The sequence below is a fragment of the Triticum urartu genome, chromosome 5A (assembly GCF_056163025.1).
Source record: "Triticum urartu cultivar PI428250 chromosome 5A, HENAU_Tu73, whole genome shotgun sequence".
Lineage (NCBI taxonomy): Eukaryota > Viridiplantae > Streptophyta > Magnoliopsida > Poales > Poaceae > Triticum > Triticum urartu.
Genome location: NC_141877.1, coordinates 525,102,541 through 525,174,629, shown reverse-complemented (window position 1 = coordinate 525,174,629; position 72,089 = coordinate 525,102,541).

Below are 72,089 nucleotides of genomic sequence, written 5' to 3'. Positions count from 1 at the left end.
GGCACAGCAAAACAAATCCAGAACTGAAACCACTTCAGAAGTTCTCAAGAAACAATATCCTGGGTACCCATAATGCTGGCAAGATGCTTAGCAAGCTTATTAACTTTCTCTTGTTTGGCGCTTAAATCCTCCAGCTCTTGCTGTTGCACCAGAAAATATGCATCTGAATTCTGCAGGGACTTCCTCAGTCCTTCAGCTTCCTGTCGCAGCACATCTGATCGATTTCTTTCTACTTGAAGTTGAGACTCAAGAAGACGAACTAATTCAGGCAGCGAGTTTGAAGAGCTTGTGCCAGCAGTAGTGGCTAGTAACTCGAACACTACATCAAGACAGGACTTTTGGGTTCCCTCACTGTCGTCAAGATAGTTTTTATCAGCTTTCGTGCAGACCAACAGGGATGTCCCACCATCTTGAACCTTAGCTGCATTACTTCCTTTACCATTGGATAACGCAGTACTGTTCTCCAATATTTTGTCTGCATTCTAAAAGAGAAACAAGCAGACACATCACATGTTTACCATGTTGTATATGAAACTCATTTTGGTAAATGAGTTCAGTAGTAAAGTGGACAGGAGAACAGCATGAAACAAACATATATCTATGTACCATGGTCACTTTATGATCTATACCATTCTAGTTTTTGTTGCCAAATTAAGATAGAGACACAGTTCAAATAATATTTGTTCAAGACAAACAGAATAGACAGAATATTAGTGTGGATAACTATAGAGTAATAACAACACTTGTAATGTACATGACATGAGAACATAACTGTTTATTCAATTGAAACTGAAATCAACATAGAGCAGGTTACAACAGCAAACCAGTTAAAGAAACAGGTTTAAAAACATACCTGTTGCGCCATTGGAGTTTCAATTCCATCCTTCAAATTTGAAAATAGTTGTTATCAGTAAATACAGTCATGCAATAGCAAAGGAGTATGAACCATAGCTACAGAACCTGACCTGAGAACAAATCTTCTTCTCCTTTAAGCGTTAAGTTAGGATTCAGAGTGGTGGTCCTCGTGCTTTGGGCACTGCAGTTCCCTTACTAACTGCTCGTGTTTGGGTGCTCTGTGGTGGAGACGGTGCTGTGTCAACTTGAACTGGGTTACTATCTCATGGGGTTGGGGTTAGAAGGGGTGTAGCTGGTTCTCTGTCCAACTGGGTAGGGGTACAATCTGCACGAGTCTGGGTTATGTGTGGTTGATCTGGTCCTTGGGCAAGTACAACCATGGTTCTATCTGCATCAACTGGTAGCACTATCTTTTCTGAAGACCATGTTGTTACTCCCTTAGATACTGCAATCATGCTCTCCAATTCAAATGGCTAATAAACAAGAAAAGTAACTGAAAGTATAGACATTGTATGATAGACAGGTGCAATGGATAGTGGGGAATAAAAGAGGGCATGAAATAATTAATATTTATGTTGTCTAACCAAACAGGATAGCATGACACAGTTTCACATATATGATGGCTAACTAAACAGGATAGCATGACACAATTTCACATTATGATGGCTAACTAAAAAAGATGGAAAGACATAGTTCAAAATATGAGACTATGTAAACAGGATGACATGACATAACTATATAATGTGTTTATTAAATAGGTTGGCATGCCATAATTCACGTACATTCACGGATAGAATGCCATAATTGAAAATATGATGACTGTAAACACTAAACAGGATGAGATGATATAACTATATGATGTCTTTATTAAATGGGTTGCCATGCCATAATTCAGATAGATGATGTGTATGTACTATGTAAACATGATGGCGTGATATAATTGAAATATATGATTTATATAGTAAGCAAGTAAGCAGATGGCAATCCATATATGATGTAAAAACTAAGCAATGCAAGACAACATGCATGACATGGGTAATATAACCCTGAAAAGTTTGAGCATAGACCTCAGGGGGAAAATAGGACTGGTCATCAGTCTCTGAATCCTCCTCTGAGGAGCTCTCTGTAACCAGCAAGATGTCTGCTTCAGCAGGTAGCATTGTCTGCTCTGAATACCTTGTTTTCACTCTAGATACTTCCATCACCACTTCAAATGGCTGATGCACAGGAAGAGTAGTTGAATATACAAATGTTGTTGCCAAATGGAACACGTAGTACAAAAAAATGATAGCACGATATCATTCAGATACATGATGATTGGCTAAACAGCATGGCATTGCATAATTTACATATATAATGCCTTTGCAACAAGATAGCATTGTATAATTCACATATATAATGTCTTGCAACAAGATGGCCATGCATAATTCACATATATGGTAATTAGACACTGAACAGGTGGCATTCACACAAAGCATGTCTAAACTAATCAAATGACACAGCAATGCGAGACACCATATGCACGATATGAGCAACATAACCCTGCCAAGTGAGAGCATACACCTAGTGGGGGGGGAATAGGACTGGTCATCTGTCTCTGAATCCTTCTCTGAGCTATCCGTAACCAGCGAGATATGCACTTCGTCAGATAGCATAGTCTTCTCTAAAGACCTTGTTTTCACTCCAGAATTTGCCATCGCCGTGTCAAATGGTTGATGCACACGAAGAGAAGTTGAATGTCATAACATTGTTAACAAATGTAATATGTAACAAAAAAAGGATGGCCTGATATAATTTACATATAAGATGACTGGCTAAGCAGGATGGCATTGCAAAATTCACATATATGATGCCTGCTAAACAAGATGGTGTTCATAATTCACATAAACGATGAATAAACTAAACAGATGGCATTCGCACAAATGATGTCTAAACTAAGCATATGAAATATTTGATGTATAAAGTAAGTAATGCAAGACAGCATATGCATGATATAACCAACATCAGCATGCCAAGTTAGAGCGAAGACCTCAGGGGGTAAATAGGAGTTGTCTTCTCCTTCTGAATCCCCCTCAGAACAGATATCTTCCTCTCGATTACAATCCGAAATGCATGGAGGGGGGGGGCTGCCTTTGCGCCTACCATGGAGCGACGTCTGCACGAAATTTTATTGCCACACAAGGCTCGTCTCTTTTGCTCTACATGTTCAGTTCCATTGTTTACAATAACTGTCATGCATAGGAATAAAACATAGTGAGATTATGTAAGGAGTGCATGCAGAAATCCAGAGTGATGGTAGCAACCTGTGGATAGACCCAAAACCAATAATAGCAGGCAGATAATGGCTTCAGTTAAAAAATACAGATAATGGCTTCTTTACTGTTTGTTTCCCACCCAATATGAAACTCATAGTAGACACCGGAGATTAACCAGATAGTAGATAGATACTATTGATAGCGGCCCCGATATGTACCCCACAACCATTTAAAAACTCAAGTTTGACCATTAGTTTGGAGCTGACTCAAAGTCTAATCGATGAACAGGACGATAAAGTAGCATGTAATATTAAGCGATGCATAACATAAGCAGAGACGAAAGAGTGCGACCTCTCTTGCGGACCCGTCTAGTCCTTGAAGTCATCTTCACGGTTGATGATGGTTGTGCAGTTTTCATGGCTGCCAGCGGCGGGAAGAAGATTTGAGGCGGCGAAAGACAGTCTAGAGGCCGGATCCCTGCTATGCTGGACCCTTCTGTCATTGGAGCAGCTGAGCTGGGGTGGACGACGGTGCAGCAGGAGCGGGACAAACCACGCAAGGTTTTCTTTGACAACTATCTGTAAGAGAAGTAATTCTGTAAGGGCTAGTTTGAATTGGAGGATTACAACAATGCAGGGATAGGAAATAGACAGGAATAGGATAGGAATGCACGTGCAAAACAGAGAATTTAAAAAGACAGGATTTCTGCCAATCTGGGTGTTTGATTCACAACAATTGGAAGATCACAGGATGCAAAGAAGCATGGTGAGATTAAGTCAAAACACAAGAAAATGTACGGTTATAATGCTATTGTGCTACTATCTCTTAGTCTCGTGCTTCATGAATAGGAATTTGAAAAGGAGGACAAGAGAAAATTAAAATTCCTATGTTTTTTCTTTCAAGGAGACACTAAAGGAACAAATCCGTGTTCTCAGTGGACAATATATATAACATGTAGAGTAAACAAGAGATGCAACAAGTGTACAACCTCTTTGGCGAAGCCATGTCGATCTCAGCATGATTGGGTTGGCTGGTGTGAATGCTCCGGCTGACTTGGCTATCGGAGGAGGGGAAGAAGATATTAGGCGTCTGGAGATGGAGCCCGAGGTACTGCTCCGCTGTGATGGAGGGTTTCGTCGTTGGAGGAGCTTCGGTGAGTTGTACGACGCCGAGGCTGAAGCAGGACAAGAGAGACAACGAACAACGTTAGCCTGAGTGGAATTCTAATAGCATCTCTAATACATGACGTAAAATACTTAACCACAAAGTGCTAGATGTAAAATGCATCAACTGCTCACCTCTGAACTTAACTGTCGAAACTGAATTTAACTGTCGAAACTGAATTTAACTGTCGAAACTGAACTTAACTGTCGAAACTGAATTTTGCTGTCGAAACAGGATGCACTAGCAAGTGAGGCTACACGTCGGTCGACTGACTTTTTCATCTCTGGTCAGTCGATTTTGCAGCCGTTGGATATGAAATCAAGGGCCTGCGGTTCATCTTCAACCTCCACCCCCCTGAGCCGGCCAAACAGCAGCCCCCCGTGGCCCGCGGTGCGCTGCCCCGCCCACCTCGAAAACACTCCCCACCGCCGCCCCGGCCATCCCTCTAGGCCCCCCCTATGCCGAGCTTTTTCTCCGGCGATCCCCATGCCACCGCCCCGCCACCGCCGGCAACCACCGACCCCATCCTGAACCGTAAGATAGATAGTGGGGTACCTATTCGCCCCCCCTCCGCTTGCGGCTGGTTCTTCTTTCACCCCAGCGGCATCGGAGTGAAGTGTAGCTAAATCGGAGCAGCATCGCAAGCAAGAGCAAGAGTGAGAGCAGCAGCGCAAGCAAGAGCAATAGCAAGAGCAGACCGGGCAGGGTACCGAGAGCAAGATCAGAGCAGCAGCACGAGCGAGAGCTAAAGGAGCAGCAGGTCCTACTGATGTGGGCCTCGCCGCCGAGGGAGCGACGCCGTGGAGGAAGTGGCCGGCGACGCCTCCGTGGATGGAGCCGTGCCGTGTCGACTCGAGACCGAGAGCCGGCAGCACCGTGAGATCGAATCAATAAGAAAATGCGGCGATTAGTGTACAACCTCTTTGGTGGCGCTGATTAGGCCGCAGATTCATCCGAGGAAACAATGATGATGATGCTCTTCCGGTGGTGCAGGTGAAGACGACGGTGTGGGAATGGAGGTGGCGCGAAAGACGAGGGGAACGTCGGGGCAGCTCCTTGGAGGTGGGGACGGGGTGGCTGAACCGGCGGGATGATGAGATCGATGACGGATCCTCATCCGGTACGATGGATGAGGGACGTCGAGGTGTTGCTGTGGACAACGTCGTCGGGGAAGAGGCTCCGGCTGGGTGGCGGACGGAGCACGGTGTGGGGTTTCGTCGCGGGTTTTCGCGGCCTCGGTGTACGAATGGGTGGGTGGATGGGATGGCAGTGAGGAACCATGGCTTAGAGACGTGCTTGTCCAAAATGTGGGGTAAGTTACGGAAGTACCCCCACCGATTTGAGGCGGTTCTTTCGGTTCAGGGGTACCACGGGCATTTCACGTGTCGGGATTTCACAGGAGGTGGGAGTTTTCGCGCGCGTTGTAATTTCGGAATAGCAAGGCGCGGGTTGAGATGGTGGGAGTTGTCAGAGCACAACGAGATAAAGATATATCTTAAATATTTCGGGCTAACAAGGCGTGGGTTGAAATTTCCGGACAAGCCTAACGTGTATTGTACCAAATCAATGCGCCCTACAAATGTCATTCAAAACCTTGAATTCTTGTTATGTTCAATTAAAATATTTCGCTACGTGTATAATGCATGCAACCTACTACTCAAATGAACATTTTAGTGCATTCCAAACGTATATACTACCGCTTCAATATGAACTAAATTTGAATTCGTTTCTCTATTTGAATAAGATCTACAGTAATGATTGTTGTGAAGTCCAAGCATTTGAATTCGTTTCTCTGTTTTAATAAGATCTACACTCATCATTATTGTCAAGTTAAACCATCGTTTGTGTATTATCTTCACAGCATACCACATGATTAGTCTCGAGTTACATATGAACTATGTGTACTATCTGAACTCGAACTAGATTTTTTGAATCCACTTTATTTTGATTTCAAATCACATTGCATTTCTAGCTCTAGCTAGATCTTCATAATCTAAACCATGTCTCATATGTATAACGTGTTTATCACATTATGTATGGTGCCCCGCCCCCTATGCCTACAAGTATTTAGATGTGAGTTGCAAACACCACACATTACCAAAAATTCAAATAAAATGTGAGAATGTTCGATATATAGTATTGTTTAGATTATTCGATATTTAGTTGTAAGCTGCAAACGCCACACATTATCACAAATTCAAATAAAATGTGAGATTGTTTGATGTATAGTATGGTTTAGATTGTTCGGCATTTAGCTGTGAGTTGCAAACACCATGCATTATCACATTATGGTATAACATGTGCACATCACGTGTATAACCGCTATATTCATGCATGCAATGTTTAAAACACTATGATCTCCTATTCAAATATATGAATCCGCTTTCATATCAAATTATGACCTTTGTTAGTCTCTTACACCCACACAATCCACTAACCTTTGTAGCTACCACTAACTTCCTCTCGTGCATGCACACGCCCTCCTCGCCCTCCCCCTCCCTCGGCATTCTATCCACCGGGCACATTCATTTTTTTCTTTAGCTCGTTCTCCCAGAGTCTCCACAACTCCTTTCCGACACACACCGATCGATAAACCTCTCCAGCGATGCCTGTCTACAACATACAAACACACCTTCAATCTCCTCCTTTATGTGTCCTTGCCTCGTGTCTCTCATACGGTCAGACACACGTGTAAACTCTCACCCCTCTTTTCATCGCTCTCTCACAACTGCACACTCCTCCCCCTATCTAGCTAGTAGTTGGGCCTCTCGCACCACCTCCTAGCTCCATTCTCTCTGTCTATCCGTCTCGCTGGGCCTTATTAGCCTCTAACAAACGGACGTACACCGACCGATCTCTCGCTATACATATAGCTAGCTAGGTCCTTATAACTCGTTTTTACCCACACGTCAATCGATCTACCTCATTAGTTGTGTCTCTCCCTTCCTCCGACAAACAACAATTGATCTACCGATCTAGTTAGGTTTGCTTACCAAACACATGGTTCCCCTTCATCATCCATGGATGCGCCCCGACAGATCTATCATGCACAGGCACACAAAGAAACACATCCCCACTCTTATTGATAACATTGCAGTTCCACCCTCGGTTTGTCTAGTAGGCCTCTCCCACCATCTTCGAGAAGCAACTCCATCACCCATCCAGCACTCTACCCCTCTCCCTCCCTCTCCCTCCCTCTCTCTCTCCTCTATCTCTCTCCCATCATATTTCCCGTCCTTCAGTTATGTATGGATGTCGACCGATCTCCCTCAAGACATAGCAGGGTCTATCCTTCTCAACACATATACGAGTCGTTCTACCTCTATAGTTAGGCCTCTGCCTACCCCTCCCACCACCCCTCCTCCCCACACACACTGATACATCGAGCGCTCTAGTCATGTCTCCCTGCCACACACAAACTTGACGTGTGCCCTCTAACGTTTTGGTAGGCCAGTCGCCCTATATCTTTGACTTGTACACACACACAATTTCGATGGCTCTCTTCATCGATCTTGCACCCACCCACTGGATCCTCTCTTCGACTCTATCGATAGCTATGACCCCTTCCTCTCTTCTCGTGGATTGCCCGACCCTCTATCTATAATATGGATAGGCCTCCATTTCACACACATTGCATGCAAAATTTTGTTTGAGATGTCATCGACACATATTCCCACAAATAATTCATGAAATCAACCCCCCACCCCACCCCACCCCAAAATAAAAAAAACTCACGAACGCGGTTTGTATCTCTCACACACACCCACGTAGGTGGGGTACGTGCACATGCACGACGCACGTACTCCCGTCTCTTTCCCAACCACACCCGCGCGGGTACACGGTGGAGCTTATTTTTGTACGAAAAAGGCAGCCCACGTGGTAATTTGGCACGTGTACTGGTTGTCCACTTGGTGGAGGGAGGATCGTCTACCATGGATGCATAAACAAATTGCGACTTGATGTGTTATGTTAAAAAAAGAGGCAAACCATGGGGGGCCTACCTTAGAGGCAAGGCTCTATACACTAGAGTACTTTTGATGTGTCCCGTCAACTCGTAGAACGAGGAGAAGCTTGCTTAGTACGCCGTCTCCCCCGCCCACGGGCGCGGTGGCTCGCAGGATGAAGTGAAGCTTGCTTACTACGCCTTACGCCTGCTCCCTCGCCCATGCGCGTGGTGGCTCGCAGGACGAGGAGTCCCTACTACCTTGGTTCTAGAGATTATATCATATTGTTTGGAATACATATGTCCTTTAGTAGATTTCAATATGAACTACTAGTACATACTCCAAACACTGATGTATATAGACGTATTTTAGCGTGTAGATTCACTCATTTTCCTCTGTATGCAGCACTCTCCCTCGCCCCTCGACCCTCGCCCACGTGGTGGACGTGCAGCAATTCATTCGGTCTCATATAGCCAGAACGATATATACTGCAGTACCATTATTGCTCGACTTCCCCAAGAGGCGAAGTGCCAATCGCAAGGTCAATATTTTTGAGATGCCAAGTGCAAGGTTATAGGAGAATGAGTAGTAGGTGCCGCGTCATTTATAAATAAAGTTTTTTTTCTTCAGTGGCACGTACGCAATATAAAAGGTTCATATGGAGAGAAAAGGAATACATAGTCAGGATGGGCCAGCCTACACGGTTGCTTGCTGGGGTTGCTCTCTTCACACTCTCTCGCACAAAACGACTGTGGCCACATCTCTAACATCACGGCGGATCACGTCCGCTTGGGGAAGGGGTGGATGCTTAGTGTAGATGCGGTGGCCGTCGCCGACGGCGAAAACCCACTGTCGGCACGTCCCGATCAGGGGTCCCCGCCGTTCTCTCTCAAAAAGCCGGTGAGGTTGCCTTCGTCCCTTGCTCACTGCCGCGACATGGGCAGTTGCCGCCTCCCGCCGCCCTCCTCAAGGTTGAGCTACGTCCCTCAGGTACAACTTCCTTTACAGCCGGCTTGCACCACTGCTCCAGCTGCCCACATCACTCCCTGTGGATATTTCTCTACTTCTTTGCCCCACACATACCTCTACTGGCTTCTACGTACTGTATTTGTGATGAGTTTATGTCTCATCAACTAGTCCCAGTAATCTTATTCTAATCACGCTTGTTCAATTTCTTTGCCACAGGGATGCTCATCTCGATTTTGGTGAAAATGCACAAAATGATCTGATGGTCAAAAGGTTGCAAACTTCATTTATAAGAAGCTCGAACGTTGCCAGCAAATTGAAGCCTGGTCAAGGTTCACGGTTCAAGGGCTACGGACTGCATGGATCGTTTTTTCTTTAGCTGCCTCTGTTCCAAAATAAGTGTCAACTTTAGTAGTAGTACAACTTTGTACTAAAGTTTGCACAAAGTTGAGAAACTTATTTTGGAACGGAGGGAGTACATATTTGCTATGATCTGTCAATCATTGAGATGCAATAGCATGCATGTTAGTCTCCTTTGTATTTGATGAAATGTTGCAACGGGCAACCTTGGACACAAGATACATGTAATAGAAGCTGGAAGCTTCATAGCATTGTACAAATTTATCTCGCCGATAAATTACAGTACGTACTATACTAGTACTTCCTCCGTTCCTAAATATATGTCTTTGTAGAGATTTCACCATGAACCACATGCGGATGTATATAGATGCATTTTAAGTGTAGATTCATTCATTGTGTTCCGTATGTAGTGGAATCTCTACAAAGACTTATATCTACTAGTAATAGCTAGCCCCCACTACTAGGAATTCTCTATCCTCTCCTTTAGCCACGTCATCAAAATTGATGTAGCCGTTAGATGAAGTAAATCAGTCCATAATAGCCGTCTGATCTTGATGTTGAGAGGCTCCGCACTGAGCCACATGCAAGCATGCAGAAATACCGTGCCACATGCATGTGAGTGGGTTTTAAATCACATCAACATGTCTGCATGCAAGCATGCACCGGTAGCATGCATGTAAGTGAGCTTTTAAGTCCCATTAACATGTCAAAAAGAAAAATATAATCCCATTATGCAGTAGGAGTTCAGGAGTTGGCTGATCTTTTTTCCTTACGTGGGATGATCTAAATGATGATGGGAGTTTATTTAGTTTGGCTACCACATTTGTCATGCAGTTATAGATTTTTTTTTGTTCTATGAAATCGATAATTTTGCGCAGAGAGATATACCGATGTTCCGCGCCAACGCGCGGGGACTCATCTAGTAATATGTAGGAATGGAGGGAGTACTATGTAAAGAGTTAGGTGTCGCATGGTGATAGTCGTGTGAGGTGGGCCATGTAATCACTGAGCCTGCGTGTTTTCACTGCTCTTGCACGCCTCCGCTGTAAGAATGGAGAAAATTGTAAGCTAGTAGTAGTAGTATACCTCCTTTCGCCGAAAGCGTGGGACATCCAGCAGTCCTACCACCTCAGTAATAAAGAAAAATGAGCCGTCAAATCACATAGACCTAGCAGTAAGTTGGACAGACAAAGCAACCATCACTCTTGCGCGCCAGTGAGAGGTCGCGTCCGCTCTTCCCGGGCATGAATGCGGCACCGATTGTTTGGAGAGGCGCTGACCATTTCGGGCGGGAAGCGCGCGCGGGCGATGGAGGGGCTTTGGGTGGGCCAGGCTGGTCAGGAGCGGGCGTGGCAGCTGTCCGCATGTCCCTACCGGACACGCCCGGAAACGAGAGGATGCACCGACTCTCGCAGCTAAAATCGTACACTACACAACATCTCTCTGTAGGAGTAGGTCCATCTGTCGCTCTCTCTAACACACACATGGTGTTAAACACACACACACACACACACACACACGCACCTTGGTCCCGTTGCACCTTCTAATGTGACTTATTACATCTAGACGAAGGGAGTAGTAAGTATAAGAGATACGGTGGCACACTGACTTAAGTCGAATACAAGTGGCCAAAATTTGTGTGCATGTTATAATAAGGATTCACTTAAAATAGTACGTGAGCGAACAGAGGGATCAATTGGATAGTGTTCCAGAGCAGTAGCGAGATGTCTGAGGTAAGATACACCACTGGCGCTTTTAGTTTTTCTTATTAATTTGTTTGTTTCACCCTCTGACTGGTGGGACCCAATGTACTACGTGGAGAGAGGTAAGGTAACTAAGGCTGCATTATTTCTACACCACTGTGGATAGTCTTACCTCCAAAGCCACATGACACGATTATGATTGAAATCCCATTGACTCCCACACACAAAAAACACGGCCTGCTTGTCACACGAATGCAGGAATGTATAAAAGGTTATTTACCTCCCGTTGAACATAATGGGAGGGTTGTGTAGCTGGTTAGCCTGTTCGCTCACTCTCTCGCCCTCTCCCGCTAGAGCCTCAGCGCTTGTAGTTGCTCTCTTCACACTCTCTCGCCCTCTCCAGATCTAAACAAGACTTTGTTGGCCTCTCTCTCCCCTCACTGCTGCTCAAAGAGCCGGCAGGATCCGTCCACCGGGAAGGGAAGGAGGCTTAACGCTGTTCACTTTCCACCCAGCAGCGGCGCGGGAGGGCCTCCGACCCCTTCTTCTTCGCCGTTGTCCCATCGCCCACCGAACCATGCCCCAAGAACCTTAAGGTATAATTTACTTACTCCACATGCATTGCTCTAGTTGCATGTATACCATGAATCTAAGATGTGGTTCAAAGAGGAAAGGAGTGGGGGAAAGTAGTGGGAAAAGTTGTATATAGCATGAACCTAGGACGTGGTTCAAAGAGGAAATGAAGGGGGAAAGTTGTATAGCATTAATCTATGACGTGGTTCAAAGAGGAAAGGAATGGGGAAAAGTAGTGGGGAAAGTTGTATCACATAAATCTAGGACGTGGTTCAAAGAGGAAAGGAAGGGGCGCAAGTACTAGTTCAAAAAGGAAAGGAAGGGACAAGGTTGTAGAGTTTGAGCACGACTAGATTTGCTGCGCTCACATAAGGAAAGGCGTCTAAAGATAACAAAACTGGGACCAACACAAATATGCTCCTTGGTTGCTTGTTCTTTGTTGCAACAGACTATGCATGACCACAGTACATCGGTAGATGCACATGGTGCTGGTGCGTCCACTGTCCCATGCAACTCATTAGCTGTCGTTAATCTAAGGCCCTGTTTGGTTAAAAACTCCCTAGTCCCTACCTGCTGGGTTCCAGGGACTAAACATGGACTAGAGGTTATTAAATGACATGCTAAAAGACCATGTTACTCCTAGTAATTAACTAATAGAGACAAGGTGCAATGCGTGGCAGGGGCAACTGTTGGAAAAAGTCCCAAAAAGACTCCCTCGGGGTCTTCTTTCTTTAGTCCCAAATGCCCACTCTTAGTCCCTAAAAGTCCCTCCTCTTTGGTTTAGATGGGACTAAGACGGAGTTTTTTTAGTCCCTACACCAAAATGTCCCTGTAACAAACACCCTCTAATAATGCCGCTAGAAAATTGATGCAATGCCACAGTTAAAAGCAAATTACATGTTTAATGAATTTTATTGTTAATATAATCTCTATGTTAATATTGATCAATGCAACCGTTTGATAAATGCTACTGTCTTGCTTTCTTTCCCATTTAGATAAGGTAGATGCTTCTTTTTTTTGGCTTCTGTGTCATCCACCGTAATTGACCACTAATTGATTCCTTTGCAGCTCTGTGTAAATAGGGTTATCTGCTTCACCTCGTTGCCATTGTGTCCTTGTGTTGCACTGCACAAAACACTTTTGTTTTAAGAGTGTTTTGTGTAGTTCAACCAAAATGTCACACCGACAACGTTGCTTGATTGCTTGATCTTAGTGGAACTGCACAAGAGGATATCTTACTTCCTATCCTTTAAGGCAAATTTGGTTCAGATCTTCTTCTTGTGAGTTGTTTGAATTCCGCATCATGAGAGGTCAGTACTAGCCTTCTTTCACATGATTCTGCAGTGTGCATTCATATGTTGTGCTACTTGTACGATAATGTTGCTTGATTTTAGTGAACTGCACAAATGGAGACAAGACTTCCAATTTGTATGTGTAGAGTAATATCCCATTGAGGTAAGATAAGGATATTTCACAACTGTTGGCCTGTATTTTACCACTTTCATCAGAAAATTAAGTATAGTACTATACTTGTGCTCCCTAATTGACATGCCAAATCTTACATTGAAGGGGAAGCTTGTTTGTTATTGAACCAAGTGATGAAGGGGAAGAACAAGGGGAAGAAAAAGAAAAATCTACTCCCGGTGCTGTCATGAAAAAGTGGTATTGTCCTTGAGAAGTGCTTCATCTGTGTTGTTTTAAATATTTCCTTTCCTTTTTTCGCGCAAACAATGATGCTAGCATTTAGTAGTCCTCTTGTCTTTGCACAACAGGATCATCTTCCTCTGAAGAAGAATATGGAGTACGTGAAGTGACTAGTTCCGATTATGCCAGGATGAAGAAGCCCTGTTACATTACTCCCCACAAGACCAAACTAACTTCAGCTCAGAAGGACTGACAAAATCTCCATTTTTTGCTGTGATGCGCGAGTACAATGTTGTTCTAGGATTCTTTCTGGTGAGTTCCATTTTTCTAAAAGTGTGCTCTACATGGACCATGTATGTGCCAATTGAAACTGTCAATTCATAGTATAGTTTGCTCTATACTAATCACTTTTTTGTATTTGTGCAAATAGGGGTGCTCAGCTTGATTTCAATGGGAACTGCAGATACTCCTGGAGGAGATGGTGGTTGTAGGCGGCGTCGGCCTGCGCCTCCCGGAACTGCTCTTGATGCATCTGCCTCACACTGTCCATATATTGGGCACGGGCCTCGCCGATGGTCATGGTGCAATGCACCGGCGAGGATGGCGCGGAGGAGAGGGTTGGCGCCGAATCATCGACTACCATGTTCTCCATTGGGACATCGTCGTCCTCCGGCTGCCTGCCGGCCAGCCGGTCGGCAGCAATGGCTGCCATCTCCTTGTGGTCCGTCATTCGCTCGTCCCGAAGAGCGCTGGAGCGCGAGGAAGCCATGGTGGGCAGTAGTGGTGTGGACAGGAGAAAGGGAACGGATGCGGATTACTGCGGCTATGGCCGGCGCAGCAGTTTATATAGCTATGGTGGGCGGGCGGAGGGACGGACGTGTGGCGCCGGAGTAGCCGCCTCGGCAACCGCATATCATTAATGTGGGCGGCAGATGGACGGACGGACGACAATTGTGTCATTTGAAGGCGGAGCAATCGGCTGCACCGGGAAGCGGGGCTAGCGGCGCTGACTGTTTCGGGCGGAAAGCGCGCGCGGGCGAGGAGATGACTTTACTTGGAGAGGATGACAATGGAAACCCACCAGGTCCATAGCCTCACGTACGCAAGTGCCTCCTTATTTTATATATATATATATATATATATGTGTGTGTGTGTGTGTGTGTGTGTGTGTATAAAACTATACTCCCTCCGTCTAGGTGAATAAGTCGTATTAGAAGGTGCATCACGACCTAGGTGCAAGCAGATTGGTGGAAAAGAAGAATATTTCTCTCTTCTAAACACAACATTTAATCACAGCAGTTAAGAGGATGCCTTATTAGCTACCCATGCAGGCCGTCGTAATTCATAGCATGCAAAGCGCTTTTATTTCTTGCCTAATAACCGCATGGACGTGCTGCATGCATTGGTCCTTGCCCGAGAAAAAAAAGGGAGGAAAGGGGTTTCCACGGGAGACAACGAGGTAGAGGTGGAAGCGCTCGCTGGAGTTATTTATTTTGCTTCCCCTGGTTTCCTGACATCACGGTCCCACACCATTGTCAACCTACGTAGTACTAGTCAATAAATGAGAGAATTGCACAAGAAGCGGCCGACAACTGGGACCAAGCAGCTCGAGCAGTATTTGTGTTTTTGAGGTGTGAGAACTGCAGAGTTTTTTGATGTTTAGCCCAGATATTATTTTTTCTCCTCTGAACAACAATGAAAACATCACTGCAGGTATTAACTAGGCGGGCTGTGGCCCGTCTAGCCCAGTCCAGATATCCAGCCCAGATATTAATTTTTTTTCAAGTTGAAAATGGCTAGCCCAGCTATAATTTTTTTTAGGAATACACAGGCAAGGTCAAGTTGTTATTCTCAGCCCCGCTGGGCTGCAAATATTTCCTAGGAGGGATGCATTAGGCTTAACAAGAAAATGGGCTTTAAGAAATAATAAATGGGATGTAATTATAAAAACTGGGCAGTAACTATAAAAAAATGCACCAAACACGTGATTACTTTATAAGATATTATTTTTGGATATTGAAAAATTTAATTTCATTAATTGTTGCGAGCGCAATGTTTCGTTGGATTTTTATGTAATATAAATTTTATTGAATTTGTATTTAATCTGGCTAGAAATTACGGGATAAAAATATTTCGGATCCCATCAAAATGTGGGAAATTTTATTGAATTCTGTTTTGAATGGTTGGTTGAAATGGGCTGTACTTTTAACAAACTGTAAATGGGCTGTAGTAAATTCCATTAGAATTCAAAAATGGGCTACACATTCTTACAAATCTCAAATGGGCTATAAGTTCTCTGCCACACACTCCTGGCCTTACTAAGTTGACGCGTCCCCTAAAAAACAGACTTGACGCGTATGCAAGCCTTTGTCAACTTATAGTCAACACACGGTTCTAGCAGCAGTGGCCGTTGGATGTCCATCCAACGGATGCCGTGCTTCTTCTTCAATCTCGGATATTCTAGCTTCACCCGCCCAAAAAATGATTCCTCCCCCTAACATCTGGGGCGCACCGTTTCAGAAGCTGACCTGTGGGCCTACTAAGTTGACGTACCAAGGGCTTTTTCAACTTAGTCAATATAAACGATTCTAGCTACAGTGACCGTACGATGTCCATCCAACGGCCGTAGTGCATCTTCAACCTCTGGTCTTCTTGCTCCAGCCGCCCAAAGCAGCGCCGGTCGTGCCGCCTGCTCCTGCCTCCCGTGGCCGGCTGTGCTGCCATGGAGGCCTCACCACCCCCTACTATTCCCACCGCTGGCCAGGCCCTGCGGCGACGGCAGCCTCACACCGCAGCCGAACGAGTGAACCCTCATACTCCTCTCCACGTGGCCATCCACTACCGCGTCTTCACCGGCTCCACGTCGTCCCCTTCCTAGGCCTCGCCGTCGCCCACCGCCCTGGTGCTCTCAGTGCGGCGTGGTCAACATGGAAGGAATGACTTCCATCGGACGTGGACTGTACCTTGAGAGGCTGACAGCTGGGTCCACGGCGGCAGCAAGGAAGTGCCTCCTTATTATGCAGAAAATAATGATTCCTCCACCTGATAGCAAGGACCCACCGGACGGGCCACCAGTATTTTGCGAAAAAAATTGTTTCCCCTGACTGCTGGGACCCACCGAATGAGCCACCGTATTTCGCGAAAAAAATGTTCCCCCCGCTGTTAGCTCGGACCAACCGGAAGTGCCTCCTTATTACGCTCAAAAAAATAAATACTCCCCCGGCTAGCTAGGACCCACCTTGCTGGGAGGCTGACTTGTGAGCCTACTAAGTTGACTGGGACGAAGGGCTTTGTCAACTTAGTCAATATGAAGGATTCTAGCTCCAGTGACCGCACGATGTCCGTCCAACGGCCGTAGTGCTTCTTCAACCTCTGATTTTCTTGCTCCGGTCGCCCAAAGCAGCGCCGGTCGTGCCGCATGCTCCTGCCTCCCGTGGTCGGCTGTGCTGCCGCAGACGCCTCGCCGCCCCCTACTATTCCCACCGCTGGCCAGGCCCTACGGTGACGGCAGCCTCACACCGCAGATGAACTAGTGAACCCTCGTAGTCCTCTCCGCGCGGGCTTCCACTTCCGCGTCGTCCCCTTCCTAGGCCTCGCTGTCGTCCACCGCCGTGGTGCTCTCCGCGCGGCGTGGTCAACGTGGTCAAGGAACGACTTCCATCGGAAGAGTACTGTACGTGGAGAGGCTGACAGCTGGGTCCATGGCCACAGCATAGTTTTTTGTGATTTGCCAAGTAAGTCGCTTTGTCAGGCCTGTTGGGCTGCAAATCTTTCAAGACGAGGAGAGCTTTCATTCGGCTGGCCGAGAAAATGGCCCATCAGTAATGATAAATGGGATGTACATTTTTAAAACACATCAAACCGGCAATTAGTTTCAAATATCTTTTTTTCATTTCAAGATTTTAAATTACATTAATTTTTATGCATGGAGAATTTGTTGGATTTTTTATATTGATATAAATTTATTTTTAAAATCAGTTTGAATGTGAGTCAAAATTTTGGGATTAAAAACAGTTCGGACCGCACCGAAATATGCAAAATTTCATATAATTTTTTAACCGTTGCCACAATATGGGCTGTAATGCTAACAAAAAGAATATGGGCTCCAAAAAAACATTAAGAATTAGAAAATGGGCTGTAAATTATTAGAAATAATGGCAGATGGGCTGTATGCTGTGTTCCACAGATTTGAGGCTTTCTTTTAAAAAAAGGTTGACGCACAAGCACTGACTGTTGGATGTCCATCCAACGGCCGTCGTGCTTCTTCAATCTCTACTCTTCCTGCTCCAGCCGCTCAAACAAGCGCCGGCGGGACTGCCTGCTCCCTCCTCCTCGCGGTCGGCTGTGCTGCCGCGCAGGCCTCACCGCCCGACCGTACTCCCGTCGCTGGCCTAGCCATCCCTCTACTCACCCACACCTGCTGTTATTCTCCGGCGACGGCAGACGAACCAGTAAACCCTTGTACAGTCGTACTCCCCTCCGCATGGCAAACAACTGCCGAGTCTTCCCTGCCTCCGTGTCGTCTCCCCTTCCTAGGCCTCGCCGTCGTCCACCGCCGTGGTGCTCTCCGCGCGGCGTGGTTAATGTGCTCCAGGAACGACTTCCATCGGAAGAGTACTGTACGTGGAGAGGCTGACAGCTGGGTCCACGGCGACAGCACAATTTTTTTGTGATTTGCCAGGTAAGTTGCTTTGTCAGGCCTGTTGGGCCGCAAATCTTTCATGACGAGGAGAGCTTTCATTCGGCTGGCCGAGAAAATGGCCCGTAAGTAATGAGAAATGGGCTGTACATTTTTAAAACACATCAAACGGGCAATTAGTTTCAAATATCTTTTTTTCATTTCAAGATTTTAAATTACATTAATTTTTTAACGGTTGCCACAATATGGGCTGTAATGCTAACAAAAAGAATATGGGCTCCAAAAAAACCTTAAGAACTAGCAAATGGGTTGTAAATTATTAGAAATAATGGCAGATGGGTTGTATGCTGTTTTCCACGGATTTGAGGCTTTCCTAAAAAAAGGTTGACGTACAAGCACTGGCTGTTGGATGTCCATCCAACGGCCGTCGTGCTTCTTCAATCTCTGCTATTCCTGCTCCAGCCGCTCAAACAAGCGCCGGCGGGACTGCCTGCTCCCACCTCCTTGCGGTCGGCTGTGCTGCCGCGCAGGCCTCACCTCCCGACCGTACTCCCATCGCTGGCCTAGCCATGCCTCTACTCACCCACACCTGCTGTTATTCTCCGGCGATGGCAGACGAACCAGTAAACCCTCGTATAGTCGTAATCCCCTCCGCATGGGATACAACTGCAGAGTCTTCCCTGCCTCCGTGTCATCCCCTTCCTAGGCCTCGCCATCGTCCACCACCATGGTGCTCTCGGTGCGGTGTGGTCAACGTGGTCAAGGAACGACTTCCATCGGACATGGACTGTACGTGGAGAGGCTGACGGCTGGGTCCACGGCCGCAGCAAGGAAGTGCCTCATTATTACGCGGAAAATAATGATTCCTCCACCTGACAGCTGGGACCCACCGGACGGGCGACTGTATTTCGCGAAAAAAAAGTTTCCCCCTGACTGTTGGGACCCACCAGCTACAACTTCGCACGCAAGGAAGTGCATCCGGGCAAAAAAACAATTTGCCCCCTGACTGCTAGGACCCACCAGCTACATCTTCGCAGGCAAGGAAGTGCCTGACAGTCGGGACCCACCTGGTCGAAGCGTACGTAGCGTTGTCATTCTGGTCGCGAACGTGTACGTACATAATGGTCGATGTAGAGGTGCGCACATGTCGTAGTAGAGGCGCGCACGTGTCGTAGTAGAGGCGCGCACATAGCATGTACACGTATGTACAGCGGCCAGGGTGCGAGAAAGAAAATACGGCCACGTATGTGTACATACGGGCGGGGTCTCGAATGCCTACTCGCGCATACGTACGGCCAGGGCTCGTGTACATTGCTGGGTCGGAACAGAGAAACAGCATCGTCGTCGTGTTCATGGGGAGGCAACGAAATGCGTCGTTTTCATGGGGAGGCAACGGAACGCGTGGGAGCCAACCGGCTGGGTCGGAACGAAATGCGTGGTCGTGTTCATCGGGAGGGCTTGGACGGAACAGGCGATGCAAATGAGGCCTGGCGTACCGTACAATGGAGGAAACGGACCTCCTACATTCGGAACGGGGTCCTGTTGATCGGGAGGAGTCTGCCGTACCGCAAAACGGAGGAAACGGACCTCCTACGGTCGAAACGGGGGTCCTGTTGATCGGGAGGGGTGTGGCGTACCGCAAAACGGACGAAACGGACTTGTGTTGGAGCGCTACGGTCGAAACGGGGGTCCTCTTCATCGGGAGGGATGTGGCGTACCGCAAAACGGGACTCCACGGGATATTGTTCATCTCCACCGTCGACCCCCTACAACCTCCACGAGCTACTGTTCATCCACCATCGACCTCCTCCAGCCTCCACCTGCGACTCTTCATCCACGGGCTCCTGTTCATCCAGCCTCCACCGCGCGCTACTCCACCGGCTACTGTTCAACCAGCCCTCTCCACGGGCTCCTGTTCAACCACCCTCCATGGGCTACTGTTCATCCTACCCTCCACCATCTGCTGTTCATCCTGCCCTCCACGGGGTGGTCCTGTTCATCCAGCCCTCCATGAGGTCCTGTTCATCCAGCCCCAACCGGCTCGATCGATCGGGGTCCTGTTCATCCAGAGGCAACACCACAGGGTCCTGTTCATCCACCCCCACCAGGAACTGTTCATCCAACCCCCCCCCCCCCCCCGCAATGCTCACTGTTCATCCAGAGGCAGCATCGATCGTCTTCAGTTAGTAGCAGTAGCGAAGGAATCGTTCGATCGGGTTCAGTTAACAGCCATCGATCGATCGCTCGAGTTCAGTAACGTGTAGCCTGCAGTGCAATCGCTCGGGTTCAGTTAGAGCCCAATGCCTCACTCGGGTTCAGTTAGAGCCAACACCTCGCACACACGCACATACGTGTACGAGAGAAACGCGCATCGCTCGGCCCCCGACCTCCCACCGTAACTGGGAACTCCCCGAAATTTTCTTCGCCCTCGCTTCTATCACGGTTTTTTCCATCATAGACGGCCCAAAGAATGTCATGCAGCTGCGTCTCCGGCCCGCCCAGGACGAAAAGCCCATTTTCTGTCACGATTTTTTGTCATGTAAGTAGGAGCCCACCACATCTATGATGATACCAGGTTTTGTCACAATTATCATCATAGAAGTGTCATATCTATGACAGAAAAAAAATTCGTTCGGCCCAAAATGTCACGGATGTGTCTTTTTTTGTAGTGCGACCTCTCACACTGCCGAACTCTGCGGACTAAAGCAGAAACTGGAGCAGGCCGAAGAGGATCTCAGCCAGGCGAGGAAGAAGCTGGAGGACCAGCAAGGTATGTAGTGACTTGCTATGTATTCGGAAAGAATATATGATGTATACTGACCATAGTGTCATGAAATGTGTTGGGGCGACGACCGAGGTCGAGGCCTTTTTGGTCGAAGCCGAGGGGAAAGTTGTCAAGGAGAAGACCGCTCGTAAGAAGCTTAAGGCCAGGCTGAACAAGGTCCAGCAAGAGCTCCAAGATGTTGTGAAGAAGAATGAGGAATTGGAGGGAGATGTTTCGGCTCGAGAGGCCGAACTCTCAAAGGCTCGCCAAAGCACGGAAGCGGCCTGGGTTGAAGCCCAGGGTGCCCTCCAGGAGATCCAGGAGGCCAAGAAGATCGCAGTGGGTAAGGCATTGAGTATGCAAAGCAAGTATGTGAAGTAGAAATATTTCCTACTAACTCGAATTCGGAGTTCTCCAGCGGCATTTGCAGATCTGCCGCGCAGAGTGTCCGACGTCGCCGAGTTCTTCCGGGCCGAAGAAGGGAGCTCAATGGAGAAACTGTTCTGGTCAAAATACCTTCCACCAGAGCATCCCGTGCACTTCATCGATCAGCTAAAACAGCTGGTTGAGCTGCATAGGGTGGCCGAACTGGCCATGAAGGATTTGATAATCCGACTGTGGCCTGCCGAAGCTATGCCCGGGAGCTACTTCGGGCTTGTGAAGCGGCTAGTGAATGCCTGCCCTCAGCTGGACGTCGTCAAGCGATAGGCCTGCATTGAAGGTGCGCGCATGGCCTTTGCCCGCTTCAAGGTGTGGTGGGCATAGATGGACGCCGTCAAGCTGACGACCAAAGGACCGCCAGAGGGCAAGGAGCACCGCATGCCTGAGCGGTATTTTGCGGATGTACTGGAGGGGTCTCGCATTGTAGCAAAGCAATGTGCTCAAGACATTATTTTCGAATGAATACATTCATGTTGTCTCTTCCTTGTATGATGAAATAAAATCGCTATGTAATATAATTTTTTGTTAAGAAATTTCTCCTCCTTTGCGGCCGTGTTATGTGAAATCTGAGGGTTGGCTAGTCGTCGGCTTCTTCCCCCACGTAGGAAATACGGGGGTGTTCGGGATGTAATCTAAACACTCTTGATCCAATTGTTTGGTCCGTGAAGGAAGTGTTTAGCATGACGAACCAGGCAATCGGACTATGCGGCTTTATCACCCTCACTTAGCCATTGGAGTTTGACAATAGAAATATAGGCGCAGCCCCTAGTATCCGAACTAGGATGCTATAAGCACTTGATCGAGTAAGTACCGATCCCTCGCGAAATGCAGAAAAAATCTCTAAGGATTTGAGACCTCCGAAGAGCTGACTGGCTCTCGCCGCATCACGGCAGTCAGTTTTCGGCTTTCTCTACTAAGGTGCTCACTTGGGTGAACTAGGGCACAATCAGAGTAGTTCTCCCTTTACTACCCTAGCCGATACAGCGGAACATATGGTTGTAAGCACAGGAGCCGGGCGACCCAACTATTGACCAAAGACATGATTCAGAGCGATTGCATATAGTGCTAAATTCGGGGTGTCGAACTGTACAGTAAAAGTGTTTGGACTTTTGTTGCCATGTTGCGGGGCGCTATGAAGCCCCTGGCAAATTGAAACGCACCAGAGTGTACGAGTGTTAGCTATTAGAGTTACCAAAAAATAGAAGACAAAAAGGAAGAAAAATAAGAACAAGTGGTAGGCTAGAACCATAAAATTTGGGCCACAAATTGTTTCTATTATAATTTCCTTGGTGCGTTAAAGCGCATTTATACAAGTAGTGTGATAAGTAGAAGGCTATTTACTATGCCTTAACCAAGGGAGAGTTGCGTGTGGGTCTTGAAAACGGGTAAAGGGGTCGTTAAAGAAACCACCTAAAGATTCCCCAGTACGTCCATGCTTCTTGTCGCCTTATTGTTTTTATCCTTCAAAAATAGTCGATGGTCAAGCCGTCAGGAAAGGCCTGTGAAAAAAGACAAAAAGGAAGTGTTGAAATTATGTGTGTCCGGGGTGGTCGAGCCGTATTGCAGATCACAAGCTGATTATGCCTCCATCCGTGTCCATGGTACTTTTAGTGCGTAATTATGTATGCATGGTACAATTTCCGCCACTTGGTTAGGACTGGGATGGAGGCCAAATTGCTAGTCGATATCTTGACGAGTCGAGCTGTCCTTCTGCAGGATGGTTCGGACTCTCTTAACAGTGTCTGGGGGATCGGCCGCCGAATTGAGGTTCTGCTTGAAAAGGCCGCCCTGTACCTCTGCCGCTAAGGTGGCGGTGTGCTCCTCGGTGCGGAGGGAGCGTTCCGTGTTTCCATGGACTGTTATGACGCCGCGTGGTCCAGGCATCTTGACCTTGAGATAAGCGTAGTGTGGCAGCGCGTTGAATCGAGCAAACGCGGTTCGTCCGAGCAGTGCGTGGTAGCCGCTGCGAAAGGGGACGATATCGAAGATTAACTCCTCACTTCGGAACTTGTCCGGAGATCCAAAGACAACCTCTAGTGTGATTGATCCCGTACAGTGGGCCTCTATGCCGGGTATGACTCCTTTAAAGGTAGTCTTCGTGGGCTTGATCAATGATGGGTTAATGCCCATTTTGCGCATTATATCCTGATAGAGAAAGTTTAGGCTGTTGAAACCGTCCATCAGGACTCGCGTCAGGTGGAACCCATCAATTATTGGGTCCAGGACCAGTGCGGCTGAACCGCCGTGATGGATACTGGTCGGATGATCCCGGCGATCAAAGGTGATCGGGCATGACGACCATGAATTAAATTTTGGGGCGATTGGCTCTATCGCGTAGACGTCCCTGAGCGCGCGCTTGCGCTCCCTCTTAGGGAAGTGGGTAGCGTATATCATGTTCACCGTTTTGACCTGAGGGGGAACTTCTTCTGTCCCCCTGTGTTCGGCAGCCGGGGCTCTTCGTCATCTTCTTCGCTTTGCGATCCCTTATCTTTGTTTTCGGCATTTAACTTGCCGGCGTATTTAAAAACCCAACAATCTCTATTGGTATGATTGGGTGGTTTGTCTGGAGTGCCATGAATCTAGCACGGACGATCAAGTATGCGGTCCAAGCGGAATTGTTCTTTTTGAATGGCTTCTTCCGGTGGGCGGACTTCGAGCCACTGAATCCGGCATTGACCGCCGTACCGTTGGTGTTGTCATTGCTATTTTGACGCTTGTATCGGTTGCGTCGAGACTTGTCATTGTTATTTTTAGCTTCATGGGTGCCGGCGTTGCTTGCATTGTTTTTGCTATGGGCCAGCCAGCTATCCTCGCCCGCATAAAAGTGGGTCATGAGTGTCGTGAGGGCCGCCATGGACTTTGGCTTCTCTTGGCCGAGGTGGCGGGCGAGCCATTCGTCGCGGATGCTGTGTTTAAAGGCCGCTAGGGCTTCGGCATCCTAAAATTCCCCTGCCTATATATATAAAGAGGATGAGAGAATGAAGAGAGCAACCCTAGTAAAGCAAGCGCTTAGGCCCCTGCCTATATATATAGTGGAGTGATTTTTTCTCCACAAGAAGCGTTTCAATTTGTGTACTAACTGTACTACTCCTACTTACTAGTAGTAGTATTGTTCACTTGTGCTCCCCGGCCCTCCATTCATTGAACAACCCCACGTGCGAATAAACATACATTAGTATTTCTATAGAACGAGCAAGCTCGAACTATTTTGGCTTTGAGATATCGATGGTACAATTCGACCACATTGCATCAATGGACTCATTACTTTAAACTAACCTATATGTAAAAACACAAGCACAATTTACATTCTGAAACGCTAGCTAGAGCTTGAACTATGTTTGTTTATATGTACCACCTTTTTCTTTTGGTTTTCTGCTCCATGGCGCAATTCATCGATACAAAATTATACTATGAGTAATTAAAAGTTGAGGGTGGGGATTTTCTCGGGCAGTACGCGTGGTAGTTTTCGCGTTGCCGGTTTGACAAAGAGGCGAGGATGGTGAGGGAGTGGCGGATTCAACTTACTGCTGGAAATGTAGGGCTGTTCGATTTGACGGTGCGTTACTGCTGGAGAGATGGGGTCTTGTGATATGACTAGTCACTATAGTCATTAATTACTGGCGCTATAACCGGTTTGATGCCCCCCTTGCATTCCCCACTCTAATCTGGTGCATGACACGTTGACCCGGATGTTGGCTCTCCCACGTGTTGGCGTAGTAGAAGGAGCAAAGAATCATGCGGTATATATAGTGTATATATACTAGTACTACTCACGTCGGAGGAGTGCAAACCACGACAACCCAGTGAACCAGTAGGCGATAGGCCATACAAAACAATATGGTGATATGGCCATAAAAACAATGTGCAACATTCCAGTCTATAACATGTACAGTACTCCTCGTCTTCCTCCTCTCGGTTCATCGCCATCATACTTTCCACATTCCTGTGTTTTCAGTATCCTGCGAATCAAAGAGGCCCAACGTCTGGTTTAGGTCCGGTCGTTTTTTAGACTCCCTCCATTTTTATTTACTCTACATATTGGGTTTGATTGAAGTCAAACTTCGTAAAGTTTGACCAAGTTTATAGAAAAAAATATAAATATTGTCATAAAAAATCAAAATGATGTGAAACTACGTTCGATGATGAATATAATGGTATTGATTTATTATTGTATATGCTAATATTTTTGTTTATAAACTTTGTCAAAGTTTACAAGGCTTGACTTTTACAAAAGCTAATACATGGACTAAATAAAAACAGAGGGAGTAAATGTGTTATGTCGAAAATTTAATGAACGTGCTCCCGTTCCTATGAAAATAATCTGATTTTGCATGTGGTAATTTATTTATTTATTTATTCTTCTGCAGGGGGTTTGCATGTAATTCATGAGGTCTGAAATATAAAGTACGCCGGCATGGTGATACGTCTCCAATGTATCTATAATTTTTTATTGCTCCATGCTATATTATCTACTATTTTGGGCAATACAGGGCTTTATTATCCACTTTTATATTACTTTTGGGACTAACCTATTAACCGGAGGCCCAGCCCAAATTTGTTGTTTCATGCCTATTTCAGTGTTTCGAAGAAAAGGAATATCAGACGGAGTCGAAACGGAACGAAATCAACTGGAGAAGTTATTTTTGGAAGGAAACACACCTGATGGACATGGACCCCACGTTAGGGGAGACACAAGGTGCTCACGAGGGTGCCCCCCTAGGGCGCGCCCCCCTGTCTCGTGGGACCCCCGTGGCTCCTCCGACGTCCTCCCTGCACCCATATATACCCACGTGACCTAAAACTTCCAGAACAGAGAATAGATCGGGAGTTCCGCCGCCAGAAGCCTCCGTAGCCACGAAAAGTCAATCGGGACCCTGTTTTGGCACCCTGACGGAGGGGGGAACCCTCACCGGTGGCCATCTTCATCATCCCAGCGCTCCCCATGGCGAGGAGGGAGTAGTTCTCCCTCGAGGCTGAGTGTATGTACCAGTAGCTATGTGTTTGATCTCTCTTCTCTCGTGTTCTTGAGATGATACAATCTTGATGTATCGCGAGCTTTGCAATTATATTGGATCCTATGATGTTTCTTCCCCCCTCTACTCTCTTGTAATGAATCGAGTTTCCCATTTGAAGTAATCTTATCGGATTGAGTCTTTAAAGATTTGAGAACACTTGATGTATGTCTTGATGTGGATATCTGTGGTGACAATGGGATACCGCGTGCCACTTGATGTATGTTTTGGTGACCAACTTGCGGGTTTTGCCCATGAACCTATGCACAGGGGTTGGCACACGTTTTCGTCGTGACTCTCTGGTAGAAACTTTGGGGCACTCTTTGAGGTCCTTTGTGTTGGTTGAATAGATGAATTGAGATTGTGTGATGCACATTGTATAATCATGCCCACGGATACTTGAGGTGACAATGGAGTATCTAGGTGACATTAGGGTTTTGGTTGATTTGTATCTTAAGGTGTTATTCTAGTACGAACTCTAGGGCTGTTTGTGACACTTATAGGAATAGCACAACGGATTGATTGGAAAGAATAACTTTGAGGTGGTTTCGTACCCTACCATAATCTCTTCATTCGTTCTCCACTATTAGTGACTTTGGAGTGACTCTTTGTTTCATGTTGAGGGATAGTTTTATGATCCAGTTATGTTAGTATTGTTGAGAGGACTTACACTAGAGAAAGTATGAACCATAGGCCTTGTTTCCACACATTGCAATACCGTTTACACTCACTTTTATCACTTGCTACCTTGCTGTTTTTATTATTTCAGATTACAAAAACTATTATCTACTATCCATATTGCACTTGTATCACCATCTGTTTGCCGAACTAGTGCACCTATACAATTTACCATTGTATTGGGTGTGTTGGGGACACAAGAGACTCTTTGTTATTTGGTTGCAGGGTTGCTTGAGAGAGACCGTCTTCATCCTACGCCACCTACGGATTGATAAACCTTAGGTCATCCACTTGAGGGAAATTTGCTACTGTCCTACAAACCTCTGCACTTGGAGGCCCAACAACGTCTACAAGAAGAAGGTTGTGTAGTAGACATCAAGCTCTTTTCTGGCGCCATTGCCGGGGAGGTGAGTGCTTGAAGGTATATCTTTAGATCTTGCGATCGAGTCTTTTAGTTTCTTGTTTTATCACTAGTTTAGTTTATAAAAGAAAACTATAAAAAAATGGAATTGAGTTTGTCTCATACGCTTCACCTATTTAATATCTTTTGTGAGTATGATGGGAAGGATAATTGTGCTCAAGTGCTAGAAGAAGAAATCTATAAAATGTTTGGCACTAAATATTTGGATGATGACCATGATTGCAATGTTGTTAGTATGAATTCCTTGAATATCCATGATGCTAATGATATGCAAAGCCACAAGCTTGGGGAAGCTATGTTTGATGAAGATGATATTTTTTGTCCCGCAAGCTTTGATGAGCAAATTTATTATGATGAAAGCATGCCTCCTATCTATGATGATTATTGTGATGACACGTATGCTTTAAAGAATAATAATAATAATAATAATAATAATAATAATAATAACAATGAACCTTGTCATCTTGATCTTAATTTTCAATCACATGATAGTTACTTTGTTGAGTTTGCTCCCACTATTATTCATCAGAAGAATTTTGCTTATGTGGAGAGTAGTAAATTTTCTATGCTTGTAGATCATGAAAGGAATGCTTTAGGTGCTGGATATATTGTTTAATTCATTCATGATGCTACTAAAAATTATTATGAGGTAGGAATATATGCTTGTAGGAATTGCAACAATATCAAGTTTCCTCTCTATGTGCTCAAAATCTTGAAGTTATGCTTATTTTACCTTCCTATGCAAGTTGATTATAGTTCTCATAAGTTGTTTGCTCACAAAATTGCTATGCATAGGAAGCATGTTAGACTTAAATGTTCTAGTCATATTCTTCATGATGCTCTCTTTATGTTTCAATTCTTACCCTTTATGTGAGCATCATTGAAATCATCGTGCCTAGCTAGGAGCGTTAAACGATAGCGCTTGTTGGGAGGCAACCCAATATTATTATTTTTTATTGCTTTTTGTTCCTGTTTAGTAATAAATAATTCATCTAGCCTATGTTTATATGTGGTTTTATGTGTTTAATTAGTGTTTGTGCCAAGTAGAACCTTTGGGAAGACTTTGGGAAAGTCTTGTTGATCATGCTGTGAAAAACAGAAACTTTAGCGCTCACGAGAACTGCTGCCATTTTTATTTGGAGAGTGATATTTAGTTAATTATTTCTGCAGATGATTAATAGATAAATTCCTCAGGTCCAGTAATTTATTTGAGAATTTTATGAGTTCCAGCAGTATACGTTTGATTCAGATTACTACAGACTGTTCTGTTTTTGACAGATTCTGTTTTTCATGTGTTGTTTACTTATTTTGATGAATCTATGGCTAGTAAAATAGTTTATACACCATAGAGAAGTTGGAATACAGTAGGTTTAACACCAATATAAATAAAGAATGAGTTCATTACAGTAACTTGAAGTGGTGATTTATTTTCTTATAACGGAGCTTACGAGTTTTCTGTTAAGTTTTGTGTTGTGAAGTTTTCATGTTTTGGGTAAGGATTCGATGGACTATGGAATAATGAGTGGAAAGAGCCTAAGCTTGGGGATGCCCGAGGCACCCCAAGGTAATATTCAAGGATAGCCAAGAGCCTAAGCTTGGGGATGCCCCGGAAGGCATCCCCTCTTTCGTCTTCGTTCATCGGTAACTTTACTTGGAGCTATATTTTTATTCACCACATGATATGTGTTTTGCTTGGAGCATCAATTTATTTTGTTAGTATTTTCTTGATGTTATTTAGAACAATGTTTTGCATATTTTATTTCAATAAAAGTGGCATTGATAGCCTTTACTATGCCTATGTTACAAGTAAACATGTTGCTGTTTGAAAACATAAAGTTTACCGCTGTTGCAATAATTCCCTAGGAAAGTCAGAATGTGATAAAATGTTTAAACCTTTTGCATATTAAGCTCTGATAAATTTACTACAGTGGAAATTTTCTTTCATAATTTTTGGAGCTAGGGAAGTATGGATGTTGCAGCATTCTTTACAGACTATCCTGTTTAGGCAGATTACTGTTATGTTTGCATTGTTTGCATATGTTTGCTTCTTTAATGATTCTATTTGAGGATAGGACTATTAAATATGCAGAGGCATTTAGTATGCATTGTTGAATAATAATTTTAGTGGTTTGCTAAAGTAGAGTATGATATGGTTTTTGCAATGGTTTATACTAACTTATCTCACGAGTCCTTGTTGAGTTTTGTGTGGATGAAGCTTTTGAGATTTAGGGAGACCATGATATGAGAGGAATTAAGGAGACACAAAAGCTCAAGCTTGGGGATGCCCCGGTTGGCATCCCACCTTTCTTCTTCAACAACTATCGGTTAGTATTGGTTGATCCTAAGTTTTTGCTTCTTCACATGATGTTTACTATTCTTAGATGTCATTTTATTTTGCTTTACTTGCTGTTTGAATAGAGTACCAAGATCTGAAATTATTAAATGTTAGAGAGTCTTCACATAGTTGCTTAATTATTCGACTACTCATTGATCTTCACTTATATCTTTTGGAGTAGTTTGTCATTTGCTCTAGTGCTTCACTTATATCTTTTAGAGCATGGTCGTAGTTTTATTTTGAAGAAATAGATGAACTCTCATGCTTCACTTAGATTATTTTGAGAGTCCTAAATAGCATGGTAATTTGCTTAAAATCCTAATTTGCTAGGTATTCAAGAATAATAAAATTCTCTTATGAGTGTGTTGAATACTAAGAGAAGTTTGATACTTGATGATTGTTTTGAGATATGAGGATGGTAATATTAGAGTCATGCTAGTTGAGTAGTTGTGAATTTGAGAAATACTTGTGTTGAAGTTTGTGATTCCCGTAGCATGCACGTATGGTGAACCATTATGTGATGAAGTCGGAGCATGATTTATTTATTGATTGCCTTCCTTATGAGTGGCGGTCGGGGACGAGCGATGGTCTTTTCCTACCAATCTATCCCCCTAGGAGCATGCGCGTAGTACTTTGTTTCGATAACTAATAGATTTTTGCAATAAGTATGTGAGTCCTTTATGACTAATGTTGAGTCCATGGATTATACGCACTCTCACCCTTCCACCATTGCTAGCCTCTCTAGTACCGCGCAACTTTCGCCGGTACCATACACCCACCATATACCTTCCTCAAAACAGCCACCATACCTACCTATTATGGCATTTCCATAGCCATTCCGAGATATGTTGCCATGCAACTTTCCACCGTTCCATTTATGACACACTCCATCATTGTCATATTGCTTAGCATGATCATGTAGTTGACATAGTATTTGTGGCAAAGCCACCGTTCATGATTCTTTCATACTTGTCACTCTTGATTCATTGCATATCCCGGTCCACCGCCGGAGGCATTCATATAGAGTCATACTTTGTTCTAGTATCGAGTTGTATCATTGAGTTGTAAATAAATGGAATTGTGATGATCATCATTCAATAGAGCATTGTCCCAACAAAAGAGAAAGGCCAAAAAAAAGAGGAAGGCCAAATAAAAAAATAAAAAAAATAAAAGGGACAATGCTACTATCATTTTACCACACTTGTGCTTCAAAGTAGCATCATGATCTTCATGGTAGAGAGTCTCCTATGTTGTCACTTTCATATACTAGTGGGAATCTTTCATTATAGAACTTGGCTTGTATATTCCAATGATGGGCTTCCTCAAAATGCCCTAGGTCTTTGTGAGCAAGTGAGTTGGATGCACACCCACTAGTTACTTTTGTTGAGCTTTCATACATTTATAACTCCAGTGCATCCGTTGCATGGCAATCCCTACTCACTCACATTGATATCTATTGATGGGCATCTCCATAGCCCGTTGATACGCCTAGTTGATGTGAGACTATCTTCTCCCTTTTTGTCCTCTCCACAACCACCATTCTATTCCACCTATAGTGTTATGTCCATGGCTCACGCTCATGTATTGCGTGAAGATTGAAAAAGTTTGAGAACATCAAAAGTATGAAACAATTGCTTGGCTTGTCATCGGGGTTGTGCATGATTTAAATATTTTGTGTGGTGAAGAAGGAGCATAGCCAGACTATATGATTTTGTAGGGATAGCTGTCTTTGGCCATGTTATTTTGAGAAGACATAATTGCTTTGTTAGTATGCTTGAAGTATTATTATTCTTATGTCAACATGAACTTTTGTCTTGAATCTTATGGATCTGAATATTCATGCCACAATTAAGAAGAATCACAATGAAATTATGCCAAGTAGCACTCCGCATCAAAAATTCTTTTTTATCATTTACCTACTCGAGGACGAGCAGGAATTAAGCTTGGCGATGCTTGATACGTCTCCAACATATCTATAATTTTTTTATTGCTCCATGCTATATTATCTACTGTTTTGGGTAATATTGGGCTTTATTATCCACTTTTATATTACTTTTGGGACTAACCTATTAACTGGAGGCCCAGCCCAGATTTGCTGTTTTATACCTATTTCAGTGTTTCGAAGAAAAGGAATATCAGACAGAGTCGAAACGGAACGAAATCAACTGGAGAAGTTATTTTTGGAAGGAAACACACCTGATGGACTTGGACCCCACGTCAGGGGTGACACAAGGTGCTCACGAGGGTGGGGGAGCCCCCCCCCTAGGGCGCGCCCCCTGTCTCGTGGAACCCCCGTGGCTCCTCTGACGTCCTCCCTGCACCCATATATACCCACGTGACCTAAAACTTCTAGAACAGAAAATAGATCGGGAGTTCCGCCTCCGGAAGCTTCCGTAGCCACCAAAAGTCAATCGGGACCCTGTTCCGGCACCCAGCCGGAGGGGGGAACCCTCACCGGTGGCCATCTTCATCATCCCGGCGCTCCCCATGACGAGGAGGGAGTAGTTCTCCCTTGAGGCTGGGGGTATGTACCAGTAGCTATGTGTTTGATCTCTCTCTCTCTCTCGTGTTCTTGAGATGATACGATCTTGATGTATCACGAGCTTTGCTATTATATTTGGATCCTATGATGTTTCTTCCCCCCACTACTCTCTTGTAATGAATCGAGTTTCCCCTTTGAAGTAATCTTATCGGATTGAGTCTTTAAAGATTTGAGAACACTTGATGTATGTATTGTCGTGGATATCTTTGGTGACAATGGGATACCGTGTGGCACTTGATGTATGTTTTGGTGACCAACTTGCGGGTTCTGCCCATGAACCTATGCATAGGGGTTGGCACACGTTTTCGTCGTGATTCTCCAGTAGAAACTTTGGGGCACTCTTTGAGGTCCTTTGTGTTGGTTGAATAGATGAATTGAGATTGTGTGATGCATATCGTATAATCATCCCCACGGATACTTGAGGTGACAATTGAGTATCTAGGTGACATTAGGGTTTTGGTTGATTTGTATCTTAAGGTGTTATTCTAGTACAAACACTAGGCTGTTTGTGACACTTATAGGAATAGCCCAATGGATTGATTGGAAAGAATAACTTTGAGGTGGTTTCGTACCCTACTATAATCTCTTCGTTCGTTCTCCGGTATTAGTGACTTTGGAATGACTCTTTGTTGAATGTTGAGGGATAGTTTTATGATCCAATTATGTTAGTATTGTTGAGAGGACTTACACTAGCGAAAGTATGAACCCTAGGCCTTGTTTCCACACATTGCAATACCGTTTACGCTCACTTTTATCACTTGCTACCTTTGTCGTGGTTTTGTCACGGCAGATGTCCTCGTGAAAGGACTTAGTCGTGGAGCCATCGCAACAGGTTAGCTTGAAGGGGTTAAAGAGGACACAGGGACGCAAGAGAGTTTATACTAGTTCGGCCCCTTCGATGAAGGTAAAAGCCTACGTCTAGTTGTGATGGAATTGATGGGGTTTCGATGACTAGGAGCAAACAAGCTTCGCCTAAGTCTCGAGTTGTTGTCTGTTGTCCTTGAACCGCCGCCGGGTCGTCCCCTTATATACACGGGTGACGCCCGTCAGTTCACAGAGTCCCTATACCGGCTCATAGATGTGTCCGGTTCGGTCTCTACTTATTCCTAACTTATAATACAAGCTACATACCAACGCCGGTTTACGGCTACTGGCCTTGAACCGGCTATGGGCCTTGAGCCCTCATCTGCCTTCTTGGGCTTTAACATAGTTAACTACTGACGAAGTTAAACCAGCCCAGATAGGCCGGTTTACGCCTAGTAGTGATATCCCCAACATTAGGCCCCAGATTGATTTGAACAGGTTCATGTCAATCCTTAGCAAAAATCTTCATCTTCAACATCTTCTTGTAGTTTGTTGAACCGCCGTGACGTCATCTTCTCTGGTCATTGCAAACCGGCGTGACGTCACCTGTTATAAAGAACCTTATCCATGATACCTTTTAATAGGCATGCGACAATTGAGGCGACAGCTTCGTTTCCAAACCCACGGTCCCTTGATTTTCGCGCCTGGCACATGTCCCTTGGCTGATAAATAGGACCAAAGGGCCATTTCTTTTTCCCCTTCGTGCCCTTCTGCTTCGTCTTCCCCACGTCGTCCAGCTTCGGAGCTTCGCCGCCATCGACGACCTCTGCTCCAACCTTGGCCGCTGTATCACCCTGATTGTACTAGAGCATCGCGGCGACCTTCTGTTTCTTCCTCGGCTCCGGTGAGTTCTTCACTTCTTCCTCCGTAGATCCGTTCGAGGGTTTCCAAGTTCTTCAGTGTTCATCGTCTGCTTCGCACTCATATGATAGATCTTAGATGAACCTGTGAACCTTTGCTCTGTGTAGCGGTAGTTTTTAGCATCCGCCCTCACTTTCATGCCTCAAGACCATAGATCTACCTGTATCTCTGCCCATTGATTCGGTACATTTCTTTTTCTGAACCTTGAATATTTTCCTTCTTTTCTGAACTTGCTTCAGATCCGTCGCTGTAGAGAAATCTTGTGAAATCTGTTTCTGTACACTTACCCATCCGCAATCTCAACTATTTCAATGCTTAAATCCGGTGGTTTAACTTGGTGTAGAAAAAATTAATAAACCGGTATATACCATTAGTCCCCTTGTTGAACCGCCAGATGTTGTTGCTTCATAAAACTCCGGTTTCGTTAGAGCTGTCTCCGGTTTAACATTGTACATACCAGTGTATTTTAACCAATGCATTCTTGAACCGGAATCACCTATCCTGTAGATTTCATCATGGCCAAGCAAGTATATGAGTGCAACTGGGTTCCTTCTTGCGTCACACAGACTCAACTGAACAATTTAGTCCTGATTGGCGCTTTAGGCAGCAAAAACACCATCCATTGGAGGGTCCCTGGCAAAGAATGCCCTCCCACACCTCAAGAAGGAGAGGTCATCGTTTTCGTAGATCACTTAGCCCGGGGCTTTAAGTCGCCCGGTTCTAAATTTTACCGGGACGTTTTAGCCGATTTTCAACTCCACCCACAAGACACTGGCCCCAACTCTGTTACAAACATGTGTCACTTCCAAGTGCTCTGTGAGGTGTTCTTTCAAGAGGAGCCCATAGTGGAGTTATTCAGAGACTGTTTCCATCTAAACCGCCGTACTGAGTTTTCTAACGGTTCCAATACGGAATTGGGCGGTGTGGCGATTCAGAAAAGGAAAAATGTCACATACCCTCACGCCAAACTGCACAGCCACCCCAAAGAGTGGAATCAAACATGGTTCTATTGCAAAGACACCTCCCCTGCTGGTGAAAATCCTTTGCCTCGCTTTCGTCCGGAGCGGCTTAGCAATACACACCCCTTTTCGCAAAGGTTGATTGCCAAGGAGAGAAGAAAATACGCTACCCAATGGTTTAACAGGAGTTGATCTCGCTCACTGTTGGATATCGTGGGGCATACTACCCCTTAGTCAGCGCTCCGGTTTGATGTGCGAGTATACTGGGAGTGTTGATGACCCACTGCGACATGCTAACATCCAGCTCACCGACGAAGAAATCACAGAGGCTGTGAATAAAATGCCGAATGAACCGGAACACGTTTGTGCTCGAACCGGCCTGCTTCCCTTCTGTGCCATCAACAAACTGCCAGCTGTAAGAATTTGATTTTTTCTTTTTACTGAACCTGTTATTGATATATTTGGTCATTGTTTAATATCAATGTCTGTTTAAACAGGGTAATGATCCGTTTTGGAGCAAGAAACTTCCACAGGAGAAGCCAGAAAAGCCAGACAAACCGGAACGACCAACCCGGCCAAAGACTAAAGTCGTGAAACGGCCTGCTCACAAGAAGAAAACCACTGCATCTTCTGATCCGGACCCTGATGATGATGTGGGTAATCCGGACCTTGAGGTAGAGCTTGACTCACTTGGCTTATTTTTCATGCGCCTTATTGATGATGATATTTGTCAGCATGATGCCGAAGCCAGCCATGCTGATGCTGCAGAGGTAATTATTCTCTCTTCCGATTCAGACCCTTTGCCTTCACTAAAAATCCGTCAGGCAAACCGGAAGGTTAAATTTTCTCATCCTCTTGCTTACTTGGATCCCAAATTTCTTATGAAGACCCAACAGCACGAAGCTCGCCGCACAACCCGGCACAGCGGCCAGGTAGTTACCTCCGCCGGTTTACCGAACAGTCCGGTTCAGAAATGCTGTTCAGAGGTCCCTAATTTGCTTGTCAGTGCTTGTCCTAAAACGGGCTGTTTTCGTCAACCTCTTAATCCATCTGACTCCGATTACCAGCTTACTTCCCACTCATCCTCTGGCGAGTCATCGGGTACTCAGCTGCCACCGCTCAAAACGGTGCTTGGGTAAGCTATACTCATCATAATATTTCCGGTACATCACCTTGGAACATATGCTGTTTTTGACTTTGTTATTCCTTTCAGGGCCAAGCCTAGGCCGAGCAAGAAGGCTCGCCTGGATAAAGCGGCCGAGGAGTACGCCGTCCCTGAACCGGGTAAAGCACCAGATCTTGAAGCGGCTATTCCTGAAGATATACCCAATGATCCACCACAGCAAGATGACGCCTTTATTGCTGAAGAAAGGCTTGTTGACACCTCAAGTCCTGTCAACCAGCCCATAAGTCCCATCCGGTTTGGAAGATTCACCAGTCCATCCCAGCCTGCTAACAAACCGACTGCGCCAGTGCAAACCGGCGATGCCAAGGATGATGAGGTTGTTATTACTGTCATTGGTCGCACAGAGCCAGGCATCCCCGTTGCTTTATCCAGACACACTGGAAAGGAAGAATTTGCTGCCATTGGCAAGGGAAAATGAAATGCCGATCTGACAACTTATGCCGCTTTGAACGCCCAAGATCTCCATTCCAGCTATCTGAACCGGCTATACACCAGCCGTGACTATGAAGTTGGTCTGGTTAATATGACAAAAGAGAAATTTGAGGTAACTTCCACGTACTTTTTCCTGTTTGGATACTTCAATCTTGTTAACTCTCCTAGCCTCCAAGGGCCGGTTTAAAATCTGCATCCAAACCGGGACTTGCTAATATAAATCCAAATGCTTTGGAATTCGCTGATGTAGCCCCCAAGGGCTGGTTCAACTTAGTGTAATTAAACCGGTACTTGCTAATATAAATCCCAATGCTTCGGAATTCGCTGATGTAGCCCCCAAGGGCCGGTTCAACTTAGTGTAGTTAAACCGGGACTTTAAGTAATTGAGATCGTTGCATCAGAATATATTCGAGCAAATAGCCATTAGCCCCCAAGTGCCAAGTTGAATACTTGTATTGATCTTGGGACTTTATAATCAAGTGTAATATGAGGATCAAATAGGCATTAGCCCCCAAGTGCCAAGTGCATAACTTGTTATGTGGTTGGTGCTTCTTCTTGCACTGCTTGCTGAATCATATAACTGTCTGTATGCAGGCTGAGCTGAAGACAAAGAAACCCAAATCACCGATCTCCAAGAAAATCTGAAGTCCCAACAGACTGAAACCTCGAAAGCAAAAGAGGAGTTGACCAGTGCCTTAAGCGTCATGGAACAAGTTCTGCCTCCACCCACTTTGTAAACTTGTCAACCGTCACCAGGAGGTGGGTCTTCTTATCTTTGGACATTTTGAAAGGCCCAACCATATCCAGCCCCCAATTCGCAAACGGCCAAGTAATTGGAATCATTCTCAATTCTCGAGCCGGCACATGAGCACGTCTTGAAAACTTTTGGCAACCGTTACTTCGTCTGACCAGATCATCCGCATCAGTAGGAGCAGTTAACCAATAGAAGCCATGGCGAAACGCTTTAGCCACCAAAGATTTTGAACCGGCGTGGTGACCACAATCTCCTTCGTGGATCTCACGCAAAATTTCACAGCCTTCTTCAGGAGACAAATAGCGTTGAAACGCCCCAGATACACTGCAATGATGCAACTCGCCATTGACAATAGTCATGGACTTGGACCATCGGATTATCTGTCGGGCCAGAGTCTCATCCTCTGGTAACTCGCCCCGGTTCATGTACGCCAGGTAAGGAAGCGTCCAATCCGGAATGACATGAAGAGCTGCCACCAATTGAGCCTCCGGATCAGGAATAGCTAAATCCGCTTCACCAGGGAGCTTGACCGACGGGTTGTGCAGCACATCCAGAAAAACATTGGGCGGGACCGGTTTGCACTGAGAGCCTAGCCGGCTTAAAGCGTCCGCTGCTTCATTCTTCCGTCGGTCCACGTGGTCCACCTGATAGCCTTTAATGTGACCTGCAACAATATCCACCTCGCGATGATATGCTGCCATGAGTGGGTCCTTGGAATCCCAAGTGCTAGATACTTGTTGAGCCATGAGGTCCAAGTCACCAAAGCACTTCACTCGACTTAGATTCATCTCCTTAGCCATCCGGAGACCATGGAGCAAGGCTTCATACTCAGCTGCATTGTTAGTACAAGGGAACATTAAACGGAGAATGTAACAAAACTTATCACCTCGTGGGGAAGTTAATACGACTCCAGCCCCCAAGCCTTCCAATTGCCTGGATCCGTCAAAATGGATGGTCCAATATGTGTGATCCGGCTTTTCTTCAGGTGCTTGAAGTTCTGTCCAATCATTGATGAAATCAACAAGTGCTTGAGACTTAACCGCCGTCCGAGGCACATACTTCAACCCGTGCGGCCCAAGCTCTATAGCCCACTTGGCAATCCGGCCAGTCGCTTCCCGGTTCTGGACGATATCCCCCAAGGGAGCAGAACTGACCATCGTAATGGGGTGCCCTTGGAAGTATTGCTTAAGCTTCCGGCTTGCCATAAAAACTCCGTATACCAGCTTCTGCCAATGCGGATACCTTTGCTTGGACTCAATGAGTACCTCGCTGATATAATAGACCGGACGTTGAACCGGATGCTCCTTACCCGCCTCTTTTCGCTCCACCACAACAGCCACACTGACCGCACGAGCGTTAGCAGCAATATATAGCAGCAACGGCTCCTTGTCAATGGGAGCAGCGAGCACAGGCGGATTGGCCAATTGCCGCTTTAAGTCCTCAAATGCTTCATCAGCAGCAGAACTCCAGACGAATTGATCCGTCTTCTTCAACATCTGATACAAAGGGATTGCCTTCTCACCAAGGCGGCTGATAAACCGGCTTAACGCGGCAATCCGGCCTGCCAGGCGTTGAACATCATTGATACACTTCGGTTTAGCTTGGGAGGTGATGGCTGTGATCTCCTCCGGATTAGCCTCGATTCCCCTATTAGACACCAGAAAACCCAATAACTTGCCTGTCGGTACACCAAAGACACACTTGGCCGGATTAAGCATCATCTTGTACGTCCTCAGGTTATCAAAGGTTTCCTTCATGTCATCAACCAGAGTTTCCTTCTCCCTTGATTTAACCATGATATCATCCACGTAAGCATGTACATTACGGCCAATCTCCTTGTGAAGACAATTTTGTACACACCGTTGATAAGTTGCCTGGGCACTCTTGAGCCCAAAGGGCATAGATACATAGCAGAAGGCTCCAAAGGGAGCTATGAATGCCGTCTTCTCCTGGTCCTTAACTGCCATTTTGATCTGATGATAGCCAGAATATGCATCCAAAAAACTCAAACGCTCACAACCCGCTGTAGCATCAATAATTTGATCAATACAGGGGAGGGCAAAAGGATCTGCTGGACAAGCCTTATTAAGATCTGTGTAATCCACACACATGCGCCAGGTGCCGTTTTTCTTAAGGACCAGCACCGGATTGGCAAGCCACTCAGGGTGGAAAACTTCAATAATAAAGCCAGCTGCTAAGAGCCTGGCTACCTGTTCTCCAATCGCCTTGTGTCTTTCTTCGTTAAACCGGCGGAGAAACTATTTCACCGGTTTGTATTTAGGATCCACATTAAGGGTGTGCTCAGCGAGTTGCCTCAGTACACTTGGCATGTCAGAGGGCTTCCATGCAAAAATGTCCCGATTCTCACGGATGAACTCGATGAGCGCGCTTTCCTATTTCGGATCCAAGTTGGCACTGATGCTGAACTGCTTGGACGAATTGCTAGGCACGAAGTCAACAAGCTTAGTTTCAGCTGCCGATTTAAACTTCAGGGCCGGATCATGCTCCGTGGTTGGCTTCTTTAATGGAGTCATATCCGCCGGATCAACATTGTCCTTATAATACTTCAGCTCCTCGGTGGCACAAACCGACTCTGCATAGGCCGCATCTCCTTCCTCGCACTCCAAAGCGATTTTATGGCTTCCGTGAACCGTTATTGTCCCCTTGTGACCCGGCATCTTGAGCTGCAAATACACATAACAGGGCCGTGCCATAAACTTGGCGTAGGCCGGTCGCCCAAACAGGGTGTGATATGGACTTTGGATTTTCACCACTTCAAACGTCAATGTTTCCGACCTGGAATCATGATCATCTCCAAAGGCCACCTCCAGAGCTATCTTACCAACAGGATATGCTGACTTGCCAGGTACCACACCGTGGAACACCGTATTGGACGGTTTGAGATTTTTATCTGTTAATCCCATACGACGGAAGGTCTCATAGTATAAGATATTAATGCTGCTCCCTCCATCCATGAGCACATTGGTGAACTTGTAACCTCCCACCTGAGGCGCCACCACCAGAGCCAACTGACCCGGATTATCAACCTGGGGAGGGCGATCCTCTCTGCTCCATATGATTGGCTGTTCAGACTAGCGTAGATAACGGGGCACGGCGGTTCAACAGAGTTGACTGCCCGCCTCTGAACCTTCCGGTCTCGCTTGTCCAAGCCAGTGGTGAAGACATGGTACTGCCCACTATTCAACTGCTTTGGGTTGCTCTGGTAACCCGACTGTTGCTGCTGCTGGTGGTAACCAACTTGGTTGTTCTGATTATTTTGATTGTTATGTCCGCCCGGATTACCATTAAATCCTGAACCGGAATTTCCTCCACCGTAACCCGTCCCAGATCCTGAGCCACCACCGGAGCCGTGATCATACTGGAACGCATTAGAATTCTTGGACTCCTGCATAATGAAGCAATCCTTCCAAAGGTGGTTTGCTGGCACCTCCTTCATCCCATGCTTTGGACAAGGCTGGTTCAATAGATAATTTAAGCGGTCTGGGTTAGGGTTAGGTGCTCCACTGCGATTTGGCGGTTTACCCTTGCGTCGCTGACCCTTGTCCTGCGCGTTGGTATTAGCCACGAAGTCCATGTTGCCATCCGCTTTACGCTTGCCACCGTTACCGTTACCTGCCGAGTGGTGATGTTGACCCTTAGAGTTGCTGTTCTTCTTTCCCTTCCCTGTCTTGTCGTCATCAGACTCGGGATCCTTGGTACTGTCATAATCAGCATACTTTACCAAGGCAACCATGAGGGTCCCCATGTCAGTGCAATGGCGCTTCATCTGTCCTAATTTCAGTTTTAGGGGCCCAAACCGGCAATTTCCTTCTAGGGTTATAACAGTGGTGTCAGCGTTGATGCGGTCTGATGAATGCAGAACCTGCGAGACCCGGCGCACCCAATGAGTCGTCGATTCTCCTTCCTCTTGAACACAGACAGCTAAGTCCACTATCGACATAGGCTGTTTACATGTATCCTTGAAATTACTGATAAACCGGGCTCGTAATTGGTTCCATGAACTGATAGAATTGGCCGGTAAGCTTTTTAACCAAGTACGGGCCGTTCCTTCGAGCATCATGGTGAAGTACTTCGCACATGCCGCATCATCCACATCAAGCATTTCCATGGCCATCTCATAGCTCTCCACCCATGTCTCTGGAGGTTAATCCGTCGTGTAATTTGGTACCTTGCACGGGCCTTTGAAATCCTTGGGCAGGCGCACATTGCGTAAAGCGGGGACAAGGCAAGGTACCCCCAAAGAACTAGAAGTAACACCAGGTTCGATCGAGATAGTTGGACGAACCGGCGTAAGCTGCCGAGCCTGATACTGTGCAGCTAACTCGGCTTCCCTGCGCGCTCGGGCCCGGTCCACTACTTCCTGAGCGTTATCAGCACCACCCGCCAGGTTGTTGCCGCGGGGTGCTCCACGTTGTTCATTACTTGATACTGCCGGTTCATCCATACGCCTGCTATAGCTCCAGCTTGGACGAGGGGTCGAGTGGATCAGGTCGCGGCTGTATGAGTATGCTTCCTGTTGGACCAAAGCTGTCCCAAGAAGCTCCTTGACCCGTCGCGTCTCTACCGCCTGCGGCGAGTCACCTTCAATTGGAATGGCCTCCAGCCGTGCAGCAGCGGCAACGAGATTGTCCATCGGATTGGAGTAGTGACCCGGAGGTGTTGAAACAGCCTGAGGTATAACAGTGTTTTGACGAGGCAGATCCATCAGACGGGGCTGAACCAGCGCGCCGGTCCCAGGAGCTTCCGCCTGGTTTCCCTCGAGCGGTTCACTGGTTCCTGCTCCTGGGGTGTTGAAAAGGTCTCTGGCTTCGAAAACCAAAGGCAAACGGGATCGATACTTCCTCTTCATGACTTCATGCGACGCGTTCTGGTCCAACATGAGCCTGTAGGCTTGTGCGTCTAAAGCGGCCCGCTCTGCTGTCATCCTGGCATTCTCAGATGCCAGGTCCGCCTTGGCTTGGGTGATCTGTTCCTTCACCTTTGCAATCTACGCGTTGTGGACGTCCTGATCCGCCGGGTTAACTTCTGCCATAAGCACGGCCAATGCATCAAATAGATCTGATAGAACTTGAGCCGGCGAGCGTACAGAGCTTCCTGCCCCAGCAGCCGTTGCCGCTACTGAACCGGAGGTCATTGGTGCAGCGGTCGAAGAATGAAGCGCTGCTTGTGTGCCGGCCATGAATATTCCAACTCGGTTGGGTAGATCAGAGGGGTCCGGAATACTGTCGCCATCGGAACAGTCCCCAATCTGGCCATCTTGTAGCTGATATAGAGATTCGGTTTCTCCGGTTGATGACTCATCGCCGGAATAAACGACGGTCTCGCCGCGAGATTCTGATCCATCCTCGCAACTTCCTCCATGGATGACTCCCACGAAGGCACGCTTCACGGCCGGTTTAACCCGGGCGGACCGTGCACGCTGGGCCGTTTCGACGAGGTCAGTGCAGATGTCCGGCTCAGGGCCCGGTTCACCGATCTTGCCGATGAAAACGTGTATGCCACCGAAGGGGACCCGGTACCCATACTCAACTGAGCCGGCCTTGGGGCCCCAGCCTGCATCATCGATGTAGAGCTTGCCGCGACGACTCTTAGTCATCCGGCCCACGGCGTAGCCGTCGAGTCCTTCAAAGCGGCCCTCCAAGAACTTGAAACCATCGTGCGATAGCCCCACGGTGGGCGCCAACTGTCGTGGTTTTGTCATGGCCGATGTCCTCGTGAAAGGACTTTGTCGTGGAGCCATCGCAACGGGTTAGCTTGAAGGGGTTAAAGCCGACAGCGACGCAAGAGAGTTTATACTAGTTCGGCCCCTTCGATGAAGGTAAAAGCCTACATCTAGTTGTGATGGAATTGATGGTGTTTCGATGACTAAGGAGCAAACAAGCTTCGCCTAAGTCTTGAGTTGTTGTCTGTTGTCCTTGAACCGCCGCCGGGTCGTCCCTTTATATACACGGGTGACGCCCATCGGTTCACAGAGTCCCTATACCGGCTCATAGATGTGTCCGGTTCGGTCTCTACTTATTCCTAACTTATAATACAAGCTACATACCAACGCCGGTTTACGGCTACCGGCCTTGAACCGGCTATGGGCCTTGAGCCCTCATCTGCCTTCTTGGGCTTTAACATAGTTAACTACTGACGAAGTTAACCCGGCCCAGATAGGCCGGTTTACGCCCAGTAGTGATATCCCCAACAACCTTGCTGTTTTTATTATTTCATATTACAAAAACTATTATCTACTATCCATATTGCACTTGTATCACCATCTCTTCACCGAACTAGTGCACCTATACAATTTACCATTGTATTGGGTGTGTTGGGGACACTAAGAGATTCTTTGTTATTTGGTTGCAGGGTTGCTTGAGAGAGACCATCTTCATCCTACACCTCCTACGGATTGATAAATCTTAGGTCATCCACTTGAGGGAAACTTGCTACTGTCCTACAAACCTCTGCACTTGGAGGCCCAACAACGTCTACAAGAAGAAGGTTGTGTAGTAGACATCACATGGTTGCATATGCTCCGAGTCGTGCATGCACTACGACCCAGATGCTCTATGTCTCACATGTCGGCGAAAGAAAGCACGTGGAAATAGCCTAAGAGTACATATAGGACGATAAGTGCGTGAAAAAATATGTACCATGAAGGGTAGCTGTTGTTCGACAAGGAGACCTAAAGTGATGATTGGTATAGGTCGCACGCACCCAACTAGTGGTACTAGACGCACGACTACATTTTCCCTAAGAAAAGGAGGTACGAGTACTCGGTACTCCTATTCAATCAACACGAGTCCCATCTCACAACAGTGTATGTGCTACAACTAGCTCTTTTCCCTCGTTTCTCTCTTCCAATTCTAACTCAACCGACGGGCGGTGGGTGGGGTGGGGATTTGCCAATAGTCGGTTTTCTCAACTGTGGCCCCACCTGATAGTGAAAATGCTAAGACAACAAGCGTTCCCTAGCCTGAGCGACGTGCCAGACAGACCGTGTGCTGGTGCGACGCGAACGGCAGCCTGTGGTTAGGATCCTCTGCAGTATTGTATGGTGCTGTAGTGCAGATGACATGCAGGGCCGGGTCCACACAGCAATGACCGTACTGCATGGTGCGCTTCTTGAGAGGATCCTAACCCGTGCCTGGCATGCTGTACTTGTTCCACATTCTTGTTTTGAACTCGTGACATGTAAGTGACGCCTAGTTTTCAATATATAAGTTTGGTTGTCACGCCAATATATATAAGTTTGGTTGTCGCTGAAGTCAAAATTAGACACAAAATACGATGGTGATGGACCAGTCTACCTCCATCCTGGTTTATTGCTCCCCATCGTAACCTGTGCCAAATGTTGACCATAAATTAGACTAACAAAAGGTTCATGCATGTCACCATATTTATATCATTGAAAACTATGTTCAAATACAAATCAAACGATATAATTTTTTTTGACATGCACTAACATTTTGTCAGTTAAATCTTTGATCAAAATTTAGCACTAATTATAAAAGGGACAAATAAACCAGGACCTACGTAGTACACGAGGACGAAGACAATTATACCACAAATAATTAACGCCAAATAAGAGCATGGGATTACACATGTCGTTTACGACTGGAATAAAAATGCCATACACTAATAAAAAATTAAGGCCAAGAGGTGATGCCGTGCTGGTTACATGAGGCAAGAAGAAAGACGCATCCATCGAGGACGTCCACCTCCTCGACTCAGGTCGCCGGCCCATCAAACGGTGGCTAAGTAGCAGCGGATTTCTTGGCTAGGTCGACGTGCTTCTGAACAATGGCATCCAAATATTCTAGCCGCTGGAAGAAGGTCAACGTCTTTCTGTCCTCGCTGGCCTTGTACTGGCCTAAGTAGACGATTTCCTCATAGACGTGGATGTGCAGGTCGACGGTGTCTTGCATGGCGAGGCGCTGCGCGGCGAGCGCGGCCTCGAGGTGCACATTCTTCGTCGCGACCTCCGACAGCTGTAGGGCCACCTGTACTTCAAAGAGTTCTTCACCTTCGAGGTCGATGAGAGTGACAGGCAATGAGGAGCCTAGGCGCGCGGGCTAAAGTAGTACAGCAACGTCGTCCGCATGCTTCTTAACGGTGGTGAACTTGCGGATGGAGCGGACCATCATCTCGTACATGCAAGAGGCGAAGCCGGCGTCGATGAGGGCTATGACATCGGCGGTAGCCAGCACCGTCTGGAAATGCTATGTGGTGTGGGGCCGCAGGCCGGCATCTTGGACGATCTGGCACAGCCGACTGCCGCTCGCGTCCATCGACGCCATGGGTGCTTGTGGCTTCTGGTTAGTGTTGCACAGAGACTAAGAGTAGATGGATTGGAGTGGTGGGGCGCCTGTAACAGCCCCAAAATTGGGTTATCAATTTTTGTGCTGTTATTCTCTCCTGGCACTCATTTTTAAAATTTTCTCCTGAGTTTGCTGGATGACTCTGAGAAATTTTGCCATTTTCAACCTTTAAAAATCTTGCTCATGTCTTTTTCAGTGGGCAAGACCTCATTTGCATCATCCCAAACCCTCTCAAACCCTAATTCCAATTTTTTGGAATTTGAAGGTGCCCTTTGTGGTTACAAAGGAGCTATCATTTCTTTTTATCTGTTGATCCTCCGAATTGTTTCCAGAGATTACCCTATCTTTCTGAACCTTGGATATGCAAAAATATTGCCAAGTCCAATGCAATATTTTTGAATTATGATTTATTACTTTTCTTGCCTTTGTGAGGAATAAAATCCAAAGGCATAGCTAGCCATCCAAGCTCTAGCAAGTGTATTGGCCATAATTAAATAAGGAAAATTGCCTTTTCCTATTTAATGCCAATATTGCAATTCTGCCATTTTCCAAAGGAACTACTATTTTTATAGCAGAGAAAATTCCCACATAAATTGTGGAGCTTGTCCTTCCTATATATTAACTAGTTCCATCCTAATCTCATGTTCCTCAGTTCAAAAATTTGGCACATGATCCAATGCTAGTTTCTACCTTCTCTGAAATTTTGCAAAGGGAGTGCTTTATTCCTAACACCAATTGAGCTATAATTTGGCAGGGTGATTAACAATGACAAACCACCTCAGGATACCAAAAATCAGCTCGATCCATCTATCCAATCTTCCTTGTCAATTTTTCAAGTTTCTGTTCAGATTTGCTTGTCTATGAAGGAAGTACCCTCATAGATGATCAAAATGAGTGGAAACTATACCCTCAGTCTCTAATGATTATATTATCCCACTCCTCCAAGATTCATCTCATTCCATTGAACTATGTGAGCACAGGAGCAATTATTTGTTTCTGCCCACATTTTCAGTTTGTGAAGCAAGTGTATTTTATCTTGCTCCATTATGGCTGATAATTTTCCCAGGCCTTATCCTAGTCATATGTTCTATCTCCACAAGATTGTGGCTCATTTCATCTAGCCATTTTCCCTGAGGATTTTTCTGAAGTTTTTGGACAGAATTGATAGCTGTGAAGGAAGTACCATTTTGGTGAGTCCATTTGGTATGAACTTTTTACAGCATCATGATATGTTCAAATCATCAGTCTTTGCCAAGTTATAGCCTAATCCATCACTCCTAGTGAGTGCTTCACCATGATTCAGTTTCTGGGTCAGTTTTGGTGGTTGTATAGCAACTATGGTAAATAGTTGGCCAAATTACCTCAAAACTCCCAGGACCATAGTCTACCCCAAGCCTCCCAGACATCAAGTTTACCATTTACCCTCTCTGTTTTAATCTCTAGAGCGTGGTAAAGTTTGCAATAGCAAACTTGTGTAGCTTGTTTCGCTCATCTCCATTTGTCTCTGCCCGATCTTTCACCATGGTAACACTCCACGCTGGAAGGACTACGCGGTAGACATGATCTTATCTCAGTAAAAAACCCAGAGCGCACCATGCCAGTGGTGACCACGCGTGTAACCAGCCAAAACGGTAGTCTAGCCACTATTGTCGTCGGCATCGCTGCCCCGACCGCCTCTGGCCTCGCCATCAATGCCCAATAGTTCCCCCTCGACGTCCTCTTCCCTCTGGACCGCTGCCCCCTTCGTTTTCTTCTCCAGCGAGCCGTGCCAATGACCAGAATAGTGTGCTCCTGTGCATCGTCGTCTTCCTCCCTGATGTATTCTTCCTCTGTTCGTCTGCATGCCTTCCTCGTCTCCGTGACGCTCTGGCGCTCGTCCTCACCCTGCTCGTCGTCTTCTCACTGCTGCCCGTGAGCCTTGGCCGCGCCTACGGACTCTGCGCCGTCGCCGACGCGCGGACACGTCGCGCGCCGCGTGCCACCTCCTCGAGCCCTACCGCGGCTATATAAGCAAGCCCCCGTGCTCCCTCGTAGTACATCATCCCTCCCCGAGCCTCTCCCCGAGCTCGGAGCCCCTCTCTGACCCCCTCTGTCGTCATAGCCGCCGCCGATCCCCTCGGCCAGCCCTGCCAGTGGCCCTTCCCCCGCACCCCGTGTGCATCCTGGATAGATGCGCCACACTCCGGCGACCATTCCCGACCCCTCGCCCCTCCGTTTCTCCCACCAGAACCCCATGCCCACCAGAGCCCGAAGTCCCTCTCCACCGCGTGCCCCGCTGCTTCTTCTCCCGTGCTCCTCGCCGGCAACAGAGCCCGCTAGGAGATGCACCTTGTCCTCCTGAGCTCATGGGCAGGTCGGCCATCGCGAGAGGTGGCCGGACGCGCCGGCGATCACCGTCGGGGCGATCCCCTCCCGCTGCCTCGCTCGACCCCGAGCGTGATGAAGAAGAAGCCCAGGCGGGCCCCGCCCGCGTTGACCCTGTCTCTGGGCCCCACCTGTCGGCGAGACGGGGAGCACCACATTGGATAAGTGGAAGCGCCCCGCCGCAAAGCCGTTTTCCGTACGCGAAAGCGTACTTATAGATAGTGCACTTTCAATCACTGAAAGCGTACTTCGCCGTGCCTCGGAGAGAAAGTCGTTTTCATTTTCTGAAAACGTACTTTCTGTCGCCTTCGGGACAGAATGCGCTTTCCTTTCTGGAAAGTGTATTTCTGGGAAAGACGCGATCTGGTTTTATGCTAGGGCCCCGTTTGTAATGATTTTCTTTACAGATTGGTCCCTCATAGTTAAATAGTCATATCTTTTTACCCGTAACTCCGAATCAGGTGAATCCAAAGCCCACGTCTTCGTTTCGTCGAGCCCGTTCCGTTAATGTCATTTTCATAATATTTTCACACAGTGAAAATGACTTTTTGCCCTTGCCCGTAAACAGCCCCTCCGAGAGAGAACTGTTTCCGGCAAATCTTTTCGCGATCGTTTCTCACTTCTTCCCGGAGTATTTGTCGACCCCCAGGCAAGCCAACCTCTTATCATGAGCCCCGAACTTGCATGTTGACTTTTCTTGCACCTTGTGCGTGTGTGTAGTTGCAGTTGTTTCATATCGTTTTCGTCTGCAGTTATTCCGTTATGCTGTCTTGCATGCTTGTGTTTTCATAATATCTTTTGCCATGCTAATTAGAATGTTATTATTAATAATTCCATGTCACTACTCTACTTTACTTACATGTCATCGTTATAAAATGATATGAGGATTGTAATGCACCGTTGATATGCTATTGTTGTGTTCTTTATGTTATAGTTTTGCACTTGATGAGTTCGATATTTTCTTCCTGCATTTGTATGCTGCATGCTCATTGTTGCACTCATGTTAAATATGTTCATGATGATGGAGAAGGAATTAAAATGACTTAATAATAACAAACCTCCTCCGTCATGGATGGGATCGAGTCATAGTGCCGCCAAATCGAACTTTTTCAGTGCAGCCACATTTGCCTTTATGGGAAGGCCTTAATGAGATCTATTGTCATGCCTCTCGCCGGTGCCTCCCCCTAGGGAAGGTTATGGGCGTGCTTACCCTGATCAGGTAAGCGGACAGAACCTTGTGTGCTCGTTTTTGAGATTTTTGGTACCAGCCCCCGAGTGGGAGTGTCCCCGAGTGGGAGTTGACCACGACGGTGGTCGGGGTGTCTTCTGTTCTATTATGTTTTGGTGGTGATCGTCGTAATGATCATGAGTTACTCTAGTTAGGACCACGATGGTGGTTTGGTTGTGATCGCCGGAAAGATCACTGTTCGGTTGTGAGGCAACCCGTTGATAAGAGAGTCTGAGGGACTCGGTGTACAAGTTTGGTTACATTGCATGAGTAATATATCATTATTTGCATTTAAAGAACCCTGATAGAATAGAAGATGATTGCATAAAGTTAATGTGCTATGGCTGCATTGGATATTATAGGTAGTTTATTTTCAGCATAATTTCATGATGCTATGCCATGCTTTGATTGATATGTTAATTTATGCCATGATTGAGCTGATATGATATGTTTTACCTTTGTCATGTTAGAAGAATGATCTGATATGCCATGTTATTGCCATGTTAGCAGATAATATGATTTCATTCATGTTTAGTTCATCTTTATCATGCCATGCTTAGTAATTAATATGAGATAGGTTGTTGCATGCGCCCGATTCTTGCTCTGTCTACTGCTTGTTTGGATGCTATGTATTTGGTTGTCTTACAAGTACATTCAATGTATTGACCTGGCGTGTCATGCCAGTTTTGTAGGTCATACCCGTACTATTCGATTGATCCGTCGTGCTAGGCCGTAACCTTGCCAGTCCTATGAGTTGTGGAGCCTAGCCAGAGTGCTTATGCTGCCAAACCAAGACTTCCTCCGCCATTCAATCAAACTTCCGCTGTCATTTATTAGCCTTGGGGCTATGCCAGATAATTGTATTCATTAATGATGTAATCTCATATACATATATTTGATGAATATTCCTGTACCTGGAATGCTGTATTATGGACCTGTCATGCGTCAGGTGTTATCCAGGGCTGACGTACGAAGGCCCCCTACTCCATGCGGATCGGGGTGCCACAACGCCTTTATATGAGATTCCAAACTGTGTTGCATTCACATCATGCTGGCTCCATTCTGCTTCTCCAATTACTTACCTCGGCATGCTAATTGAATGTGGAGGCATCATTGACCGATCAACATTTCGGGAACCGCTACCCTCTCCCTCGTTGGCATTCAAGCTGTATCAACGTAAATGTGTGTCAAAAATAGACTAGTCAGTAATAGTATACTCAATATTGTGCACCGCGACCAAGGCGGAGAGGAAAATGAGAGAACTTAATACGTACTCCCTCCATTCCTAAATATTTGTCTTTCTAGAGATTTCAATGAGTGACTACATACGAAGCAAAATGAGTGAATCTACACTCTAAAATATGTCTATATATACATCCATATGTGGTAGTCCATTTGAAATCTCTAAGAAAACTTATATTTAGGAACGGAGGGAGTATTTATTTACGGTGTAGATTCACTCATTTTGCTCTATATGTACTCACTAGCACATATGTTCGTGCGTTGCAACGGGAAAGAAATTCATGTGTCCATATAAATGTCCAACAATGTAGCATGTGCGTTGCAATGGAAAAGAAACTTTGTGTGTCCATATAAACACCCATCAATGCCACACGCCAACATCCGAGCGGTACCACGCGATGGCAACATAATGGCACACGCCAAGGTCAAAATGTACAATTAATGAGTTCTCTTTACTCTTAAACTTTTTGGATTATCGGGTATTCATCTTGATATAAAATATGACCACAGGCCCAAATTACAATTATAATTCTATGAAAAAACATAGTACGGAAATAAACAAATGACAACCTCATGAGCGCATTCGCTTCCTTGAACGTCATGACATGTATAAAAAGATCATATAATAGCTTATGATGGCCTGTAGAAGGTTTGCCTCTTCCATTTTTATCACAACCTTGGAAAACCAATGTTGCAAAGGAAAATGATTTAAGAATAAGGAAGACCCTATGTCTCTACGTAAAGAGCAATGACACTATGAGAAATAAACCAGCACCTGAAGGTACTGACACATAATTAAGCTTCCACTATTCTTGTGCCTAGAGCAATCTTCAAACCCGCTAATTGCAAAACAAAAGCAATCTATAGGATTTCCAGTTATTGTTACCAATCTAAACTAACAATTGCTTGAGGTCACACACAATAGTCGTCTTCCTTGGAGGAGGTTGGCACTCTGCTCTACTCCTTGTTATCTAGTTCCCCATATAAGAATGGATGCATCCTTGTGAAACTGCTAAAAATGGATGTGAGAATAGATAAGCGACAACAAAGTCCAGATCTGGAAATTAAGAACAGGGAAATGGAAGAATAATGTCAATATTTGGAGCTCCATGACAACAAAATGATAGGAATTTACACACTCAAAATAAGCTTTTATGGTGCTTTAAAGCATTAAATAAACTAAAAATATAAATTTATTTTAAAAAATATTTCAGTTTGTTAAGAGAGAAAAGACCCAGTTATAGTTATAAAAAGAGAAGGAAAAAATATAGTGTACACTGTACACTACAAGAAATATCTCAACTTATGACCACCACTATTGGTCACTGAATGGTCACAAATTTCCATTTATGACCTTTTTGTGACCAAAAACATAAGGTCAAAAGCTGGGCGTCGTAAACTGACTATAGCGACCTTTCTTCTGGAATGGTCGCAAACGTTTATGACCAAAATATGTCCATTGTGGCGTTTTGGTCACTAGCAACCTCTCCAGGCCACGTAGGCATCCAGCGTGGCAAGCTGATGTGGCACAAGATTCAGCCCGGTCCAATTCAGTTTTCTACATGGGCCTAGCCCAACAATTCGGCATATTTGTGTTTTTTTCTGTTATTAATTTTGGCTAGGTAGATGGGCCAAGCCCAACAATTAAGCCTTCTCATTTTTGGGCCGTGGCCTTTTCCGCTAGAAAGTTTTAGTTTTTTTGGTAATATAAAAAAGGTCCACTAGTCAAATGGGTCCCAGATGTCAGGTTCAGGTATGTGGGTCCCAGCTAGCAAGTTCATATTCTTCATATTTCAATTTAACAGTAAATAAATAACCAGTATTTAAATTGGCACAAACAAAACACACACATAATACTCCAAATATTATCAGCCAGATTCAGTACAGAGCTCCTATTGTACAAATAACATATACTTTACAAGCTCTAACATATACAAGCTCTATACGTGATACATTTACATGCTCTATACATCTACAAGCTCTACAAGCTGCCCTGGTGTTAACCCTGTAGCTCTACAAGTGTCTTCAATCTTCGTCAACATGGAGCTCCTTCGGTAGCGAGCACAAACTGGGCACCTGCATCATCACAGGAAGGCAATTTTAGATCATAAAAACGAATGTTCCAAGCACAGTTTAGAGAAAAGAACCAAGTAAATTTGCCCTCAATCATACAAACAAAGTTTAGAGAAAACCAAACATGAACAAGCACTTATTATGCAGTTTTTTAAAGTTTTTTATACATTTATTTTCTATTAGCAAAACTGAATATGCTACTTCCTGATTCTTGGTTGCATAGTCCAGCTAGCTACACTAGTTTGCTCTCATGCAAAAATTAGAAAGAAAAAAAGAACAACAAATAAATCAACACTAACTTCTCTAACACGTACATCAACTTGCTGATATAACTTGTATAACTTGTATATTTGTCGATGGAAAACGGGATGCAAAATCATGTTTCAGTCTAGATCAATCTATCATGAGAAACCATGTATAACTCCCACTAGAATTTTTTAATGCAGTTGCGAATTATCCTGAAAACTTGTGCACTTAATGATGGTTAGATCCATCTTACAGAATAGTCAGCTTCCAATATAAGTTAGGTACAGAATAGAATGTATATGCACGAAGTAAGATAGGCCATGCATCAAACACAGAATACTTTTGAGCCGTTCACTGTCATGTACTACTACCTAACTGGCTAACTCAGCAGCTGTGACTGATGGTACACTGCACCAAGTTCCATAACGAATTCCATAACGAGTAGCATCAGTAGCAGCAGTGCAAGAGTAGCAGCAGCAGTGAGTAGTTGCGGCATCTGGCGAGCAGCAGCAGTATGCGCAGTAGCAGCGGCAACAGTACGTGAGCGAGGGGGCTACATGCAAATAGGAAAGCACCAAGATTGGTTTCTGTACTCACAATAGCATTGTTGGCCTGTGATAAGGAACTATTAAGTAACTTGAGATGCCTTTATATCAGTTCTGTGAAGCAAATCTACATATCATATTTCTAGAATGGGCGCACCCAGTTGCTCACAAGTAGATTCAAACCCAACTTGTAATGCAATGATGTTTCTTGTACAGTATTACTATAGTTACCTAAATTGCCATGGGAATACTGACAGCAGAAACAGGGGAACGAGAAGTAAGTTAAATTAGAGCTAGCAGTTCCAAACAATCACTAAAAACAGCAGCAAAAGCAGCACAGGATGGTGCTTTTAGTTTACTTGATTCATCATACTATAAGAGTTGACACAACAGGAGCATCACAATGTAGTGCACAAGTTGATTGATCACCTTGAAGTCCTGGGCAATCTCCCTAACAAGCCTCTGGAATGGAAGCTTCCTGATGAGCAGCTCCGTGCTCTTCTGGTACTTGTGGATCTCACTGCAAAGTCAAGCACAAAATTTGAGAATACTTCAAAACAAACTATAACACATGCTAGAATAGGTTGGAATATTTTACACACCGAAGAGCAACAGTTCCAGGGCGGTAACGGTGAGGCTTCTTCATTCCTCTAGTTGTGGGAGCAGACTTACGGGCAGCCTGTCAAAAAGCAAAGTAGAGCACATGGTCAAATTAACAATAATACCATGATAGTCCATATACATCAGTAGGATATCTGGTTATAAGCTGGCAATGAAGGTTGAGGTTCAAATTATACCCAATTCAATTTACCTAAACCATAAATAAAGACATGGCATAGGTAAACTATCAATATTGCAGTCACAAACCTTGGTGGCTAGCTGCTTCCTAGGAGCCTTTCCTCCAGTGGACTTACGAGCAGTCTGCTTAGTACGATCCATGAGCAAAACCTTGGTTTACCTAAAGCAAAAAAAAACATAGTCAATTCTATAAATTGAATATCACAATAACACAACTATAGTCTTCTCATAACCAGTAAATTGTGCCTGGCACCTTGTTGCTAGCAAATCCATTCAATAACTATAGAGTCCCAACAATCATCAGCCTAGAATACCTACCAAAATTTTGTACATCAAAAACTAACAACATCATACAACACAGCTATACACCCCTTCAGATAGAAAGCAGTGTATTTCTAACTAAAACTTTTCATTCAAAAGATCAGACCCAAGATAGAATTCCACTTCAGATGAAAGTCCTGATCTACCTTTAGCATAGTTTGTTCACTCGAAAGACACATATAAAGATGACACGCTAAAAAACTGCAACCTAGTACTTTTTTAACACTAAAGAAAACAAGGCTACCATGATCGCCTAATTTTGCAAACAGAAGCAAGAAAAGAAATAGCAGCCCACTGATAAAAATATGCTTCCTAGTTATCACATGTAATGGTTGAACATCAACTTCACATAGTTATGTGCATATGATTTTAGTAATTAGCTAACTGGCAAGTTGATACAATTCAGATACAATAAATGTGAATGTGCATGTACTAAGAAGCCAAGAACACTTTAGAATTTACTGAATGTGCATGTACTGCGACTAGTATGTGTGTCTATCTACAAGTGATAGTAGTAGCTAATATGTGCAATCCAGATGTATAGCACGAGGACACGGTCCCAGTCCTAGCTAGCGCTATCGGAATCTGCCCAGAATTGCTCCCTGCCCCGAACCAATCTGGCAATTGTACTATCTACTGTAACTAATAGCACACCAAAACACGATTCAGACACGCACCTGGATTCTGGAACTCCTGACGGCGCGGTCCGAGCCGGCGACGGGCACGGAGAAAGCCACCTGCAAAGAGTGAGGGAAAAGGTGAGAACACTGAAGCCGTCGCCCAGGAGCGGTACGGGGTCGATGCGGACGTACCTGGGACAACCTCGCGGACGAAGACGGTGATGTGCGGCGCGGAGGGGGAGGAGTGGTCGAGCGGGACGGTGAAGCGGTGGTCGCGGAGGCTGAGGTCCGGCACCACGTACCATGGCCCGGCCTGGTGCGGCGCGGGCGCGGCCGCGGTCGCGGCGGCGCTGGCGGCCTGCGAGGACGACGACATGGACATCCTCGTCGGGATCCGGTGGCGCGGGAAGCGAAGGCCAGGATGTAGTCGTCCCTGTTGACGAGGATGGAGCGCTCGGGCGTGGCGGATCTGGCCCCATTCCCGTCGACGAAGTCGGATCTCCTGGCGGCGGCCTCGGCGGAGCAGGAACCGGGGCAAGGGAGGAGGAGGGAGGTGGTGGCGGCGATCTGGAAGGGGAGGGGAGCAGGTAGCTGGGGCGAGGAGGGAGGGAGGAGGATTGGATTTGGCATCGGGAGAGGGGTTCCGGTTGAGGATGGATCAATGGATGTGGGATCTTGCCTAAGGGGAAGGAGGGAGGAGTAGAGCACGGCGATCTTGCCGGAGGGGAAGGAGGGAGGAGTAGATCACGGTGATCTTGCCGGAGGGGAAGGAGGGAGGGGAAGGATGGATCTGCCAGGGGAGGGGCGGGTGGCGGCGAGGGGAGGGATCTGCGAGCCCTAGGGTTAGCTGAGAGAGGGGAGGGGTGGATGGACGGACGGTTGGATGGATGGGTGGACAGATGTTTGCCATGTCACTGATCCATGCCACATCTGGTTCCACCAATCAGAATTAAGCATTTTTGGTTTTTTCTCTTATAGTTTGTACCCTCTTATTCAGGCAAACATTTAACCTCTTATAGGTAGTTCAAATAAACCAATATTTTGTACATGTGTGTATTTAGGCATGACAAACAATGTTGATTTGGGAGGTTTTCATTTTCTTTGCTCAAAGAACCATTTTTCATTTTCTGAGTGACCAAATGTGTTTTTTTTGTGAAGGACCTACCATATGTTTCTTGTAAAATTGGACTAAATCATTTTTCTAAAATACTAGGCCATATTTAATGCACATTTGACCAAATGGTTGGGTGTAAAAAGTTTTGATCCACCTCTCATGAAAAAGACAAATTTTCACCGATTCAGCTGGAAGCGGGTCAAATTTGAACTGTAGCTGCCTTATAGTTTGCTCTTTATTTTTTCCAAAAATCATTTCTAGGTACATAAGTATCTATTTAATCAAAGAAACACCAAAAAAATTCTAAGATTCAACCACTAGCTAGGAACGATCATTCCCGCCATTTTGACCGCATTTTGTAACGGGCATAAAAAATTAAAAAAATCAAAAAAATTGGGAAACCTTCGCATTGTGTCATTATATGTGACCAAGTTTCCAGGAAAAATAATAAACTTGTAATACGACAATTATTTTAAAAAGTGTTCTCAGAAAGAGCTATCATGCGTGAAGATTCATGGCTTCCAAGCCAAATGATCAATCTTATGGCCACATTCGTGGCATAGTTTGTTCAAATGATCTCATATTGTGCAAAAGGGTGCATCTTGGAATTCCAAACAATGTTGCCTAAGGGAGTTTTCACTTTCATTGCACAAAAGAGCTATTTTCCGTTTTTCGAAGGTATTTTTGTGAAGGACCTACCAAATAATTATTGCAAAATTGAACCAAATTATTTTTCTAAGATACTAGGCCATATTTAATGCACAATTGACCAAATGGTTGGGTGTAAAAAGTTTTGATCCACCTCTGGTGAAAAAGACAAATTTCCGCCGATTCAGCTGGAAGCAGGTCAAATTTGAACTGCAGCTACCTCATAGTTTGCTCTTTATTTTTTCAAAAAATCATTTCTAGGTACATAAGTATCTATTTAATCAGAGAAACACCAAAAAAAATATAAGATTCAACCACTAGCTAGGAACGGTCATTCCCGCCGTTTTGACCGCATTTTGAAACGGGCATAAAAAATTCAAAAAAAATCAAAAAAATGGGAAACCTTCGCACTGTGTGATTATATGTGGCCAAGTTCCTAGGAAAAATAACAAACTTGTAATATGGCAATTATTATAAAAAAGTGTTCTCGGAAACGAGCTATCATGTGTGGAGATCAATGGCTTTCAAGCCAAATGATCAATCTTATGGCCACATTCATGGCATAGTTTGTTCAAATGATCTCATATTGTGCACAAGGGTGCATATTGGAATGGCAAACAATGTTGCCTAAGCAAGTTTTCACTTTCTTTGGACGAAAAAACCATTTTCCATTTTTCGAGTGCCCGAAAGGAGGTTTTTTTGTGAAGGACCTCCAAAATAATTGTTGCAAAATTGGACCAAATCATTTTTATAAAATACTAGGACATATTTAATGCACAATTGACAAAATGGTTGGGTGTAAAAAGTTTTGATCCACCTCTCGTGAAAAAGACAAATTTCCGCCGATTCAGTTGGAAGCGGGTCAAATTTGAACTCCAGCTGCCTCATAGTTTGCTATTTATTTTTTCCAAAAATCATTTCTAGTTACATAAGTACCTCTTTAATCATAGAAACACCAAAAAAATTCCAAGATTCAACCACTAGCTAGGAACTGTCATTCCCGCCGTTTTGACCGTATTTTGAAACGGGCATAAAAAATTCAAAAAAAATCAAAAAAATGGCAAACCTTCGCATTGTGTGATTATATGTGGCCAAGTTCCTAGGAAAAATGACAAACTTGTAATACAACAATTATTATAAAAAAGTGTTCTCGGAAACGAGCTATCATGTGTGGAGATCAATGGCTTTCAAGCCAAATGATCAATCTTATGGCCACATTCATGGCATAGTTTTTTCAAATGATCTCATATTATGCACAAGGGTGCATATTGGAATGGCAAACAATGTTGCCTAAGCAAGTTTTCATTTTCTTTGGACGAAAAAACCATTTTCCATTTTTCGAGTGCCCGAAAGGAGGTTTTTTTGTGAAGGACCTCCAAAATAATTGTTGCAAAATTGGACCAAATCATTTTTATAAAATACGAGGACATATTTAATGCACAATTGACAAAATGGTTGGGTGTAAAAAGTTTTGATCCACCTCTCGTGAAAAACACAAATTTCCGCCGATTCAGCTAGAAGCAGGTCAAATTTGAACTGTAGCTGCCTCATAGTTTGCTATTTATTTTTTCGAAAAATCATTTCTAGTTACATAAGTACCTATTTAATCATAAATACATGGTTTGGTGGCGATACGTCGAGGTTTGGGTGGTGGCTGAGGCCCCCAACTCTAGACCGCGTAAACTCGCATGCCCGCCGCGTGGTCACCGCGTGACCATGGCGTTGCCATGTGTTCTGGGCAACCTAGGCATGTCTAGTGGGTTGGGCACTCCGTAGGTAGGTGCTAGGAAGAAAATTACAACATAAGATTCTCACGAGGAGACCGATCTATGCTCAAACATGAATTAGCAGCCAAGTGTTTGATTAGCGGTACGGGAAATGTACATGGCTAATGGGCGTGAGTTTTGGCTGAGGATGATCAGTTACTAAGAAGACCGTGTTCACAAATTTTTAGCTCAATACGAATGTTGAAGCTCGGCTCAAAATAATGAATGGATTGAGCTGGCATTCGGTGGAGGATGGTTATTTGGGCATAGGAAAGCACTGTAGAAAATGGATACTATTTGGACATGCCAAAGTGGTACTTCCTTCACAAACTGTTACTCTGAACAGAATAGGAAAATGAATATTTTTGAATTATTTTTGAACTAGGCAAGGAAGGTTTTTACATATTTGATGAAGATATGACCCAAAGAATTTATGAGATTTTTTTGGGAATTTTGGGAATGACATAAATATAGGTTGCTTCACAACCTAGGGCAAAAACTGCCACATGGACATGACACATAGGCAAAACTGATGAGGTGGCGCCTAGTCATCGCAACCCACCACAATTTACAAGGCTATGACCATCTATATTGGTCGTTAACAACTAGAAATAAGGCAGCGGACTAGCGCTATTTGCTTTATGACCTTTTCGTGTGAGGAAATTACGACCTTTCTGACCAAAATGGTCGCAATGGTTTAGGGTTTGGAGCCCCCCGAACAGCTTTTGACCAATTGGTCTGAAATGGTCATAAATTTATGACCAATTCTTCGAGGGTCACTGACAGAAGGTCATAAGTTGACATATTTCTTGTAGTGGTAATAGAGAATGTGCTACTGGCCATGGTGACGATCAGGTTGATCCGTGGTTTTCATGACGGTGGTCATATGTAGCCATCAAGATGTGTGATCTTTTCTATCTACTTGAAACGCGGGGATCTAGCCATCAAGCATGCTCGTTGAAGATGTGGCCCATGTACAGCGATAGGCCAATTAATCATTATAGTTAGAGTGTGACGACAATTATCATGATGTTCCACATAGTTGTTATTTGTTGTGTTTGACCACCTTTGCCAAAGATGCAACCTTCACACTACATTCAATTTCAACGGTAGTATGAGCTTGTTTGGATGGGTGCCCATGGCTGCCCTGCTAATTTTTTTGGCATTACCGATGGGGTGGGCACGCGTTTGGATCGGAGCCAAAGTTTTGAATCGTAGCAATTTTTTGGTCACTTGCTGCAACCTGCACCTGATCCCGCGCCCGCGTAGTGGCGAAATCTTGACGGCAAATTCGTTTGCCAAAAAATTCACACGCCATCATTTTGGTGGGGCTGCTATGAGCACCATCCAAAGAACCCGTATCTCCTTATTACTTCATATGGCAAATTGTAGCCTTCAGTTGAAAATCTCAAAGAAAAGGTAGGCTTCGAGAGTCACAACATTAAATTACCTACAACACTTATGTATCGGAATGTATATATGTCCTCTTCCATCAATAACAATATCAATATACCAGCCTCTGATACCATCCTTTAGATCGCAATTGTCAAATGATAGAAGCACTACAAAGCCTACAAAGGTAGTCAACTATTATAACATGTACTCCCTCCGTAAACTTTTATTAGAGCGTTTAGAGACTCCAGTTCATTTCCCGTCGCGTTACAGAAGTCTGCTTGTTTCCCATTTTACCCATCTGCTCGCTGCACTCACTCACTAATTCCCCTTCCTCTCGCCACACTCACTCACGGATCCCTCTCCTCTGACATCAGCCAAATCCCACCCTCTCGGCCGCATCACCGCCTCCATAACAGTCGCATCACCGCCGCCCTCCATCTCGCATGCGGAGCTGCCTCTCCCTCTCACACGCATTGCCCCTCAATCTCGCCCGCGTCGCGTACGCCAGCTAGGTCGAGTGAAAGTTTGCTCTTTTACCGAGGTCGGGGAGGAGCGCCTAGACGACATCCTCTTCGACGACGGCAGCGACGAACACCGAAGCTCCTCATGGTCCTTAACATACAAGGAGGAGCACCTACCCCAGGTCGGGCCCGAGATCTGCTGGCCAAGAGCGAGGAGTGGTTGGGCCCGAGATTTGCTGGCCAAGGGAGATGAGTGGCGCGTGAAGAAGCTCTTGCAGCAGCAGGGGCAGGGGAGCGAGGAGCGGCACATGAAGACGCTCTTGCAGCGGCAGGGGCAGGGGAGCGAGGCGGCGGGAACCATGGTCATGGGCTCATCTTCGAGGCACTGGGGGTCGTCCATGGCGCCGTCGTCCCTGTCGACGGTGGGTGGCGACATCTTCCCCTGCTGCATCGATGGTGGATTGCGACGACATCTATGTCTGTAGGTATAGTCACTACCCTTATTGCTTCACTACTGTGCGTCTGTTCGACGGGGGAGTAGCATTACTACAGTAATCCATGTATATCACACAAGCCGACCTCCATGTGTGAATTACGTAGCCGAGCTCCATGTGTGAATTACTCCTTGATCCTATACGTCAGTCCATGTGTGTACTATGTGCCAAACCATGTTTAGATGATGTGCTAATATTTTAGCTTCTGTTATTTTTGCTGTTGTTGTCTGGGAGTACTAATTCAGCTACTGACTATGCTCCAACAACTTTTAATTCAGCTATTACTAAACCATGTTCTTTGATAACTTGACTGTTAATTCAGCTATGCCATGTTGTTCTCTTAACATGATGGGAGTATTTTTGTTAACCTTACTGACCACGGTCTATTCCTTGATCCTCTACATGGGCATTGCTTTCTATGCACACTAGTAGAAAAACAGCCATTTCTCCCGGTTCGTAAGGCCCATTTGTACCAGTTGGGGAATCAGGACTACATGGTCTTTACTAAAGCCCTAAACCTTTAGTCCCAGTTTTTACACCAACCGGGACAGATGGGCCTCCACGTGGCCGTTGCGGCGAGCCCAGGCAGGAGGGCCTTCGGTCCCGGTTGGTGGCACCAACCGGGACCAAAAGGCATCCATGCGTCAGTAGCTGGCAGGAGCTGAGGTTCTTGTTTATTTTGAAAAGGGGTGGTTTTGGGGGTTTTGGGGGTTAATTTAGGGTGTTAATTAGCTAGCTAATAGAGAGAAGTGTCCTCTCTTATCTCCGTGCTTGGTTTACCAACGCTACTACTATGCCTAAACGTGGCTTATATTGAAGTGAAGGCAACATATATGTGGTGCATGTCAAAAGTAATACTAATCCTATCTTGAGCAAGTTTGGATTAGTACTACTTTTGACATGCGCCACATGCATGTTGCCTTCACTTCAATCCAATCCATGTTCATTTTACCCACTAATATATAATAACTCTTCATGCTCGCATCATGCATCATCATAATAACAAGTCCTACTAATCATCAGCATACAGCTTCTACTCATTATTAATAACAAGTCATACGATCATCATCCTCATAGTCATCGAACCAACCCTACTTAATTGTTCTTAGCGCATGTTCATCAGTACAAGGTAGGACCCAAATACCCATTTCAAGGTAAAATAGCATAAAACAATATAGGCCCTGACTCTCCATTATGGAGAATGGAGATCATCATGTTTCCAATTCTTCTGCTTCGCTTCCTTTTGCTTCCAAGAACCTCCTTACGACTGTCTATACATTTTTTTCCATTCTGTGATTTTCATGTCTCCAATTCTTTTAGAAATCCGATATGGACAGGTGACATTCGTAGGAAGACCTGGCTGCATGTTCAAAACATTAAGGCGGCCATTCGGATACATCAGATGAGGCACACAATCATCCGGGATTTTCTGTTGAAAAACATAGTAATAACTTCGTAGTTAGCAATGTAGTTATCTATACCTGCTAATAAAGCAAGGTGCGTTTCTCCGATTTTTTCATCCGTTCACCACCGATTTTTTTTGTTCTATCCAAGGTGGTACTAATTTTTTGTGTCTGCATCTGTCATAAAAAAACAGTTTTATCCAAAATTTCGTACGTGGCCGCGCGCGCTGAGGCCCAGCCCATTTATTTCATGTCCATGCAGCTGAGGACCATTATTTACCGCACTGGGCAGAAAATAGACGTTCTTTCGCATATGGCGCCCAGTATTGGGACGGCCCATTTTTATTTTTTTCTCCGTTCTACTTCTTTTTCTTTTTTTTCTTTTCTTTCCCTTTTGTTTTGTCTTTCCTTTTTCGTTTTTCTCTTCCAAGTTTCTTTTTGTTTTTTTTCCTTTTTTCATAAATTCAATTCTTCAGAATTTTAGTTTTTGATTAAATTTTCGTAAAATCTCCAAAATTTATTATATTTTTACAATTTTGATTTTTTTCCAAATTATAGTTTTTCCTTCCCATTCCAGAATTTATTAAAAATATAGAAAATTTTCGCATTTTAATTGTTTTTATTTTTACCAAAATTGTTTGATATTTTGAAAATAATGCAAATTCAAAAAATATTCATTTTTATTGAAACGTACACAAATTCAAAGTAATGCTTGTGTTAGAAAACATGTTTTTGAAAATTGTTTTGATGTTTAAAACATATTTAATTTTCAAAAATTGTTCACATATTCAAAAAATATTCGTTTTCTTATAAAAGGTTCATGTTTTTAATTTTTTTGTGAATTTCAATAAATTTTCATGTTGCGAAGAATATTCAATATATCATAACAATTAATTTATTTTTTGATAAGTTCAATAAGATGATAAAAAATGTTTTGAATGGTACGGTACAGTATATTATTAAACATTCGCGCTGGCCATTTGTTAGCAGGAGTTGTTTGTTCGAGTGATTAGCGGCATGTGGTCCAGTTTTTGAGGTTGTGAGTTTGATCCTTCAACTCAGTGTTTTTTTTGGGTTTTTCTTCGCGCCTTACAAACACATGTCATTTTGGTGCCTGCCACTTGCCTGGCCAGACTTGAATGTTTTAAAAGAATTTATGCAAAAGATGCACATATGTCGTAATAGTAAAAAATCTTACCATCGCATCTCCATGGATGTTACCGTAGTTCAACACGTGCACTAGTGGCACGTACTGACCATAATGTGGAGGAGTTTTATTATAGATATTGTAATTCTCAAGATTAGTACAAAATGCGAACAGATGATTTTTCTCCTGATAAGTTAACTCAGAGACATCGGTGTAGTAGGTTCTGTCTACCATGTTCCGCACATTATTTGAACAATGAAAATAAGCTGTCAATGGAAATAAGCTGTCAACTATTTTGAAATGAACAATATAAATTAGTTAATAAACATGTTTGAGAAACTCACATTGCGATAGAATTGGAAGCGTTTCGACAAGGACCCAAATGTCCATATTGTCTTTGTCAAAGTTAGGATCACCAAGATCCATGGTGACAAGCATACCCTATAAAAACCATACATCTTGCAAAGTTCTTCCCGATTTTTGCAACCAAAATGGGTTACGCTCTCAGAATTATAAAGATTTACTTCGAAATCCACATCATGATGGGTCCTTAGGTGAATTTTCTTTGTTTTGAAATTTTCATGGTCTTCAAAACCCATCCTCTCCAAGACATAACGTCTTGCGTGGCATGGGATAAGCTACTCAAATTGTAAAAGATGAAAATTACACGTTGAAATAGTTGAAGTCATGCTTAATTACGAAAAAACAGTTGTCATCGTTGCGTACCGTTTCAGCATCGAAGGTGTCCTCGAGCTTAATGCTGAAGCGCCGAACTTCGTCCAAGTGAGGCCTGTCGCACAGACCTCGGTCGTCGTGGCACCAGTTGCACTACCCCGGGAGACTTTCATCGTCCGAGTATGACATTTCCTATGTTCATAATTAAAATATTAAACTTGTACAATTAAATATATTTACTAAAAACCCTATAAGCTATCAACTAATCAAATGCATAAGCCTTGCATAGTGCTCTCCAATTTTAGCATTCAAAGTAGAAGTAGAATTCAACTTAGTATGCATTCAATTATAAGCAAAACTACATCATCTCTTGCGTCCATACATCGTCGAATATTATCACTAATACACCTCGAATAGTATCATACATATAGCATCGCTAATACAGCTAGCTAGAACCGTAGCGTCCGACGGGTATCGGTGCGGGCGGTGGAAACCCAAAGAGAAGGAACCATCACAGGATCATAGCTCCAGCGAGATCCCTGAAGAACCTGCCAGGTATTGTTGAACCTGCCCTCTAACGCAACAATGTAGAGACGGACGTGCTCGTCCTCCTCGCTGACATAGTGACGTACCACCTCCGCGGTGTCCGGAAGCCTCGGCACTGTCAGTGGCCTACGCCCCCTGGAAGGTAGCACCTCCCAATACAAGCCCAACGGAGCCTAGTACCGGACATGGCCCCTCTAAACAAGCAGGCCTCCTCCGTCGTGTCGAAGACGAGGATGCGGGATAGGTATCGTCGACGTCGATGCGGGAATAATTGCTTGAACTAAAAAAATAAATTAGTTCAATTAATTTTCTTACTAAAAATACATACTTCTATAGTAAAATAATGTATTTTTATTAAATCAACTAGTTCAACTACTAAGCAGTTACTATAAATAAAATAAAGTAGTACTTACTAAAAATAAACTACTTCTATAGTAAAGTAAAGTAATTTTATTAAATCAACTAGTTCAACTACTAAGCACTTACTATAAATAAAATAAAGTAGTACTTACTAAAAATAAACTAGTTTAACTAGTTATATTATTTTTCTAACTAATTATATTAAACACTTTCTAAGTCGTACTAGCTAAAAGTTATCGAGGAGGGGGGATATATCGACAACAACATACCCGATAAAAAATAAGAAGAGGAAAAAGAAGAAAAAAAGAAGAAAAAAAGAGGAGAAGAAGAAAGGAATAGAGGAGGAGATCGAACAAAAAAAAGTAAAAAGAGGAGAAGAAGAAGGAATAGAATACTCTTCTCCTCTTTTTTGTTCTTCTTCTCTATTCCTTCTTCTTCTCCTCTTTTTTGTTCTTCTTTTCCATCTTCTTATTTATTTATCCTCTTCTTCATTTCTTCTTCTTCTACTCTATTCCTTCTTCTTCTCCTCTATTTTGTTCTTCTTTTTCATCTTCTTATTTATTTCTCCCCTTCTTCATCTCTTCTTCTTCTTCTTCTTCTTCTTCTCCATCTTCCTCTTCTTCTTTTCCTTTTTCCTTTCCTGCTTTTTCTTTTAAATATGAACATATACATAAATGACTTTGATCATAAACAATTTTCCTATACATACACAATATGAACATATACATAAATTGACAAAGAAAATTCAATGAACAAAAAGATCATAAAAATTCTATGAACAAAATGAAAATGCCATGAACAAAATTACAACACAAAAAATCATAAAAATTCTATGAAAAAATTGACATATTCTTTGCATATGAACATACGAACATTTGCATATTCAACAATAATATCACCAAAAAAATCTATGAACAGAAAAAATTCTAACTTTTGCATATTCTTTATGAACAAATTACAACAACTAAACATCTAAATTAATACAACTACACATCTAAATTAATACAACTACACATCTAAACTTAATTAGCTAGAAAATGCATATGCATATAGGGCGCCCGGCGACGAGGAGAATGAGCACACTGCAGGGGGCGGTGACGAGGAGGCAGGGCACGGCGACGGCGATGAGGAAGCAGGGCACGGCGACAGCGACGGTGGGGTATGGGTGCAATGACGGGTGACGAGAGGAGGCAGGGTCGACGGTATCGGGGCAGGTGTTGTGCGGGGCGGCGACGGCAACGGGGTGGCGCGGGATGGCGTCGGAGGCAGGGCGACATCGGCGATGGCGAGGCAGAGGGGAAGCAGCCTAGCGGCTTCATCGGGACGGGATCGAAGAACCGAATGAAAATTTTCACAAGTGTTGTATATATAGACGGAGCATTGGTCTCGGTTCGTGCCACCAACCGGGACCAATGCCACCCTTTAGTCCCAGTTGGTGCCACCAACCGGGACCGCAGGTCTCTTTTCAGCAGCCCAAAGGGCCGGAAGCAGAGGCCTTTGGTCCCGGTTGGTGGCACTAACTGGGACTAAAGGGGGGCATTGGTCCCGGTTGGTGGCACGAACCGGGACCAAAGGTGGGTATTGGTCCCGGTTGGTGCCACCAACCGGGACCAAAGGGAGGTGCTGCTGCCGCGGCCAAAACTTTTGTCCCACCTTGCTAGTTGAGAGGGGCTCGGAGTGGTTTATAAGCCCTACTGAGCCGACCACTTCGACCTCCTCTCTACTGCAGGCTTACGGGCCTAAATCCTCTCTCTGTGCTTGTGGGCCTACTGGGCCTACTGCGGTCCTACATCCTTGCCCAACTAGCGGGTTTCTAGTCATATGCAGGCCGTGGTAGCCTAGTAGCCAGCATTATTTTTAAATACTAGTTTTTTTTATATAATTTATTTATTTTTCTACTTATAGCAAAATACTTACTAGTTGTTCAGTTATTCTTTTTAGTTTTAGGTAATACAAATTATAAACTTTCTATTAGTGCCATTAATTTTCCAATTTGAATTCGTTGAAATTTATGTGAATCACTAGTTTCTGATTAACTTTACTATAAAAATATATTTTGGAGTGATTCTTTTTCCTGCTATTTAATATTACTGTGTTTTATCATTATATTTAAAACAGTCTTCGTTATTTTAGTTTCTAACAAAAGAAATATTTATGATAATTCTTTTTGCTATTAAAGTTTCGAACAAAAAAAGTTCTTTATGAAAATTCTTTTTGCTTATAATGTTTTGAACAGAAAATACTTTGATAATTTTAGTTGCATAAATTTTATATGATTTTAGTTTCAACAATACTAGAGGTTAATAAAACTTTTTAGTTGATTCCTTTTGCTATCAGAGTTTCATTATAGTTTTCTAGTTCATTCTTTTTTCTATTAGAGTTTCATTAAAGTTTTCTAGTTCATTCTTTTAGTTTATTATTTTTGCTATTAGAGTTTCGCAAAAGTTTTCCAGGTCATTCTTTTTTATATTAGTTCATTCTTTGAGCTAAATGACCCTGAAATTGAAAAGCACTTCAGATGAACTCTGAGAAGGTTGAAAATTGGCATGGCATCATCATTTCACCCACATAGCATGTGCAAAAAGGTAGAGAGGATTACACCAAAAACTGGATGCACTTCGTGTACAAAATGGACAACCTCTTTCCAAGTATCAGGGTTTTGCACGAAAACTCATATGTTACAAAGGGATTTCATTTTTTTGAACTTATTTGAACTCCATACTTTTCGTGTGTTAAAAATGCACCATTCAAAGCTACATCATCAATTTTCAACCCTTTCTGACTTCATTTATTATTTTTCATGCATTTACTGATTTTGGCTGAGCTAAATGACCCTGAAATTGAAAAGCATTTCAAATGAACTCTGAAAAGGTTGAAAGTTGGCATGGCATCATCATTTTCACCCACATAGCATGTGCAAAAAAGTAGAGAGGGTTACGGCAAAAAATGAATGCACTTCGTGTACAAAATGAACAATCTCTTTTGAAGTATCAGGATTAGGGTTTAGGGTTTAGGCATCGTCATAATAGTTGTGGAGAGAAAAGTCTTCACTTTTTCTTCGCTTGTGTCCTTTGCTTATTGCGTCGTAACCATGGATAATCTTCATCGTTTATCAGGGTGCTTGCGTCAGCCTTGACTTTGAAGGGAGGAATTTCATGAAACTTTTCATAATCTTCGGACATGTCTACCTTGCCCTCCACTCCCACGATGTCTCTTTTTCCTGAAAGAACTATGTGGCGCTTTGGCTGGTCGTATGATGTGTTCGCTTCCTTATCTTTTATTTTCCTCGTTTTGGTAGACATGTCCTTCACATAGAAAATATGTGCCACATCATTGGCTTGGACGAACGGTTCGTCAGTGTACCCAAGATTGTTCAGATCCACTGTTGTCATTCCATACTATGGGTCTACCTGTACCCTGCCTCCTAACAGATTGACCCATTTGCACTTAAACAAAGGGACCTTAAAATCATGTTTGTAGTCAAGTTCCCATATGTCCATTATGTAACCATAATATGTGTCCTTTCCCCTATTTGTTGCTACATCAAAGCGGACACCGATGTTTTGGTTGGTGCTCTTTTGATCTTGGGCGATTATGTAAAATGTATTCCCATTTATTTTGTATCCTTTGTATGTCAATACAGTCGAAGATGGTCCCCTGGACAATGAGTATAGCTCATCACAAATAGTGTTGTCACCTCTGAGACGTGTTCCCAACCAACTGCCGAAAGTCCTGATGTGTTCACATGTAATCCATTCGTCACACTGCTCTGGGTGTTTGGAGCACATACTGTTCTTGTGTTCATCGACATACGAGGTCACCAAGGTAGAGTTCTATAGAACTGTGTAGTGTGCTTGAGACCAATAATGCCCGTCCCTGCATATTATTGAGTCCCCTCCAAGCATGCCTTTTCCAGTCAGACTCCCCTCATACCGCGATATAGGGATACCTATCTTCTTAAGGCTAGGAATGAAGTCAACATAAAACCAAATGACATCCTTTGTTTGATGGCCCATGGAGATGCTTCCTTCTGGCCTAGCGCGGTTATGGACATATTTCTTTAGGACTCCCATGAACCTCTCAAAGGGGAACATATTGTGTACAAATACGGGGCCCAGAATGACAATCTCGTCGACTAGATGAACTAGGATGTGCGTCGTGATATTGAAGAAGGATGGTGGGAGCACCATCTTGAAACTGAGAAGACATGGTGCCACATCAGTCCTTATCATTGGTATGATTTCTGGATCGTACGTTCTAAGAGATTGCATGGAGGAATGCACATAGCTTCACAATGGCTAATCGTACGTTTTCCGATAGAAGCCCCCTCAATGCAACAGGAAGCTGGTGCGTCATAATCACGTGGCAGTCATGAGACTTTAGGTTCTGGAACTTTTTCTCTAACATATTTATTATTCCCTTTATATTTGACAAGAAGCCAGTCGGGATCTTCATACTTAGCAGGCATGCCATCTTTTTCGTGCAAACGTTGCAGGTCCTCCCATGCCTCCGGTGTATCTTTTTTCTTCCCATACATGCCCAAGAAGCCTAGCAGGTTCTTCGTCACGTGCATCACATCGATTGAAGAGAAGACCTCTAGCTCTTTCTAGTAGGGTAGGTCCCAAAATATAGATTTCTTCTTCCACATGGGTGCGCGTCCCTCAGCATCATTCGGAAAAGATAGTCCACCGGGACCCTTTCTAAAGATTACGTGTAAATCATTGACCATAGCAAGTACGTGATGACCGGTACGCATGGCGGGCTTCTTCTGGTGATCTGCCTTGCTTTTGAAATGCTTGCCTTTCTTTCGACATTGATGGTTGGTCGGAAGAAATCGACGATGTCCTAGGTACACATTCTTCCTGTATTGGTCCAGGTATATACTTTCGTGTCAGCTAAACAGTCCGTGCATGCATGGTATCCCTTGTTTTTTGTCCTGAAATGTTACTAAGAGCGTGCCAATCGTTCATGGTTACAAACAGAAACGCGTGCAGGTTAAATTCCTCTTGTTTGTGCTCATCCCACACACGTACACCGTTTCCATTCCACAGATATAAAATTTCTTCAACTAATGGCCTTAGGTACACATCAATGTCGTTGCCGGGTTGCTTAGGGCCTTGGATGAGAACTGGCAACTTAATGAACTTCTGCTTCATGCACATCCAAGAAGGAAGGGTATACATTCATAGAGTCACGGGCCAGGAGTTGTGATTGCTGCTCTGCTCCCCGAAAGGATTACTGCCATCCGCGCTTAAACCAAACCATACGTTCCTAGGGTCACCTTCAAACTCAGCCCAGTACTTTCTCTCAATTTTTCTCCACTGCGACCCGTCAACGGGTGCTCTCAACTTCCCGTCCTTCTTACGGTCGTCTCTATGCCATTGCATCAACTTGGCATGCTCTTCATTTCTGAACATACGTTTCAACCGTGTTATTATAGTAGCATACCACATCACCTTTGCAGGAACCCTCTTCATGGGGGGCTTGCCGTAAACATCACCAGGGTCATCTCATCTGATCTTATACCGCAATGCACAGCATACCGGGCATGCGTTCAAATCCTCGTACGCACCGCGGTAGAGGATGCAGTCATTAGGGCATGCATGTATCTTCAGCACCTCCAATCCTAGAAGGCATACGACCTTCTTTGTTGTGTACGTACTATCGGGCAATTCGTTATCGTTTGGAAGCTTCTTCTTCAATATTTTTAGTAGCTTCTCAAATCTTTTGTTGGACACAACATTCTCTGCCTTCCACCACAACAATTTTAATATGGTACCGAGCTTTGTGTTTCCATCTTCGCAATTGGGGTACAACCCTTTTTTGTGATCCTCTAACATGTGGTCGAACTTCAGCTTCTCCTTTTGACTTTTGCACTGTGTCCTTGCATCAATAATGACCCGGCGGAGATCATCATCATCGGGCACATCGTCTGGTTCCTCTTGATCTTCAGCAGCTTCCCCCGTTGCAGCATCACGGTATTCAAGGGGCACATAGTTGTCATCGTCCTCTTCTTCTTCACTGTCTTCCATCATAACCCATATTTCTCCATGCTTCGTCCAAACATTATAGTGTGGCATAAAACCCTTATAAAGCAGGTGGGTGTGAAGGATTTTCTGGTCAGAGTATGACTTTGTATTCCCACATATAAGGTATGGACAACACATAAAACCATTCTGCTTGTTTGCCTCAGCCACTTCGAGAAAATTATGCAGGCCCTTAATGTACCTGGAGGTGTGTCTGTCACCGTATATCCATTACCGGTTCATCTGCGTGCATTATATATAATTGTGTGTGTCAAAAGTAAGAAAATTAGACAAGTATCTATCTAAAGTAAGAACTGTTTTTCTTTCAGAAAGAAGATAAGAACAAGAGGCTCACCACGATGGTGCCGTCTACGAGATCAGCGCGAGCGATTGACAGCGATGAAGACGGGGATGGGATGTGACGGACCACTAAACCTATGCAAATCTCGGGGAAAATGGAGCTTGGAGGTTGAGCTTCGAGAGGAGAAAACTTAACTAGCATGGCTCGGGCATTTCATTGAACACCTCATGGGCATAGGAGGTGAGATAGAGCACCCAAATGCCCTCCCCTCAGCAGCCAAAAAAATAGAGCACCGTGGAGTGCTCTGCCCGCCGGCGGGGGGGTTTATATTGGTCCCGGTTCGTGCTAGGAACCGGGAAAAATGGATCCAAACGAACCGGGACCAATGCCCACGAGGCCCCGGCCGGGCCCTTGGGTGCATGAACTGGGACGTATGCCCCCCATGGGTCCCGGATCGTGACTGAACCGGGACTAATGGGCTGGCCAGGCCCCAACCAAAGCCTTGTTTTCTACTACTGGCAGTTTAACAACAATTGGGCTATCTTTGGGTTAAGTTTAGCTCCTTCAGTGGCTAGCTTTGGGTTCAGTTTAGCTCCATGTTTACATATCACTGTTTACAAATGAGAAATTATAAATG